The sequence below is a fragment of the Rattus norvegicus genome, chromosome 5 (assembly GCF_021556685.1).
Source record: "Rattus norvegicus strain SHRSP/BbbUtx chromosome 5, alternate assembly SHRSP_T2T, whole genome shotgun sequence".
In the NCBI taxonomy this organism is placed as follows: domain Eukaryota; kingdom Metazoa; phylum Chordata; class Mammalia; order Rodentia; family Muridae; genus Rattus; species Rattus norvegicus.
Window position 1 is genome coordinate 30075036 of NC_141538.1, and position 72089 is coordinate 30147124.

The window sequence follows — 72089 nt, forward strand, 5'->3', positions numbered from 1 at the left end:
TCCAGGGAGGAGGCTTTATAAACTCACCAGGTGATTTCAATTTGTCACCAAGGCGAGCAGTGGGACAAAGGGCTCTGCTGCTCAAAGTGGAGTTCTGTGACTTCATCATTGGGATCACCTGGAAACTTCAAGGCTGGCAAATCTTTAGGACTGACAATCACAGCACCTAGCATCTTGCATGAACCAATTCCTGTCAAAGCCTCGTATTTACATGAGAGCTCACACACTACAGCCCCTATGGCCCAGACCGTGATTCTGGTGACAGATTATGCTTCTCATTTGGAGGAAGAAAATTAGCTTGTGTCCCCATCCACTTCTATCTGCTGCTATGCTCTGCCTCTGAGAGGCACACAGGAAAATGAGTTTGTGTGTGAGGACTCCCTAGATGTGCAGCCTTCTGTGACATTAGGAAAGCTGAGTTAACAGAAAGTTAACAAGACAGCCAACAGGCAACTGGGGATAGTGACTCCCTGTTGTTTAAATCCTTTCTAGTGTAATGTGATAGGATTTTATGAAATTCGTTCCTTTCATTTTTAATTTTCTGGAACTCAAATTTCAGTTTCTCCAATTTCTTCATCTGATGCTCCTGCTCAGTGAGGGTGGAGGGTTGGTACGATGCCTTCGCAGCAGACCCTATAGGTAGATAAAAACAAGTGAAAAAGCATAGTTGATGTCACAGGCCCAGGAGAGACCATGCTGAGTCCCCAATAGAAGCCTGAGGAAGAGGGAATGCTAGAGACACAGTGAATCCCTGACAGAGCAGGAAAGCTGTCTTCATGCTGGTCTCCTCAGCTATGTCCCTGTTCCCAAAACTACCATAGCTAGACATATGCCTCACTCACTCTGCCATTCCCCCAGACCCAAAATGCATAAGCTGGCCTAGGCAGGAGGATTGGAGGGCATTGTCGGATCTTATCAGATGTGATACAACTAATTCCTGAAGTCCATAGTGCTTAGGACCACCGAGCCCTAATCCCGTGTTCAAGTTCAAAGTGTCTGAATGATTGAGACCTTGATACATGACCAGGGAGTATCCCTCTCTGTTCTTGGCATCGCATAGCCATGTAACTTAAAGGAGTCCATGGAGGATGAAGGGCCTCAACACCCAATCCTGAAGGGAGACTTTACTTCCTTCTGGCATCCTTTGCTACTCACAATGAAATTAAGGAGCTCCCAGCAGAATGACTTCATGTTTGTCAGTTCTTGGATCTCTGCCAAACTAACCATCAGAAATCCTCGGCTCTGGATCTGCTCTTTAGGAAGCCAGAGGCTCCAGATTACAAACCCTACTCCTGGAAGGACCAGTTCAAGCCTACCTCCTCCGTGAAGCTCCCTATCCCCAGCCTGTGGTTTATTCTGCCTTCACCAGGATCATTTATTTCTTCCCCTTTATGCCAAGTCCAAAGGTCAGCTTCCTTGTACCTCTCTCTGCTCTCTCTATGCGCTCCATTCTCCCTACGAAATGGACTTTGCAGTTGAGACAATATATCTATGAGCAAAACCTCAAGGCACTGAATGCCCTAAATACAGTTACTGTTGCCACAATCCCAGTTACTGTTGCCACAATCCCAGTTACTGTTGCCACAATACTGGTGGCCTCACAGAGAATGCTAAGGAATCTCAGAGATACATTGGAAGCTCCAGAGGGGGGACTGTTAGCTTCCCCTCCAGAAGCCCCAAATCACTAGCAGCCAAGCTGTCCTTTCCAGGAGTCTCCTGGAGACACAAGAGAAGACCTTCAATCGCCCCCTTCCAAAGGCAGAGATCTGTCTGCTCCATTAGTAACTTTTCACTCCTTCATGAATAGTGAAGATACACGTTCCAAACACAGACTAGAAATGGCCCTTCCCCTCCTAAAGATCTTTAATCAATGAGTTGATGAATAAAGGTTACTAGGACTATAGGTCAAATGGTGAGGAAGAAAGATTGCTCCCCTGTAGTGGTAATCATATCAGGGTAGATGTACAGGGCTCTTTGAATAAGTTGGGGTGATGAATGATTATGGGTGTTCTGTCAGAACAATGGGACCCTAAGAAATAGGATCTATCTCACTTTACAGAAGCTCTCAGATTCTAAGCTCCTTTCCTGGAAGACACAGTTCAAGTCTACATCCTCCAGGAAATTCCTGTTTCCATGCCCAGGACTCACTCACTGCATATTCTCCAGAACCATTTGTATCTTCTTGTACACCAAGATCGAATGCCACTTTCCCACTGCTCATCCTTGATAACATGTCTGCAGGTGAACTCTATAGGCGCTGAAGGAATAAGCCACAGGCAGTTGGTGTCACCACAAACATGGTGACATCACTGAAGATTCTACGGCTCTCTTGGATACAATACATTACCCAGAGAAGGGACAACATACTAATGACATTATTGGGACCTGCTCTAGCCTACCCACTAACTAGCTCTCCTCTAATTGAACAGAAGCTGTGATGCCCTATTCAGGAACCTCTCCTGTGACATGGGGAATCTTTCACCACTTCCTCCTTCCCAAGCTGGAGATTTCTCTATGCCCTTGTTAGAGCCTCACTTTTCAAACACTGCTCAGGGGTTAGTCGTTCCACTCAATTGGCAAAAAGGCTTTCCCTGCAGTGGACTCCCTTTGTAAACTTTATGTACTGTGTACCAATTTTGTAAATCCTCGAGGCAGGAAAATAGCCAGGCCCCTACCCGAGAAGCTCCAGCATCCATGCCCCTCCCCTGAACCTCCCTAAGTGTCATAACTGTCACAAAGGTCATCTTCAGACCCTCAACAGGAACCTCCTCATATTATGATAATATTAGGTGAAACATTTGAACAAAAGCCACCAATCCCTGAACTTCAAACAGAAACTAATCCCTGACCACTAAAACTCACCAATCCCTGGACAGGAAATGTGCTAATTCATGAGCTCCCTCAAACTCAGGACTTGAAATCCCACCAATCCTGACTCTGAAAAATCTCCACTCTAGGAAGCTCCCCTTACCTACTCCCAGGACCCTGTATAGGTCCTGTTCCTTGCCCAATTCTTGGTGTCCGCTCCCACTTGGGAGCAAAGCCAGGCACTCCTGGATTCAACCATTCACATGCTGGACCCTCCAACCAAGCCCTTTTTTGAGCTATGCTGCCCAGGGTGACTGACTCATAGGATGACAAGAAACAGTGAAGAGGAGCAGGAAAGAAGTGAGGTGAGGGAGCAGGGCTGAGGCTCCTGAGCTCCTGGCCTCAGCTGGGGAGACCCTCCTGTCTTAGGGTTTCCATTGCTCTGAGGAGACACCACAACCAAAGCATCTCCTATAAAGGAAGACATTTAATTGGAGCTGGCTTACAGGTTCACAGGTTCAGTCCATTATCATGGCAGAAGCACAGCAGCATCCAGGCGCAGCATCCAGGCAAGCACGGTGCTAGAGGAGCTGAGAGCTCTATGTCTTGTTTGGAAGGCAAACAAGAGAAGGCTTGGCCTCTCCTGGCAACTAGGCGGAGGGTCTCGAAACCCACCCCCACAGCAACACACTTCCTCCAACAAAGCCACACCTCCTAATAGTGCCACTCCCTGGGCCAAGCATGTTTAAATCGCCACATTCCACTCCCTGGTCCCCCACGGCTTTTTCAAACACTTAAGTCTATAGAGCTATACCCAGCCATAGCATAATGCGAAATGCACTTAGTCCAATTTAAGTCTCCACAGTCTATAACAGTACCAATAATGTAAAATGTCCAAAATTCAAAGTCTCTCCTGAGATTCATCCAATCACTTAAATATAATCCCCTATACAATAAAAATAAAAAAGCAGATCACATAGCTCCAGCCTCATAGGATAAATATTACCATTCCATAACATCATAGCGAGGAAATGCTGAACCAAGGCAAGATCAAAACCCAGCTGTGCAAACTCCAAACTCTGTCTCCACATCTGATGCGAAAGTGCTCTTCAGCTGTTTGACTGAAGCACAGTTCTTTCTGGTTGGTTCCACTCTCTACAGTCGCTTTCCTCAGCAGGTGTCCCCTGCCTCTGTCATCTCTAACATCTTGAGTGTTCCAGGGCAACTTCAAGCTTACAGCTTCTTGTTCCAATGTCTGTGATTTACAAATGATCTTCTCTGCACTTCCAAAAGACTTGGGTTCCACTTCCAGCTCTGCCTTCTGGAGCTCTCTACACTCTGATTGGCCCTACTCGACTGCTGCTGGATTGGGGCGTCATCCTATAGCACTGGCATCTTCTGTATGCTGAGTTGTTCTTTTGCAACTAGACTTCACCCTTCGTGCTGTCATGCATCCACTTTTTGGCATGATCCCTTAGTCCTGGGCTATGAACTGCAACTGAGGCTGTGACTCCACCAATGGCCTTTCCTGACCACTCAGAGTACCAAGCACCAGTTGCTTTCCGTGACCCTTCATGCCTTCAAAACCAGTACCACCTGGGAAATTGTCATACATTACCAAGTGCAGCTACAGCACAAGGTACAACCTTGGCTGTCTCTGGAGCACAGCTTCCTTGTATTCTCGGAAAATGCCTCTCAGAACATTTCACCTTCTTTGTACTCTCAAAAGTGTTTCCCATAAGATTTCACTTCAGTGATGCTGATCTCTTCTTAGTCACTGTTAATTTTTTAGCTCCAGCCAATCAGCATCAATTTCTACTCTCAACTCTTAAACCCAGAGCCATGTGGTCAAAGCTGCCAAGTTCTGCTTGCCAGAGGTGAAATATGGCCCCCTTGTTCTTTTATCGCCAGCTCATGTTTTCCTAATCCTTCACTTCCTAAGCCTGGCTGTCCTGGAACTTGCTCTGTAGATTGACCTTGACTTCTGAGATCTGTCTGGATATGTCTCTTGAATGCTGGGATTAAAAGCATGAATGGACCTAAGCTTGTCCTTGGACTTCCTCTGTACCAGGCTGGCCTTGAACTCAGAGATCTGCTTGCTCTGTCTCTTGGGATTAAAGCATGTGCCACGCTGCCTGGACCTAAGCTTTTCATTATATATCTTAACAAAGTTGAAAACCAAGAATAGCCATCACAATCTACATCTTGTCAAGTTGAAACAGAATCATATCTCCTTTTGTCCAAATGAAAACAGCAAACAGGTCATAACGCCTAATATGATAAAGTATCCCTTGTACACCTGAAAATGCATAAATTTATATGGGTGGGGTCTTGCCTTAAAGTTGTCACTCCCATAATTCCATTTAATATCCTTAAACACGGGATTTGGCTTCATTCCGCTTCCTGGTGCTTCTTTACTCTTTGACCTATACATTTTGTATTTTCCCTTTCTAAACTTGCTACATTTGATTAAACTGCTCTTCGTTAGAGTAAACCTGAGGATAGAGTATGCTGGAAGTTTTTGAGATGTCCTCTGTCAAAGCAATTAGAATGAATTTCTTCACCTTAGCCTTAGGCAGACTTTGCCCAAGGGTGAAAGGAAACAAACTCTCCACCAAATATCACAAGAACACTCTCTAGACAGCATATTGAAATTCTTCTCCTCAGAAACCACTTGGAGACCCCCAGACTTCAAATCACCATCGGCACCAATGTATTCCATATTCTTTCTAGGATGGCCCATTAAGTCCTGCTTAAAGCATTCCATGTCCCCAAATCCACATTCTTCTAATCAAAACATAGTCTGGCCTGTTACAGCAATACCTTCCAGTCTCTGGCACCAACTACTGTCTTAGGGTTTCCATGGCTGTGAAGGGCCACCGTGACCAAAGCAACTCGTACAAAGGACAGCTAATTTAATTGGGGCTGCCTTACAGGATCAGAGGTTCAGTCTATCATCATCTTGGTCGGAAGCATGGCAGTGTCCAGGCAAGTATGGTGCTAAAGCAGCTGAGAGTTCTATGTCTTTTTTGGAAGGCACACAGGAGAAAACTCAGCATTCTCAGGCAGCTAGAACAAGGATCTCAAAGCCCACACCCGCAGTGACAGACTTCCTCCAAGACCACACCTACTCCAACAAACCCACTTCTCCTAATAGTTCCATTCACTGGGCCAAAGATATTCAAACCACCACACCTCTCCTGGGAGCTACAAAGCCTCTGCTAAGGAGGCTTCATCTTACAGCTGTGTGGCTTCTGGACTCCCGTGTCTCTGGATACCCTTCCATTTGGACACTGCTTCAAAACTCTGTGGATCCTGGTCTTCCAAGTCTCAGGACACCTTCCCATCCCAGCAGAAAGTCCAGCATCTTGCTGTCATGACTTGCGTAGACTCTCTCTGGCGCCCGTGCTTCCCCTCCTCTGTAAGGATTGAACTGTGCGAGGACTGTGTATCTCATCTCCACTTGGCCTTCAGCAGCCTCACCTTCCAGCTCACCTATAGCTTAACACTACGTCCAGGAGCATCAATTGGGTAAGCTTCCCCTCCCAGTTGTTGTAATGCTTCCCAGTGACTGTTGAGTGTCTCTGGTATTCTTAGAGGTGGAAGTCCCCTCGAAGTCCCCAGCCAAGTCCTTAAAGGTTATGGCTGGCTCTATTCACTTGATTCCACTAACCTTGTTCCCCTTTCCACAACATCAACACCACCACTAGAGCTGCAACCTTATAACTCCTCAGGACCTCCTGGGCCATTGCACCCCTACCTGACCTCTTTGTCTGACCAGTCTTAGAGCTAGAACCTGGCAGTTTCTTTAGCCCCTCCTAGGCCATTGCAACTCTTCCTACCTTCTTCACCTGACCTTGTCCTACCAGACTTGGAGCTGCAACTGGGCAGTTCCTTAGGCTCTACTGGGTCATTTCATCCCTACCTACCCTTAAAGTACTTGGCTGTGGGTACCTCCACCACTACGAAAAGAAGTATGTCACAAGGAGTTGTTTTCCATCTGGAGTCCCAGGACCCAGACTGGAATGTTGTCAAAAGGTCTTAGAAAGATGCTCTGGGAATTAAGGTCAGTTTTTGTTTATCCTGGATGACCTCTCATACATTTTCATAATTTACTGCTTTAGGAGAGGCTTTACAAACTCATGGCAGGTAGACAAGTCATAAATTGATCCACAGCTAGGTTTAATATACCCTGGGTTGTTTTAATTCCATTCGGGGTCCTGGCTGAGGACTGCCTTGGTCCCAGTAGGGTGGGCAGTGTCAGTTTGGTGGATTTCATCTGTATGTGCCCTAGCCTGATCCCAGACTTGCCTGTGCTCCTCAGGAAGAAGATTGTCTATAAGGATCATATGGATATCATGCAGAGTGAGATTATAACTTTGGGCAATATGTTGGAATTGCTTTTAAAAGGTGGAGTAACTACCAGTATAGAACCCCATTCCCTTCTCTATCTGAGTCTGCTTAAAGAACTCTGTATGTACTCTGACCAAGCCATCCACTCCAAGTTCCTGCAAAGGGAGAGCAATAGTTTTTGCTTAGGATAGGTACATGGAGGGAAAGGAGGTCCTTTTGCAGAGCACGAGTTAGCAGCAGGAAGAGTAGTAGTTGATGGTGTGCTTAAAGTGGGTCCCAGGGAGAGCCGATTTCAGCAACCTGTTGGTGAAGAGGGATAAAGGAAAACTGAGGGAGTGGAGGAGAGTAAGCTGTAGGTTTACACCAATATTGGGGAGGTTCATTAGCTGGAGTGAAAATAGTGGAGGAATCCTCTTTGTCCAGGCTTTGTAGCTAAAAGGAACTAAGTGGGGAATTTTCATATTGCAATCGAGGATCAGTGGCACCCCAGGTGGGAGGCAGGAGTCACTGGTCATTTTTCCTATAATATTCATAACATGCCCATTAGCCACTATCTATCAATATGCAATTCTCTCAACCCTTGGGTATAGACACAGAAAAGGAATTAGTCCAATATTTCTCAAAGGTCCTTACATCACCTAACATCATTTGACAATACTGATCCCACCTATCTTCCATAGCATCTCTTGTTTCAGACCTCAACCATATCAGTTAATGAACGATGCTCTGCCTTACTGCTTTGGAGAATGATGGGCCAAGCTCACATCCACCATGCATGGCCTTGTCTGTTGGCTTATTAGTTTCACCTCTCTGCTCATTAGATCCTTTAAGTCAAACATTACAACCAGCATATGTCTTTTCCACATCCCTTGCTTTGGTATTGCAGACTGCTTTAACTCCTCAGGGGCACACTTTGTGGCCACACTAGATCCTGCAGACTGCAATAATACCATAACCCTTAGCACTACCACCCAGACACTCTGTCAAAGTGCTAACCATGCCTCTAATCTGTGCAGCACTCAAGTCTATCACTGCGTACCCACTGAGTGGTCTAGGACATGTGCTCTCGTATTCTGTCCCTTTTTGTAAAGCCAGGCGTGGTACCTGGTGAAGAACCTTTGCCAGGTCCCAACACAGGGTTTATAGCAAAAAAAAGGCATAAAAATGACCATTTCATATCCTGCCTTTGCTTGCAATCCTGGTTGTAACTGCTGGTGTTACAACCAAGGCAGGACTGACTATGTCTCTAGTTATTTGCCGTCGGTTTTTCTCTCTTTCATTAAGTATCTCCAACGAGTGGAGCAGATCATCCTCATTCTCCAGGGCCAAATAAACTCACTGACAGCTCTGGGGCTACAAAATCAGCAAGGATTAGATTTTTTTAAATGGGGGGGGGAGAAGGAGAGGGAGAGGGAGTGGGGGGGGGAGATCCTACAACTCCAAATAGGTCTCTGAAAACATGGAGAACAGCTTGATGCCTCTGGCAGGTGGTTTGCCAATAAATCCGGTATGGAATTGGAGACTCCCTGTTCCCCCTTCTCCTTTTATTAATCCTACTCATCCCATCCTGCCTCATACACTTCCTGTTTAGACTCTTCCCATAAAAATCCAAAAGATTTCTAACTAGAGTTTAATCGGTTATTATTACAGGATTACCAGCCCTCAGTTCTGAAGCCAGAGACTGCAACTGCTGGTTATACCCTGAGAGTGAAGATTGAACTTGCTCCACAGACTTCAATCCCACAGAGCAGTAGGAGAGATGAAGAGGATGGGGCCTCTACACCCACGTTCAGCAGGACATAGTCTAATGATGTGGCTCCCTTCCCCAGCCCTGACTGCTCATCAATAGTAAACAAAAGGGGGAGGGGGACGTTAGCTATTCAGGCCACACAGGTGGCAGGAATGGCTTTCCCTACTATGGATTCCATCTGTAACCTTTCATACTTTGTACACTTGAAAATAGCAAATTAATTACAACAACAACAACAAAACAACAAAACCTCAACCGAGAAAAGAAAACCAAGCACCCAAGGCAAAAAAACAAAACAAAACAGAACAAAACAAAATAAACCTCAGACCAAAAACCAAACACAATAATTAGGGTAAGCAGCAGATTTAACAGCACAGACGTCCAGCTTGTGGCTCACCTTGGAAATATAACAGAAAGGTGCTCAGTGATTAATACTCTTGAGGTAAATGTAGCGTGCACCTGGGTGGAGTGGGGGTTGATGGACAAGTCCTCCCAAGGCTAAGCACGACACTTGTTACAGGCTTTAGCTCAAGGTCTTTCAAGTTCTCTTGACTGATCTCCACGAAACTATTCTTGATGACTGCAGTGGCCATTCCTGGTTGTCAACTTGACGATATCTGGAGTGAACTACAATCCAGAATTGGATGGCTCACCTGTGATCCTGATCTTGGGGCTGAGAGATACAAGTTTCTGACCTGTATTTTGACGTGCAGATCTTAAGGCAAATGGCTATGATTCCCAGGAGCATAAGGCAAGAGATCTCTGAATTCAAGGTCATCTGGAACAGGCAAGTCCCAGATCCAGTCATGTTGGCACATGCCTTTAATCTGGGACACACCTTCAGCTGGAGACCTACATAAAGACATTGGAAGAACAAAGACTCTTTTTTTCCCCCCTATCTCCCTTGTGGGACTGAGCCACTGTTAGATCCTTGGATTTCCATTCACAGCTGCTGCTGATCATTTTGGGGAGTTGGACTACAGATTGTAAGTCATCAACAAATTCCCTTTATAGAGACTACCCATAAGTTCTCTGAGAGCCCTGACTAATACAATGACCCATCAGGGCAAGCACGGATTTACACTGTCAGATTCCTCCTGGATGCCCAGCAGTTCTTGATTTGCCTCAGCACTTTTCTGAAATCCCTTCAGGTGCATATTCAGCAAGAGGGAACCTCTTACCTCTGTGTGGAAACTCACTTCCCTTTTCTACCAGGGCCACTGCATTTACTCAGCTTAAATATTTCCCTCCTAAGGATTTCTCTCCAGTATGGACTCTTTTGTGTATTTGGAGACTACAGTTTTGGGAATAGGCTTTATCATATTTATTTGAAGGGTTTCTCTCCAGTACAAATCCTTTTACACATTGGGAGATTATCGTGTCCTGAATAGGCTTTACCACATTGATTACATGTGTAGGGTTTTTTTTTTCTGATATGAATTCTTTTATGCCTTTGTAGAACAATATGTTGTGAAAAGGCTTTACCACTTTCATTACATTTGTAAGGTTTCTCTCCGGTATGAATTCTTTCTTGCCTTTTGAGAGTACTGTGTTTTGCAAAAGCTTTAACACGTTGATTACATTCATAGGGTTTCTGTCCAGTTTGTTTTTTGTATTTAGAGACTTGTGTAAGGTGCAAAGGCTTCAACACGCTGAATAACTTTGTAGGACTTCTTATCTGAGTGGATCCTTTCATGCCTTTGAGCATGACTGTGAGTGTGACTGTGAGTGTGACTGTGAGCATGACTGTGAGCATGAGACTGTGAGCATGCCTGTGAGCATGCCTGTGAGCGTGACTGTGAGCATGACTGTGAGCATGAGACTCTGAGCATGCCTGTGAGCATGCCTGTGAGCATGACTGTGAGCATGACTGTGTGAGCATGACTGTGAGCATGACTGTGAGCATGACTGTGTGAGCATGAGTGTGAGCATGAGTGTGAGCATGAGTGTGAGCATGACTGAGCATGACTGTGAGCATGAGTGTGAGCATGAGTGTGAGCATGACTATGAGCATGAGTGTGAGCATGACTGTGAGCATGACTGTGAGCATGACTGTGAGCATGACTGTGAGCATGAGTGTGAGCATGACTGTGAGCAAAGGCTTTACCACAGTGAGTATATTCGGAGGGTTTCTCTGCACTCTGACTTCTTTCATGTCTTTGTCTTCTAGCTCTTTGACAGTGTTCTTCAATATTTTGGTCTTCCTAATTAAAGCCTATAGCATAGAGGTTCCTACAGGTCTCTAGCATGACATCTTTGTAGAGCTTCTTATGGGAAGGATCTAGGAACTCCTGATCTTCCTGAGTAAAGTTCACATGCGTGTCCTCATAAGTCACTGCATTCACACTGGGATTTAGTAGCTCAGCCACTCAGCACTCCTCAGAGCCATCCAACAGCAGAGGTCAAAGCACATCACACCAACCACTCAACAATGCAGGTGAACCTGCAGCACCAGTTTCTTAGGTTCTTGGCTTGAAGAATTCTCAAAGCTCTTCCTGTCCCTAGACAGGTGTTTGTAACAACGACCTGGTGAAACCCACAGCCTTGAGAACTGAGCAACTGCAGGCACACGCAGTCAAAATTGAGCTAGAAGACATGTCTGAAAGGCATTTTCACAGTGGATCCAATTGTTAGTGTTTTTGGTGGTCATTCCTCTTAAGCTTTAGAATGTAAGCATCCATCATTCACGTATCAAGAGAGGGATATGAATCTTGAATTCTCTCATTAACACTGAATTTACCTTGCTTGTATACACTTCATATCCTCCGTAAATCCTGAATGCCACACACAACAGAGATGAAGTCAATAGTTTGTTAGATATGCGTGGATGTCTAGATCGGTCCTTGGTAAGTCATGCCACATGTTTGAGCACACATCGTCCAAGTTAGCACTTGCCATTCACATGCTTTTTTAACACCAAATACCTCAAAATAAACCATTTGCTGATACCTCTCAGGTACATATTAACCACATAGAAGTCACCATTAATCTTCCCACTGGAATTCAGAACATCATGGTGAACAATTTGTAGGGTCCTCAGACTGATTTTTTTTCCAAAAATGCCCGCTGAATGTCATGTTTCCTGCTGCTTCCTAGTTGATGTACTGTCACATGAGGTATAAGAGATTCCCCTTGGGATGGCGGGCTGCTCAGAGCAGCTTAGTTTGGCCCAGAGGTCTCAGCTGGGGCTTGGGGGACAGATGGGTGGAAAAAGGGAAGCTCACCTGTATAGCGTAGGGGTCTGATGGAAGTAGAGAGGCAGCAGGAGAATGGAGGTCTCCTGGGATGGCAGGCTGCTCAGGGAGTGAATTGGGAGGAAGGGGGAATGTGGAGAGAAATGGGGGTTCAGGATCTGGTGTACTGAAGGCTAAGAGAGGTGAGTAGTGTAGGCATAGTGCAGTAAAGGTGTAGTGGAGGCTGGAGGACCATGACCATGAACGAAGATCTGCAACTAATGAGGGTGAGAAGGTGGGGGGCATCTCTAGGTGAGGGACAGAAACCTGGGATAAGAGAGGCACCCAAGAATCAATGAGGGTGACCTTAGATGTGGCTTAGTGTCCCTCACGCGACCTCGCCAGCAAGAAAACACGCAGGGACATACGGATCCTTGCTACAGCCAAAACTTTTATTCAATCTTAAGGAGAAGCCCCACGTGCCCGCATGGCGCGGCTTATATACACCCTAGCATGGCGAATCCACACCCGATTGGTCACTTACCCATGATCTCATATGGCACGCCCCGGAGTGGGCAAAGACCTGGCATGAAGGCATTCTTGCACATGTGCACACAGTTAACTTCCTGAAGGGAAGTCGGCTGGCGCGGCGGAGGCCAGCGCCATCTTGTAATGGCGAAAGCTATCCTGGCCTTCCACGTGGGGCGCAGTGGAAGCCAGCACCATCTTGTGGTGGCGAATGTTATAGCGGCCCTCTACATCTCCCCCTTATAATTTATATATAACAAATCATTTATTTTATAACAAATCATGATCACCCTATCGCGTGCAATGAGGAAACCTCAGTGATGTGGAAGGGCTGATCAAAGGATCATTGAGTCTCTCTCATCCCAGTGCAATGGATCCACAGATCCATGGGGTGCAAGAGCAGAGAACTCAGATACCGACTAATTTTTTGAAGATAGATAACCAAATTCCAGGGGAGGCCCCTTGTTCAATGGCCACAAGTGCTTGAGTGATAACAGCCTTGTCACGTTTTTGTTGAGATCTGAGTTAGCAAACCAACCATAGCATGAACACTAATCCACAGCATAGGGCTGCACCAAACAGAGCCACTCCCGATAAGTAGTGGGCACCTCATCTGGTTCACCTCAGCTGTTACCTCCAAGGGCCGTAGTCAAGCCGCTCCTATAATAAAATTTAGAATTCTCAATTGTTAGCAACTACTCCAGAAAGTTCACCCACTGTGCTTGCCTAACAATAGATTGGGGGAGGATAACTCCAGACACTGCAGACACAATGTCTGTAGCAGTAATGGCTGCTACAATAGCAGCGAAAGTGTCAAGGTCTTTTCCAGGACAGTTCAGGATCTCTGGAACAACCAGCAGGCAATGGAACCATGTCTGAGATCTGTATAACCAGGACAGAGTTCCCCAGTCCACAGCAGCTTCACGCAGGTGGCATTCCTGTGAAGCTACAGTCTGTAAAATGACCAGTTAAGGCAGCAAGAGTCACCAGGGAAATGAGGGGGGCAGCAACGGCTGGAGTCCAGTCTTCTCCAGCAAGCAGCAGTACACAGAGGGTCAGAGAGCAGGCCACAGTGGGACAGGACACACGCAGCGGTAACACTGACTGCAGCAACGGCAAAATCTCTGTGATGTCAAAGGATGAGGGGGTAATCTTCCATCTTCCTCTGGGGGCAGAGGGATGACTCCAGGGACCCGAACCACGAGAGCTGAATCTTCATGTAACCAGGATCAGCAAGTCTCAGCAACCACCTCTGACAGCTGGCATACTCTTGTAGCATCCTGTAGAAAAAACACAAACATTCCCTCTTCCCCATATAAAATATCTGGACAGGATCATGTCAATATGTGGATCTCTCTATTTCACCTAGGCAAAAGTATGCCTAGTTGTAGGGTGCCATAAACTTTGGCATCCAAATTTTAAAATTGAAATAAAAGGAGCATTATTTAGCATACAGGGATAACTCCCCCTTTTTATTTATTAAGATATAGTAAAGATATTAAGGTAAGTCCTCGAGGATTAAATTGAGGACACTGAGCACTTGTATTTATAAATTGACTTGTATACCAAATTATTGTCTCCAGCATTATTGTTTTGGATATATAAAGAATGAGATTTTTTGACTAATTGTTCCTATGTAAGGCCTATAATCTGTCTGGTATCAATGTCCTCCCTTGTTACGGAGCCCAGACAATCCAGTTTGAGTTCTTAAATGGTCTATTAAGGAACAATACTTAGTGCTCTTAACCACTAAGCCATTTCTCTAGCACCTCAACAAACTTTATTTACCTAAACATAAGCATTAATTAGAAATGTCAAATCCTGTAAATATTGTCCAGATTCAGTCGTACTAGAAATCCCTGAACTGGCAGGGTGAGGCTGGGAATTGAAAGCAAGCAAATGGAGTCTTCCTCTTTTCATATCAACTCCATTACCATTTTCAAAGAGCTGGGTCTATGGTTTTGTTTAGTTGTCTGAGCCAGGGCACTGAAAGGACAGTGAGTTGTCAGACATTCACACTGAAATCACTCATTGATTTTAAGTAGAAAATCTGTCTCTAATAAAGCATTAAGTAATTGAAATCAATTGTAATCCACAAGCCACACATTGGCTATCAGTATGTGAATTGAAAGTTTAATTTAAAAACAGTGGCTAAACCATGGAAATTAATAATCTGTGTTGAAGCAATAGAAACTCAAGAGAATAAACAAGTGATCCAATCATACATGTAGCCTTTTCATTAGGTGAACCACCTATAAATGCACTAAGCGCATTTCCTATGGGTTGTATGCACAAATATATAGGAAGTACAAAAGCATGTAAAGAGTAAAATCAATTTTGCCTGAAAATTTTGTATATGTAATAGGCCAAATATCAGTATTTTGTAATAACCAATTAACTGTTTGGAATAAGATATGTTTCACCAGGTTTCTTTTTAAAATACTTCCATGACTCTAGTCTACAATTCTGTATTAACACAGCTGAAGCTTTATCTCCAATGTGCAAAACAAAGACCTAAGTCCTCTGGTAGGGTGAGGTACTTAGCCAATTAACATATCCTTAGAAGCTTAAAATTAGCTTCAAACGTTCTTTTCTGGAGTAGTGCAACAGCTACTCCCCAAATATTAAAGCTCATTTTGAGAGCAAAGGTTTGTAGTAAAAATTTCCATATACACTGAAAGATTCAAGGTTCTAACTTCTTACATCGAAGAAGCAACAAAATTATTTATAATAGCCAGAAAATGGAAAGAACCCAGATGCCCTTCAACAGAGGAATGGATACAGAAAATGTGGTACATCTACACAATGGAATATTACTCAGCTATCAAAAACAACGAGTTTATGAAATTCGTAGGCAAATGGTTGGAACTGGAAAATATCATCCTGAGTGAGCTAACCCAATCACAGAAAGACATACATGGTATGCACTCATTGATAAGTGGCTATTAGCCCAAATGCTTGAATTACCCTAGATCCCTAGAACAAAGGAAACTCAAGACGGATGATCAAAATGTGAATGCTTCACTCCTTCTTTAAATGAGGAAAAAGAATACCCTTGGCAGGGAAGGGAGAGGCAAAGATTAAAACAGAGACTGAAGGAACACCCATTCAGAGCCTGCCCCACAGGTGGCCCATACATATACAGCCACCCAATTAGACAAGATGGATGAAGCAAAGAAGTGCAGACCGACAGGAGCCAGATGTAGATCGCTCCTGAGAGACACAGCCAGAATACAGCAAATACAGAGGCGAATGCCAGCAGCAAACCACTGAACTGAGAATAGGTCCCCTATTGAAGGAATCAGAGAAAGAACTGGAAGAGCTTGAAGGGGCTCGAGACCCCAAAAGTACAACAATGCCAAGCAACCAGAGCTTCCAGGGACTAAGCCACTACCTAAAGACTATACATGGACTGACCCTGGACTCTGACCCCATAGGTAGCAATGAATATCCTAGTAAGAGCACCAGTGGAAGGGGAAGCCCTGGGTCCTGCTAAGACTGAACCCCCAGTGAACTAGTCTATGGGGGGAGGGCGGCAATGGGGGGAGGGTTGGGAGGGGAACACCCATAAGGAAGGGGAGGGGGGAGGGGGATGTTTGCTCGGAAACCGGGAAAGGGAATAACACTTGAAATGTATATAAGAAATACTCAAGTTAATAAAAAAAATAAGCAACAAAATTACATAATATAAGGCTATTAGCCATTCTTAATGATATCACTCTATGGGCTCTCTAAAATTATAAGCTAGCTCACGAAATGAAAACTCAAAATCAATCCTCTAAATCTATCTTGAAATGGCAGCTGGAGTAAACAGACTGGCTGTAATGTTCTCACAAGTTCTAAAACCTCATCAATCTTTCATAAATCTTGTAACAATCTCTACCTGTTTGATTTTTTCTTAATTAAAATAAGTTTGAGTTAGTCAATGTAACATTGGCAATCCTTAATCACAATCTTTAAGTTCTCCTTGTGACACCAGAGCACAACCATAAGGTCACCTGAGTTCTGAGTACCTGACTAGGCAGCTGTTCTTGGGGCAGTGGAATTAGCATCAAAATACAGATAGCTTCAGGGCAAACCACGACTAGGAAAGCAAAACTCGACCTCCAACAATCTAGTACAAAGTTTGACTGCCAATTCCTACATATGAACGCACGATGGTGTAGTCTCCAGTACCTCAACAAAGAGACATTGTCCTAAATTCTTTTAGAAGCCTGGTTTCTAGGATAAGAATTCCATAAAAATATTACCTCAATTTAGACCTGTTTCCCTAGGTTGGCTCATGCCACATGTTGTCTAGAATGACTCTATACAAATTACCAGCTTTATGTCAACTTTCTGTTACCAATATTATACCTTTTTAACCATATCCAATAACTAAAAAGCCAACAATCTATGACCAAGGCAAGTAGAGCATATTTACACATTTAAAACCAATCAGAAACAAAATTGAAGTGGCTACACATATCTTTAATATTTAGACCAAACACCATTTTTACCTTTTTAGCTATGATTTTAAGAGAAGCACCTTGTCACCTGTTGAGTCAAATAATAAGTCAGGGATATCTCTAAGAGAAACAGCTGTCAGCTCTTGTATCAAAGAAGCTGAGAAGCTGCTGGCGCCTTTAAGATCAGCTCGTGCAGACGCTTAGCTCCTGGGCAGCTTCTCCAGCTGACCCAGACTCCTGACTGCAGGTGCAGGGCTCTAAAGGCCTGATTGAAACTGTTTTTTATTCATTTGTCCCTTTTTGAAACGAGTTAAAACCAAATCAAGATGTAAACAACCAGCAGATAAAGTTTTTTACCATTTTTTCTTTTGAACATGAAACATAAAACATTTAAACAACAAGAAGCAAGAACCACAGACATAAACTGACAGACATGGGGACATCCTGGTGCACCAAGAACAGACAATAGACAAAGAGGGAAAAAACCAGATGGTGTTCACGGTGACTATCCACTCGAGTGGAGTCGATATGGACGATGGATTGTCTCAATTCCTGGACTAGTCCATCAACGTGTTGAAACCCAATTCCTGTAAGATACTGAGATATATTACAGGATATCTGAGCAGCACAACTGACGTTCACAAATGGTATGGAAGTGAAACACAGTCCTGAGTATTTTCACTCACAACCCAATTACATTAACTCCATCAAGCTGTGCATGGGCATTGAGATGTCCTTTTGTTTGATTCTCCTGAATAAATTTTCAGGCGGTCTGCCTCTATCAAGTCTAATCAGTATGACTCTGCAAAGCTTCCAGAGCCTAATCACACCTTTTACAAGTACAAAGACAAAATTTTTCTCCCAAAATACTGTGTTCCTTTTATCTCCTCCCTTTTTCTCTCCCGGGGCGTTTTTTCCCCAATCTTTCGCTTCCCCGGATCCAAGGTCCTTGGAAGGGCTTTTTTTCTTAAGTGCACCTTTCCTTATTAAAGCTTCTAATCTTTCACCAGCTCTGTTTCTGACATGCTGCCTTGCCCTTCCCCCAACGCTCTCCGCTTTGCTGTTACAACTGGGCGGCTCCCATGCGACCTCTGACGCCGTCTGACGGTAGATAGAAGCTCAAAGGCCAATAGAGAAAACCCGAGGGCTGCTACCATAGAGGCTTCCGCCGCATCTAGCAGAGGAGTGAGGTGGAACAGATCAAGGCTAAACATCGTCTCTCAGAGTCTCGCCCGCGTTCCGCAGCTTCTGGATTCTTTCCGTGAATGGAGGCTCTTCTTCGGCGCCGGCGATGATGAGGCGTTTATCCCGGGTTCTCGGCACCAAATGTCCCTCGTGCGACCTCGCCAGCAAGAAAACACGCGGGGACATGCAGATCCTTGCTACAGCCAAAACTTTTATTCAATCTTAAGGAGAAGCCCCGCGCGCCCGCATGGCGCGGCTTATATACACCCTAGCGCGGCGCATCCACACCTGATTGGTCGCTTACCCATGGTCTCATAAGGCACACCCTGGAGTGGGCAAAGACCTGGCATGAAGGCACTCTTGCACATGTGCACACAGTTAACTTCCTGAAAGGAAGTTGGCTGGCGTGGCGGAGGCCAGCGCCATCTTGTAATGGCGGAAGCTATCCTGGCCTTCCACGTGGGGCGTAGTGGAAGTGAGCGCCATCTTGTGGTGGCGAATGTTATAGCTGCCCTCTTCAGCTTACCACATTGGAACCTGAAGTGGTCACCATCTGTAGCTACACAGGAACCTGAGTGCATCAATAGAGATACCAACCCACCGACAAAAAGTTCAACCCGAAATGTATCCTGTCTACAAGTAATGCAGGCACGGAGGAGTAAGCAAAGACTGAGGGAATGGCCAAACAAGGAGCAGCCCAACTTGAGGCCCATCCCATGGGCAGGCAAGAATCCCTAACACTGTGAATGATCCTGTGTTATGCTTGTAGATGGGAGCATGTTGTTCTCTGTTAGGCAGCACCTAGCAGCTTACTCAAATAGACACCCACAGCCAAATGGCAGACAGAGCTTAGAGCCTTTTAAGGAAAAATAGGGGAAGATTTCAAGCCCTAAAGGGGATAGGAGCTCCACAGGAAGACCAACAGAGTCAACTCATCTGGACTCTTGGATCTCTCAGAGACTGAACCACAAACCAAAGAACATATACAGGCTGTACCTAGGCTTCCCTGCCCAGATGTACCAGATGGGCAACTTGATCTTCATGTGGGTCCTAAAATAATGGAGCATGAGCTATCCCAAAAGCTGTTGCTAGTGAGTGGGACATGTTCTACTAGCTGGGCTGCTTTGTCTGGCCTCAGTGGGAGAAACATGAAGCCTCAAAGAGACTTGAAGTGCCATTGAGGGGGGGATACAAGCACTCAGTGCTCAGAGGAGAAGGGGAGAGGGAAAGGATTATGGGAGGGGTTAACCAAGAGGAGGGGCAGTGAGTGGGGTATAAAGTGAATAAGTAACAAACAATAAAATTAAATTTAAAAAAAGATTCCAACATAGCTTTCATTTATACTCAGCTGGATGTGATCAGATTCTATGAAACCGAGAGCCAACCTATACGCAGGATGAAGGTCACCACACAGCATCTGGAGAATTTCCCAATGGCTTCTTCCATACAAATGTTTTTTAGCACTGATTTCACATTTTCCAACAACACACCACATAACCATTGAGCATCATAATAACTAGTTTGCCAGACAAATGATTTATAGTTCCTATTGCCCACAGGCTTATAACATGGGAGTTCCTATTTCTTTCTTTGAGACCCTGAGGGATAGTTCCAGATAACTTATCACCTACTTCTGGCATAATATACACAGCATTTTATACAAAGCCTTTGACCTGCGATAAAGAATAAAGGCTGATCCTGTAATGTGGTGGCTACTACATGATTCATTCAGCCAACACATGCCTGTGCATGCTTATTCTAGACACAACCAATGCAGAGGGATCATCCTCCTGTCACAAAATGTAAAAGACGACCCAGATGTCCTCTATAAATCCATTTTAGGAACCAGTCATTTTAGTCCAGGTGTGAAACTGAAGAATACCCAGCTGTTTTCTTTATGGAAAAATAAATGACCAACATGAGGAATGAGGGACTTTTGTCATCTGCGTAGAGCATTAACTTTAGCATCACATATGTGTGACAAGGAGTATCTTCAACACTGAACTGCAGTAAGAATAGGATGCATTTGGGTGTGCTCTGTTTGGATAAGAGTGTGGCATCAACACAGGATTCCATGACAGCTTCACCACCTTATATTGAAAACTGAGGACTCAGTCAGCTGCCAAAGCCTCTGGTAGAGTGACGCTTTCCCAACAACCTACCTTCCATATTGTTGTGTCCTTTACTGGGGTTACTTGTTGAGGGTCAGAATTCTGAGTAATTCATGTACCTCGAGTTATGTATCTGAAACTAATTTTCTTTCCCCATGGAGTAGTTAGCCAACAGACAATGGATGAGATTCCGGCTGCATTACCAGACCTCAGTTGGTATTTGCCTCACTGATGAATTCACATCTACAAAAAGGTATCTTTTTCAGAGGAGTCTTTGACCCTAGTTCCAAGAATATTGTGTTCAAGTTGTCAGGGCATTCTTTGCCCCTTTACAGTTCTTTCAACGGTGCTGTCAGAGAAGAAAAGGCAATCAGACCAGAAGCACTGTGGATGGGTCAGAGTCTAGGCAAAATCAAGGCCTATTCACAAATAGGAAAATAAGTAAAAGAAGAAAAGATTGGCATGGTTACAGGGATGAGAAGCAATGGTGGTTCACTTGCTTTGCACACTCAGTGTTCCTGGTGTACAGTGCTGTCTGAGGGAGCTCTCGTCCTGGTCTGTGCCCTGCTTGAACTTCTGCTAGAGTATTTCTGCCCTAGGAGAGGAAGATAAAAAGAGAAATCTGCCATTTCAGCTATCCAGCAAACACCAGCTTGATTAAGCAGGACAATCCAGTATGACCTTTCTAGCTTTAGACAGAGAACATATGGAAAGGTTTCCACTGTGTCACGGGAGAGGCTCCTGGAAAGGGCACCCCAGAATCTGGTCACTGTAAGGAAAGCTGGTTAGCAGGTAGCCATGGCAGTTCCCAGTGACGTCATCAATAGACACTTCCCTGCACAATCTCTTGTACCCAGGAGAGCCCTAGCATCTTCTGTGATGTCACAAGTACTGTGATGGCACCAACTACCTGTGGGATGTTTCTTCAGTGCCTCCAGGCTTCACTAATCAACCTGTTATCCAGGCTAAGCAGGCCATTTGGGAGAAAGAACAAAGAGCATGAAGGGATTAGAGATGGGGAGAAGGAAGCTGGCCTTCTGTATTGTTGTAAAAAAGGAAGAAATAAATGGTGCTTGGGAAAGCTCAGTGAGTCGTGGGCAAGGGGAGAGGAGGTTCCTTGAGCTGAGCCTTCCAGGTGTGGAAATCAGGAGCAGGGAGCCTCTAAGAAGCAACTGAACTTCATTGCTTATTATAGTTCTCGGAAGCCAGAGACTTTCTCTACTCCAGAAGCCAGTTGTTGGGAAGGGCACCACTGTTTTCCTGAGACCTAATGGCTTTTACTCCTTTTGCCTAGAAGACAAAGGTCCTTGGGAAGAAGGGAGAGACTAGTGTGCTGTCCTAATCTCAGGGCTGACTGCTCCCCAATTGCACTGGTGCAGTTTGTGTCTGACACTAATATCTGGGAGAGAGAAGTACTTCTAGATGAGACCTCATCATCTCAGGCATTCCACTAGAGTTATTCTGACTACCATTCCTTGACAGTGCCCCCCTTAGGTTTCTGAGTCAACACATGTGTCAGAAAGTTTTCTAGTGCAGTGAAGAACTGTTAGTCAGTGAACCAGAACAGGGACTGTCTCCTTCCTGACTACAATGGTTGTCCTGAGCAGTCAGTGAGGGAAACTAAATGACCATGTTCTACCCCTACAAGACATCTATATCTATAGTCCTGGGGTCTGTAGAGATCTATCCATGACTCTGGGCATCTCCATAGCAACTGAGTGCTGATGGAGTTTGTAGTTTTCATCCTGGCTTCTGTAATTACAGGCGATGGTGTTCTGAGGCCAAGTTCCATCCTGACAGCTGTGAATACACCTGAGGAAGCTGTCTCCTCGGTTTTCTGAAGCATCGCTAAGGGAACCAGAGGAAAGCACCCCCTGCTCAACAGAGCTCCGGGGATGTTGACATTCACAGCTTCAGCTCTTTATCAGGCGAGGTCAAAAGATCACCTGTCTGGTCCGTCCTTGAATATCCTCCAGTGTGCGGGGTTGGACTGTAATGAAGTCTGCAGGAGAGGAGCTGGCCCTCAGATGCTACATGTCAGTGTGTGTGGGAAACACCTGAACTCTGCCACTACAGATCAGAGAGATGAGCTGCAATCTCATGCAATAGACTGTGCACATTCCTGGGCTTTGGCTATGACCATGCAGGTCTGTTGTCTCATACTTCATTGTTCATGTGGACAAGTAGTGGGAAAGCACCACTCACAATTGTTTCCCTTCCTCCATTCTTGGGTCTTAGATTTTAGTGCAACACTTCACATCTGATCTTCTAGGCCCACTGTCCTAACTTTACTTCAACATGCATGTCTCTATTATCCCTACACCATGTGTGTGTGTGTGTGTGTGTGTATGTGTGTGTGTGTGTGTGTGTGTGTGTGTGTGTGTGTGTGTACAGTTTGCATACAAGTTTAGGGAAACATTGCTACTGAAATCCTATAGGAGTCTATGTAAAATATCTGTAAGCTGTGGATGGGGCAGAATCCAAATGTTCTCCCACGATGTGGCCTTCTAGAAAGAGTAGCATAAATTACAGTAAAAGAACACACTTGAAAGTAAGACTTGGAGGAAATGCCCTGGTGTATCCACATTACCACTGTGAACTGTGACATTGCTCTCTTGGCCTCTGGGGCCAGACAGGAGGGCTCTGAATCCAAGCTGCATCCTGTGGAGCTGTGCATAAGCTTGAGGCAGCTGTCAACTGGATCAAATGAAGCTTGTGAATGGAGTGAGAAGACAGTAGCAGGACATTATGACACTGCCCTCCCAATGGAGACATGGAAGTGTTGACAATCACAGTGGGTGAGTGAGTCTCAAGCCTGAACTTTGCGAGCCAGTTAGGCAAAGTTTAACCTGTCAGTCACGTCCTGCATGTCCACCACAGGCCAAGGGCGGGCTCAGATGAAGCTCTGTTGCAGACAGGAGCTGTCCCTTGTGAGCTGCATCTCAGGGAATGCGGAAGACCATTCAGCCTCTTGTGATATGGGAGATCAGAGTAGTAAGAGGCAGACAGAGGGGACAGTTCTGTGTTTGTTTTTCTGGGCTACCATAACTACATCTTCCAGGCTAAGGATTTGCTCATGGAAGTCTGGTGTCTCACTTTTGTAAAGGCCAAGCTGTCTGAAGTCTCAATAACACAACTGGCTCCAGGCTTCTTCCTTAGTCACTGGGATTTACAGGCCGTCCTTCACACCTTGTCTTCTAGATCCACACATGCTTTTCTGGCTTCATGTGTACAAGACATATTTTCTCATTCTCTCTCTCTCTCTCTCTCTCTCTCTCTCTCTCTCTCTCTCTCTCTCTCTCTCTCTTCCTGTTTCCCACAATAGTCTTTACTAAGTAAGATACATTTCATACCAGTTTGTGCAATGCTTCTCTCATAAAGTCCAGTGTGATCTCAACTTGCTGTTCTCTAGAGAACCCCAATTAGGAATAGAGCTGACATCCAATTCTGCTAGACCAGGACTTCAACACCTGAGAAGATGCAAATCATTCAACAGCTCTCGTCAAGCCTAGGGTACAAGGAGCATGTATGGAAGGAAAAGTTTCAGAGATCCGAGAAATTGCATGCCAGGCTGACCATGGGCTGGCTTCTCTTTGCAGAGACGGTCAGCGTGAGAGGAAAGGTGAAATGGGGCTTTAATAAACCTGTATGGTTTAAGAATACTAAGTCTCTCCCCTTACTTTCCCCTTCCCTGCCTGTGTGTTCCTAATGGATGTTGTACGTAAATGTAGCAGTGTCAGCCTTTCAAGAGCATGGAAGTTGTCACATGTGGCACCCAACAGAAGAACTTGACCTTTGTCCCCTTCTTTGTATGTGTGTGTGTGTGTGTGTGTGTGTGTGTGTGTGTGTGTGTGTGCGTGTGTGTGTGTGTGTGCGCGCGCGCATGTGTGTTTGTGTGTGTCTATGTGTCTCCCTGTATGTCTGTATTTCTGTCTTTGTCTCTGTCTGTTTCCTCCACACGATAGCCCAGGATGACCTCTTAATTGCTCATTCCAAGTATGACCCATCATGCTTTCTGTGAGTGTTTGCTTTTGATGTCTTAAGTCCCACCCGTGTTGACCAGTGCTCAGGTGTCTGAAGCCAGACCTGTGAACAGAGGACCACATCACTCAGTAACATCCTCCTGGATAAAATAAGTTTGTGAGCCTCTGAAGGAAGATTTTATCAGAATTTATGTAATTTTTTTGTTTTTCACTCCCCTACCCAAGCTGTACTACTCTGTGGATCTTCCCCAAGTCTATCAAGAAGAATCCCTTAGGGCCACAGAGATTGATCTAGGAACTCCCACACAATTCTAAGACCATGGCCAGGAGGGACAAGAAATCACTTGTCTTGGAAACATCCAATAATATGATGGTGTGGAGCTATGGGGAGTGTTACTAGATAAGGAGAAATCACCTAAAAAGCACATACATGTATACAAGATGCTATTCAAAAATTATCCAGAGGTACTGTGGCAACCTACATTCAGCTCAAAGAGATTGATTCTCCACCTCATAGATTCTGATCAGATCCCTTGAGTATAAAGAAAACTATATGGGAACTCACTTTCTTATCACATGACAGTACAACTAGGTAGTCACAGCAAACAGGACATTCAGGAAGCATGGCCTGATCTTGCCAACAGTGAAGTGAGTACATGTAGCTGATGAGGTCTGGCATGACCCTCAAATGTTTAAAATACCAAGATTGACATTAGATTTTAGTTTACTGAATAATCAATAATTTCTGAGGTTTGGAACAAAATCAGAATCTAAAGACTCCAAAAATTATTTACCATGAAGCTCTGAATTCCAATGGAGAGATTAATGGTAGATAGTATGAGTTTAACCTGTGACCCAGAGGTATAAGGAAATGGTGTAATTTGGGGTCATTGGATAAGTTAAAGAAGCAAGCAAAACAAAAGAGTTTGTGTTGTCTTTGAGCAGGTTTGCCCCTCAAACTTTTAGCAGGAGTTACCCTGGAATGATACATAGACACCCACACACATCCTACAAATAATTGTCTTGGTCTCTTGCCTGGGGCATACAGGCTTTATCCAAGATATGGAGTGTTTACCCCAAGACTAAGTTAAACCCAATTTCAATGAGAGAATTCAGAATTCCTCTTCCTTTCTTGAGAAAGCATTCTGTGCCTGAGTAATGCTTGAAAAGACTTGAAAACAGTAACAACTGAATCCCACTTTTAAAGCAGCTTTTCAGAGATGTCTAGCGGCTCAATTTTGATTTTATGGACCTGCAGTTGCTCAGTTCTCATGATCACAGGATTGGACCCGGTCATTACTAGATATAACTGTGTAGGGACAGTAAGAGCTTTGACAATTCTTCAAGCTGAAAAATCTAAGAAATCATACTGGCAACAGCTTAATGCAAAGGCAGAAACTTGTGAGTGGATAATGTTCAGCACCTAAGACTGAGCAGCGGGTTGGGAGCCAAGGAGAAACAGTGTATCTAAAGGAGCAGTGCTGGGTGCAGGACTTGTTACTAAAATGATGAAAGCTAAGGGCTTCAGGAAATATGCATCAGGAAGACTCTGAATGGTGGAAATTATGCATAAATTTATTGGTGCACATTGAGAGGATGAACGTTTTCCAATGTTTATCTCCTTAGGAGTGAAAATATTTGAGCTGAGTAAATGCTGTAGCCCAGGTAGGAAAGGGAAGTGGGTTTCCATACAGACATTGGAATTCCCCTCATGCTGAACATGAACATGGGAGGGCTTCAGAGAAGTGTTCAGGCACATTCAGAGCTGCTGGGCATCCAGGAGGAGTCTCAGAGTGTAAATTGGTGCTTGTCCTGAGGAATCTTCAAAAATATTAGTGTAGATCAGTGAGGAGAATTTCAAAGACTAGAAACAAAATCCTGTACATGCCTCATCTTAGCCTTGGAAGGCCTTGACCTACAAAGGCCCCAAAGAGGCATAGCTTGCATCATCTTTAATAGGGTATAGCAATTGGTGACTGACAGCCTTTCCACTATGTTTCCAAGGCCAGCCACAGGCTGTAGGACTGTGGTGCCAAATCTTCAGCAGAGAAGGCTGCTTAGCTAAATTATTGTGTTTGGTTTTTGGTTTGAGTTCTGTTTGCTTCAGGGGTTGGTTTTGTTTGATTTCGCTTGAAGTTTTGTTATTTATTCTTCATTTTTGTTCTTGTAATGGATTTGCAGTTCTGCCAAGGTCATACATTTTACAGTTTGACGTTATCCTTTAAGACCCTTTTGGAAAAAATTAATTAATAAATTCTTTAAGGATAAAATGTGTTTTCAACTCTTAAGAAACTTGATTTTTTTGAGTGTCTGGTTTGGTGGCGGAAGCAGTGGCTGGCTGTTTGAATCTGTCAGTGGAAGGCGCGCTGGCTCTGTTGTCTGAGTGTGATTCGGTGGCTTGGTTCCAGGCATTCTGGTGACTTCCCCGGAGCAGTCTACAGGAGCCACAGCGGCCGCCCGTGCTCTCTGTTCAGTCCCCATGCCCGAGAAAGACCGAGCCCATGTCATGCCCCTCCGCCCCCATTGAGTCCCTTATCTGTCGTCGCGCCTGAATTGAGTTCCCAGAATCAGACGGTGCCCCATAGATGGCCAGCTTTCCCCCAAGGGACAACGAGAAATAGATCGTGAGGTCGCGCACTATAGAAGAACTTTCAACTCCAGCAGCCCCTTTCGACAGGAAATGTGGTGGTGAAAACTGGACTGTTGCTTTTGCTCCAGATGGTTCATACTTTGCATGGTCACTAGGATTTCATATAGTGAAGCTTGTCCTGTGGTCCCGGTGCCTTAAGAACTTTCTTTTGCACGGTTCCAAGAATGTTACCAATTCAAGCTGTCTAAAATTGGCAAGACAAAATAGTAATGGTGCTCAAAAAAATAAGCCCCGTGAACACGTTATAGACTGTGGAGACATAGTCTGGAGTCTCGCTTTTGGGTCTTCAGTTCCAGAAAAACAGAGTCGTTGTGTTAATAGAGAATGGCATCGGTTTTGATTTGGACAGGATCAGCTACTCCTTGCCACAGGATTAAATAATGGTCGCATCAAAATCTGGGATGTGTATACAGGAAAACTCTTCCTTGATTTGGCAGACCACATTGAAGTGGTTAGAGACTTAACTTTCGCTCCAGGTGGGAGCTTACTCCTTTTATCAGCTTCAAGAGACAATATTCTTAGAGTGTGGGACCTGAAAGGTGATGGAAATATGAGTATTGTGGGGCCATCAGAATTGGGTGTACAGTTGTGCGTTTTCTCCCGACTGTTCTACGCTGTGTTCAGTTGGAGCCAGTAAGGCAGTTTTCCTTTGGAATATGGATAAATACGCCATGATAAGGAGACTGGAAGGGCATCACCATGATGTCGTAGCTTGTGACTTTTCTCCTGATGGAACATCACTAGCTCCTGCATCTTACGATACGCGTGTGTATGTCTGGGACCCACCCATTGGAGACATTCTGATGGATTTGGGCACCTGTTTCCCCCGGCTACTGGAGGAGGAAACGACTGATGGGTAAGAGCTGTGCCTCTCAGTCATGATGGACTGCACCTTGCCAGCCTTGCTGATGATAAAACGGTGAGCTTCTGGAGCATTGGTGACGATTGTCCAGTACAAGTTGCACCTTTGAGCAATGGTCTCTGCTGTGCCTTTTCTACTGATGGCAGGATGTGCGTACGTGCTGTTTGTGGAATTTTTGTTCTTTTTTTTATTTGGGGCACTGAGTTTGCATGACGCTAAATAAAACAGAATTTCCTCACAGGAAATGGGGTGGGTCAGGATGGATGGTGTGAAGCTGACTGATGAGAGGTTTAGTATGTGAAATTTTCCAAGAGAATGGTTTGTGGGAGTTTGACTGTGACGTGTAAAAAAGAGCCAAGGAAAAAGATAGCTAGAAAAGGGTTGGCTCTTGTAGGCCTTAATTTTGGAAAGCAGCTACTTACCTACCCCTCAGAGAATAAAAAAGTATTATGCATTCTTGTCAATTTGAAAACTACATCTACTATATTATTGCTTAATATTTTGTCAATACTAAGGGACAATTATTTTAAGACCATTGGTTTTATTTTTAACCTATTTTGTTTCTACAAGGATGATATTGGTGACCTACCAAAGAGAAGCAATACACAATATGTCTGCTTTAGCCTTCTTTTATTTATCTTATCTGCAGATGTTGAAAATGTATGCATTGTGTAAAATGCTTGTTTTGTATCTTTGTTGAGTTTTTTTCATTAAACAACATAAAAGTTAAAAAAAAAACTTGATTTTTTTTTTTATGTGTCGTTTCACAGTCCTGTAATCCCAGAAACCATAGGCAGAGATAGATCACTGAAACTTGCAGGGGCTTTGGATTCATAATTTGTTCCCATCCAGAGCTACACATGTGGATTGGACCTTCCATGTGGCTGGTGTGGCCACTGTGGACACTAATTTCCTGATGGAAAAAGTACTCATGCTGTATCCTTGTGGTCATTTATTTAGCTACTCCTGAAATATAGTTCTCCAGGGATGATCGCATAGAACACACTAATGAGAATCTCAACAGAATTGCTCTGATGATTCTCAGGAAATGGAAACATTCACCAATGGAGTAAAAATAGAAATCAGGAAAACCAGAGCTGTCTGTGTCTGGTTTCTTGAAATATAGTCTCAGAGAAAAGCACATAGGACCATGTTTTTAAAAACCGTTTTTACATTTATTTTTATTGCCCTTGAATATGTATTTTGTGCCTATTTTGGATGGTTGTTTGGTTTGGTTTATTATCATTATCATTATTATTGCTATTATTTCTTTTATACATAAGTGTTTTGTCTGCTCTAAGTACTGTGCACCAAATACATGCAATTCCCACATAGGCCAGTAGGGGGCAGTGAACTCCACCTGGAACTGAGTTACCCTTTTGGTTCTATGTTAAACAAATGCCCAAAATGGATGAGCTGTCTCTCCAGCTCCTGCACTTGAAAGTTATCCTTCTTTTTGTACTGTATTAGTTCTCAATCAAAGAGAGAAGTTTCTTGAGACCTGTAGGAACACATATATAGGGTTAGGCATGCTTATTGTCTAAACTGCCAGGCATCCATGTAGGGCATTAGTGGATACAGCATCATATCTCAGCATCTCTTATTGTAAGGTCAGAGCAGAACTCTCACATCTCATCCTGGGTGACAATGTAGATTGGACCCATCAGACGAAATGAAGAATTGAAAAACTCTCCTGGGGGTGAAATTGATAAGGATATCATGTTGATGTATCATAAATGCAGTGCTAAGAACAAGCTTCAGACAGCCTGGGGGGATGCAGCCTGCAGCAGAGACCACAGCTCTTTGGTGGAGAATGATTCAGTTCAAAACTGGGAAGGGAGAAGGATAGTTGATATTGTTCCAGTAGATCTCACAGCATATAAAAAGTTTCTTCCACATCAGTGAATGATTCTTGTAAAGCAGCTCCGGGAATGGACTTCTGAGACCAAACATGAGCCCCGAGAATTAATGTGTGGAAGAAGTAATCCTGTGGGTCTCCAGACTGATGCTTTCAAACCAACAGACAAAAGTATCCACTCTAGAATGATACACAGATATATACGCAGAATACCAGGATGGATACAGAGTTTCTTCAGTTCCATGAACGAGGAGATCAGCAGGTGAGTCCGCTCACTAAGTAAAGGTAATCGTTGCCGACTCTACACACCTGAGCTCCTTCTCTAGAACCCACATGATTGAAGAAAAGTACAAACCTCCCACAACTTGTCCTCAGATTTTTATGTAGTTGGGGTTTCCCAGTCTTGGTCCACAGAAGCCAAAACATCTGGTTTTCCAATTCTTGTTTATCCTATAGTCCTTCTCTCTGATGCACTCATGCAAATATTTTACCGTGCATTTCATTGATAGATTACTATTGCTATTTTAATTCTGTTGCCAAGAACTATAGAAAATAAGAAGGTTTATATCAAAACATCATATGAAAATCATGCTAAGGGAATGTGTCCATTGGGAATTTGTAACTGAGCTGAAACTCTTATTAGACACAAACTGCTCTGAAAGGTCTTCTCTACATACCTGGTGTAGAAGTGAGTGTTCCCTAACAGAACTTAAAGGATGAAACTCTCTGTACAGAGAAAAGGGATTTGTCACAATGATTACAGGCTATGGACCAGCTAATTCAACAATGGCTGACTTTATGTAAAGTCCAAGAATCTGGTAGTTGATCAGTCCACAAGACTAGATGTCTCAGCCTGCAGCAGAGACCACAGATCTTTGGTGGAGAGTGATTCAGTTCAAAACTGGGAAGGGAGAAGGATGGTTGATATTGTTCCAGTAGATCTCACAGCATATAAAAAGAGTTTCTTCCACATCAGTGAATGATGATACTAGATGACCATCAGTATATGGTCAAATACTCAGTAAGCAGGCTCTAATGTCTGTGAGGGAAAGGATTTGGTAGCAATTTGTGTGCAAGCAGGAAAAAGTAAAAGCTTCTTTCTTCCATGTTTTTATATGGGCTTCGAGTAGAATGCATGGCTAAGAATGGATCGGGATTGCTGTTTTACACCAGACCAGTACCATCAACTGAATGTTCCTTCCTGGAAAGCTGCAGCCTGTCAGCATGGCTCAGGAGTTTGTGAACTGCAAGATCCCATCTGGGAAGGTGGTCGTGTTCATCAAACCCACTGCTCCTATTACAGAAAGACCCAAGAAATCCTTAGTCAACTCCCTTTCAAACATGGTCTTCTTGAATTTGTGAACATCACAGCCACTAACAAAACCAACGCAATTCTAGATTATTTACAACAGCTCACCAGAGTGAGAACAGTTCCTCAGGGCTTCATAGATAAAGAAAGACTGCATAGGCAGATGCAGCGATCTAATCTCCATGCCAGAGAATGGGGAGCTGATGACCTGGCTGAAGCAGATTGGAGCTCTGCAGTTATGTGAGGGGTGGCAGGCAGAGCTGACAGCAGTTGTCCAGCCATGCTGTGGCTAGCGCCCCTGAGAGTTGATGTGCATCACAGAGGATGTCAGTATTTCTGCTGACTGGGATTTTTAACAAATTGGCTTTTATTTCTTCTTTTCCTCAGTGCTTAAAACTGTTGCTGTTTGCATCTAACCATGGGGCTGGGAAGCTTAACAGACCACACTGGTTTGATTATCCATTCTTCATATGCTGACACATATCTGCCTCTTGATCTAAATCCCCAGTGAATCTGTTGCTGGTTTCCTGCCACTGCTGGTCAGCTGAAGTCATTTTGCAGAAGTCCACTTCCTGAATGGTTATTAAATCAATGGATATTGTGAGGTTGTTTATGAGCCACACTCAGGTCTTTCCCTCCCTCCTGCATGCACCGTCCCACTTCTGCATTCACAGCTCTCAGGCAGTGTTCTCAGTCTTGCCCTCCCACAACCCACAGAAGTCCACACTTGGATGAGGACGCCGTTTGAAAAATCAGATGAAGAGCTTTAGCATACTTGGTCCTCACTGTAGCCATATTCACATAGACGGCAGAGCTGATGGTGCTTCAGATCCATTCATGAAGGTGATTAAGTGCCCAGAAAATCCCAAGAAATTGTGTGCTGATCCTAGTCAGAGTACCAGCAAAGTCAAATATGAAATGCAAAATTGCCGAGCTCTCCTTCCAAGAATGTCTGTGAAAGAACTTGTTTGCAAAACATTGTCCTAAATAATTTCTTCCATTCACACTCTGACATTTTGCTTTGATGCCTTGCTATGACATTTAATTTTCATGGAACAGTAGGTTTCTTCTCTGGTCTCCAGTGAGAAGGACTCATTCCTAATAAAGCTGTATCTGTGTATAACTAAAAAAAAAAAAGAAGGAAAAATAGATCAGGATTAAAGTTCTGGGTTAAAGGTGCAATTTCCTACCTCAAAGGTCCAGAGTAGAAGTAGATTTGACTTTATATTAAGCAGAAGTCCCTCTCAGATTTCCCTTCTACCATTTGGGTTTGGTTAATCTCAGATGAAGAAAAGTTGGCCACCAAGTATAGCCTTTAGAGTCATATCCCTCCCCCTTCACTAATCTTCTTGAGCAAATGAAACACTAACAGATCACAAGGAAGGAATGGTTATAATCAAAAGCTACATCTGGATCGGCTCTAACTCTCTTAGTCAAGGTGACTTTGGATACGCTCATGGATTGCTCTCATAGGACTCTGTAGAGTGTTGCTCCTACTGCCTCACTTTAAGCTCCAGGCAGACCAAGCTACCATCCCAGCCCATGTTCCCTTGGATTGCACATGAAAGACACACACATCAAGATACTTTTGATGTGCTTAAGTTCAATGGCCAGGTTCCTCTAGGCCTCTCCCAAATACGATGCCCTCCTTCTTACTCGCAGCTCAACATCTCTAAATCTGCTCTCAGCTTATTGTGTTTCTAACCTCCTGCCTGCTACCCCAGGCCCAGTCTGGGAGGCTGCCAATGGCCACTCCACCCTAGATCTCACATGGCTGGTGGCTCTTACTCCCTCTGAAGTATCAAATCCTTTCTCCTCCCTTGTGTCTACTAGCCTGCCTGCAGAAAAACTAGAAATCCTGCCTAAGCTACCCAGCTAGTTGGCCACCGTCATCTTTATTGAACTATCAAGAATCAGTTGGGGAACAGGACCTTCAGTGTTCACAGGCAGATTCCTTACCAAAGCAACCGTGTCCTACAGGACGCAGTACCTGACTCTGGTTTTGGGTGGGAGATGGAGCAGTAAGAAAACTGTGACGAAAACTCAGGTCATTTTTTACAGTTGGAGAAATGAAATTCAAATAATTATGATACATATGTTAATAATTACGCCTGGATAAGAGGCTCCAAGAGAGTGGAAATGGGTAACATTTAAGGCAAAAGGGAAAAAAAGCCCAATGCAGCAAACAGTGGACCTGTCAGAAAGACAGGTCTTTCTGGCCATGTGAATTTGGACTTGAACTTCTTCAGACCACTTCTTGATCACTCCATGCATCCTGAGAAGAATAGGACAAAAAGAAATAAAACAAAACAAAATTAAATTTAAAAAAATCACCAAAACGAAATGAAAAGCAAAAGCAAAAACAAAACAACCCCCTTGCTAAAACAGGAGGCCCGAGGGAAGATTGCTTGAGGTCTTCATTGTAAACTACAACTACAAGCTACCAATTGCTCTCAATGCAAAAATTGTTTATTATTTTATCTGAAGCTTCTCTGTGGGTCAAAGAAACAGGGTTGGGAGGCAGCAACACCAGGAAACAGGAACAAATCACACTGTGGATCTCACCACTGATATTACCATGGGGACTGACTGTGGGCAATGCAGAGAATACTGGTGTTAGACAATGGGTCTTGTGGTGTTCTAGATGCTTGCAATATTTATGACTCTGAAATGAGTTAGAGCCATCCCCAAATCATGACTAAATGGACTCTTCCATTTCTTTGGAGCACAAGATCTGGCATCCAGTTGACTGACTATGATTTGTATTGGGGACCTGGCCTCTGTAGTAAGGCTAAGGCTTCTGATGGAAAATCTTCCACCAAAACACTGGATGGTCAATGGTGGTGCCAGTCAACAACCATGCCCTGAGTCTACCCTGCAGCCTCCAGAAGAGGTTTCAAGAAGTCAAACTTACCAACATTTCATTTGTGGCTTTGGCTTGTTGTCCCTTTTTATTTTAAATACAGTGTAATTTTCTGGAATAATTCCTTCTAATTTCTTCCTCACATAAAACTTCACTTTTGACCTTCAATTCTATTCATGAAGGGCTACTTTTATCTAAGGTTTCTATTTCCCCTTTATGGCTTGCTGTGATGGCTAATTGTGGCTGTCTAAATGATGCACTGTTGAGCAATTGACTCCATCAGAATGGCTTGTACGCATGTGTCATTGGCATTTTCTTGATGGCCAGTTGATGTATGGGGACTTAGCCCACTATGGGTGGTACCAGCCCTAGTAAGGTGAGCAGAGGTCATAGAGAAAGGTAGCTGAGCAGATGAGTAGGCAGAGTTCCTCTCTGCTTTCAAGCCCTTGCATTGTGTTCTTTCCTTGGATCCCATTGATGAACTGTAACTGGTGAGGTGAATAAAACCTTCACTTTCCCACATTGGCATTTTTATGTTTTACTATAACAATAGGAAACTGACTGGAACATTTGACATTTCCTTGAGACCTGCTCTGATGGTCCCTCCTCCTGCAGGTATGTAACCTCAGTTTTTAAATCAATAAACACAGTTCCTGGACACTCTAATCCATTGAAATATTCATTCTGCCGACCACATCACACTGCTTAGGTAACTATTAAATTTTTTAATCTCATGACATTTTTGCCTCCCTGGTTTTTTCTCTTTAAAATTATCTCTCAACATGTTAGCTCTTTGTACTTTAAAAGTTGTCCTTTGCCCCATAGTAGAATATTTATAGTCAGATTCATGAGTTTCATAAAAGTGGGTGATTTATTGTAGCAAAATTTTCTAATCATGATTTATTGTATTAATTTTATTAATTTATCAAAACTGACCTTATTATATTATCTACTTAAGGATAAAACTATAAAAGCATTGATTTATTCAAGTCTTTAAGGTCATTCATCAGCTGGAAAGTTCTTATATATATTCAGGATGGATTATGGGTACTTCATATATTGTCTTACTAATAGTATGCTTTATAATTATGCTAAAGTTTCATAAAAATTAAGCTTTAAGAAACTTAATTTTTTAGAGATAAATTTTTAGATTTTTTTAGTAGAACCATATCATCTCTAAATAATTAAAATTTGACCTTCCCATTTTCATTTGTATCCATTAGAACCTCAGTTGTCTTCTTGCTTTACCTAAGACTTCAAATACTGTATTGAATAGGGAATTAAAGCATGGAGAACATTGTCTTATTCTGGAGTGTAAAAGGATTACTTTGAATTTTTCTCTACTTCGCATAATGCTGGCTGTGCAGTTGATGGGCATTGCCTTTTTTGTGTTTGAGATATACTCTATACCCCTAGAATCCCTTTTTCGGGAATGGATAATGAATTTTGTTAAAGCCCCCCCACCCCCTTTTCATCCAATAATGTGATCAGATGGTTTGTCCTTTAGTCGTTTTATGTAATAGAATAAATTTGTCAATTTATATATGATAAATCATGTCTGTGTGTCTGGAATGAAGAAGAGTGGTGAATAATATTTTTATTTGGCACACCGGCGGATCCCGGACCGCAGCAGCTCTCTGCTCCCAAACCCCGTGGGAGAGAGACCCCACCGCCTGATCAGGTGGGCACTCCTGAGGCTGCAGAGCGGAGGAGACCACCAACACTGCCCACCCCTGCCCACATCCCTGGCCCAAGAGGCAACTGTATAAGGCCTCTGGGTTCCCGTAGGGGAGGGCCCGGGAGCGGCAGGACCCCTGCGCCTGAGACACTGCCGGAACCTGAAGGAAACAGACCGGATAAACAGTTCTCTGCACCCAAATCCCGAGGGAGGGAGAGCTGAACCTTCAGAGAGGCGGACACGCCTGGGAAACCAGAAGAGACTGCACTCTGTGCACATCCAGGCGCCAGAGGAAAACACCAAACGCCATCTGGAACCCTGGTGCACGAAGGCTCCCGGAAAGAGCGGCGCAGATCTTCCCGGTTGCTGCCACAGCGGAGAGGACTTAGGCAGTACCCCACGAGCAAACTTGAGCCTTGGAACTGCAGGTAGGACCAACTTTTCCCTTGCAAGAAACCTGCCTGGTGAACTCAAGACACAGGCCCACAGGAACAGCTGAAGACCTGTAGAGAGGAAAAACTACACGCCCGAAAGCAGAACACTCTGTCCCCATAACTGGCTGAAAGAAAACAGGAAAACAGGTCTACACCACTCCTGACACACAGGTTATAGGACAGTCTAGCCACAGTCAGAAATAGCAGAACAAAGTAACACTAGAGATAATCTGATGGCGAGAGGCAAGCACAGGAACCCAAGCAACAGAAACCAAGACTACATGGCATCATCGGAGCCCAATTCTCCCACCAAAGCAAACACGGAATATCCAAACACACCAGAAAAGCAAGACCTAGTTTCAAAATCATATTGGATCATGATGCTGGAGGACTTCAAGAAAGACATAAAGAACTCCCTTAGAGAACAAGTAGAAGCCTACAGAGAGGAATCGCAAAAATCCCTGAAAGAATTCCAGGAAAACACAATCAAACAGTTGAAGGAATTAAAAATGGAAATAGAAGCAATCAAGAAAGAACACATGGAAACAACCCTGGACATAGAAAATCAAAAGAAAAGACAAGGAGCTGTAGATACAAGCTTCACCAACAGAATTCAAGAGATGGAAGAGAGAATCTCGGGAGCAGAAGATTCCATAGAAATCATTGACTCAACTGTCAAAGATAATGTAAAGCGGAAAAAGCTACTGGTCCAAAACATACAGGAAATCCAGGACTCAATGAGAAGATCAAACCTAAGGATAATAGGTATAGAAGAGAGTGAAGACTCCCAGCTCAAAGGACCAGTAAATATCTTCAACAAAATCATAGAAGAAAACTTCCCTAACCTAAAAAAAGAGATACCCATAGGCATACAAGAAGCCTACAGAACTCCAAATAGATTGGACCAGAAAAGAAACACCTCCCGTCACATAATTGTCAAAACACCAAACGCACAAAATAAAGAAAGAATATTAAAAGCAGTAAGGGAAAAAGGTCAAATAACATATAAACGGAGACCTATCAGAATCACACCAGACTTTTCGCCAGAAACTATGAAGGCCAGAAGATCCTGGACAGATGTCATACAGACCCTAAGAGAACACAAATGCCAGCCCAGGTTACTGTATCCTGCAAAACTCTCAATTAACATAGATGGAGAAACCAAGATATTCCATGACAAAACCAAATTTACACAATATCTTTCTACAAATCCAGCACTACAAAGGATAATAAAGGGTAAAGCCCAACATAAGGAGGCAAGCTATACCCTAGAAGCAAGAAACTAATCATCTTGGCAACAAAACAAAGAGAATGAAAGCACACAATCATAACCTCACTTCCAAATATGAATATAACGGGAAGCAATAATCACTATTCCTTAATATCTCTCAATATCAATGGCCTCAACTCCCCAATAAAAAGACATAGATTAACAAACTGGATACGCAACGAGGACCCTGCATTCTGCTGCCTACAGGAAACACACCTCAGAGACAAAGACAGACATTACCTCAGAGTGAAAGGCTGGAAAACAATTTTCCAAGCAAATGGTCAGAAGAAGAAAGCTGGAGTAGCCATTCTAATATCAAATAAAATCAATTTTCAACTAAAAGTCATCAAAAAAGATAAGGAAGGACACTTCATATTCATCAAAGGAAAAATCCACCAAGATGAACTCTCAATCCTAAATATCTATGCCCCAAATACAAGGGCACCTACATATGTAAAAGAAACCTTACTAAAGCTCAAAACACACATTGCACCTCACACAATAATAGTGGGAGATTTCAACACCCCACTCTCATCAATGGACAGATCATGGAAACAGAAATTAAACAGAGATGTAGACAGACTAAGAGAAGTCATGAGCCAAATGGACTTAACGGATATTTATAGAACATTCTATCCTAAAGCAAAAGGATATACCTTCTTCTCAGCTCCTCATGGTACTTTCTCCAAAATTGACCATATAATTGGTCAAAAAACGGGCCTCAACAGGTACAGAAAGATAGAAATAATCCCATGCGTGCTATCGGACCACCACGGCCTAAAACTGGTCTTCAATAACAATAAGGGAAGAATGCCCACATATACGTGGAAATTGAACAATGCTCTACTCAATGATAACCTGGTCAAGGAAGAAATAAAGAAAGAAATTAAAAACTTTTTAGAATTTAATGAAAATGAAGGTACAACATACCCAAACTTATGGGACACAATGAAAGCTGTGCTAAGAGGAAAACTCATAGCGCTGAGTGCCTGCAGAAAGAAACAGGAAAGAGCATATGTCAGCAGCTTGACAGCACACCTAAAAGCTCTCGAACAAAAAGAAGCAAATACACCCAGGAGGAGTAGAAGGCAGGAAATAATCAAACTCAGAGCTGAAATCAACCAAGTAGAAACAAAAAGGACCATAGAAAGAATCAACAGAACCAAAAGTTGGTTCTTTGAGAAAATCAACAAGATAGATAAACCCTTAGCCAGACTAACGAGAGGACACAGAGAGTGCGTCCAAATTAACAAAATCAGAAATGAAAAGGGAGACATAACTACAGATTCAGAGGAAATTCAAAAAATCATCAGATCTTACTATAAAAACCTATATTCAACAAAACTTGAAAATCTTCAGGAAATGGACAATTTCCTAGACAGATACCAGGTATCAAAGTTAAATCAGGAACAGATAAACCAGTTAAACAACCCCATAACTCCTAAGGAAATAGAAGCAGTCATTAAAGGTCTCCCAACCAAAAAGAGCCCAGGTCCAGACGGGTTTAGTGCAGAATTCTATCAAACCTTCATAGAAGACCTTATACCAATATTATCCAAACTATTCCACAAAATTGAAACAGATGAAGCCCTACCGAATTCCTTCTATGAAGCCACAATTACTCTTATACCTAAACCACACAAAGACCCAACAAAGAAAGAGAACTTCAGACCAATTTCCCTTATGAATATCGACGCAAAAATACTCAACAAAATTCTGGCAAACTGAATTCAAGAGCACATCAAAACAATCATCCACCATGATCAAGTAGGCTTCATCCCAGGCATGCAGGGATGGTTTAATATAAGGAAAACCATCAACGTGATCCATCATATAAACAAACTGAAAGAACAGAACCACATGATCATTTCATTAGATGCTGAGAAAGCATTTGACAAAATTCAACACCCCTTCATGATAAAAGTCCTGGAAAGAATAGGTATTCAAGGCCCATACCTAAACATAGTAAAAGCCATATACAGCAAACCAGTTGCTAACATTAAACTAAATGGAGAGAAACTTGAAGCAATCCCACTAAAAGCAGGGACTAGACAAGGCTGCCCACTCTCTCCCTACTTATTCAATATAGTTCTTGAAGTTCTAGCCAGAGCAATCAGACAACAAAAGGAGATCAAGGGGATACAGATCGGAAAAGAAGAGGTCAAAATATCACTATTTGCAGACGACATGATAGTATATTTAAGTGATCCCAAAAGTTCCACCAGAGAACTACTAAAGCTGATAAACAACTTCAGCAAAGTGGCTGGGTATAAAATTAACTCAAATAAATCAGTTGCCTTCCTCTATACAAAAGAGAAACAAGCCGAGAAAGAAATTAGGGAAACGACACCCTTCATAATAGACCCAAATAATATAAAGTACCTCGGTGTGACTTTAACCAAGCAAGTAAAAGATCTGTACAATAAGAACTTCAAGACACTGAGGAAAGAAATTGAAGAAGACCTCAGAAGATGGAAAGATCTCCCATGCTCATGGATTGGCAGGATTAATATAGTAAAAATGGCCATTTTACCAAAAGCGATCTACAGATTCAATGCAATCCCCATCAAAATACCAATCCAATTCTTCAAAGAGTTAGACAGAACAATTTGCAAATTCATCTGGAATAACAAAAAACCCAGGATAGCTAAAGCTATCCTCAACAATAAGAGGACTTCAGGGGGAATCACTATCCCTGAACTCAAGCAGTATTACAGAGCAATAGTGATAAAAACTGCATGGTATTGGTACAGAGACAGACAGATAGACCAATGGAATAGAATTGAAGACCCAGAAATGAACCCACACACCTATGGTCACTTGATTTTTGACAAAGGAGCCAAAACCATCAAATGGAAAAAAGATAGCATTTTCAGCAAATGGTGCTGGTTCAACTGGAGGTCAACATGTAGAAGAATGCAGATCGATCCATGCTTATCACCCTGTACAAAGCTTAAGTCCAAGTGGATCAAGGACCTCCACATCAAACCAGACACACTCAAACTAATGGAAGAAAAACTAGGGAAGCATCTGGAACACATGGGCACTGGAAAAAATTTCCTAAACAAAACACCAATGGCTTATGCTCTAAGATCAAGAATCGACAAATGGGATCTCATAAAACTGCAAAGCTTCTGTAAGGCAAAGGACACTGTGGTTAGGACAAAACGGCAACCAACAGATTGGGAAAAGATCTTTACCAATCCTATAACAGATAGAGGCCTTATATCCAAAATATACAAAGAACTCAAGAAGTTAGACCACAGGGAAACAAATAACCCTATTAAAAAATGGGGTTCAGAGCTAAACAAAGAATTCACAGCTGAGGAATGCCGAATGGCTGAGAAACACCTAAAGAAATGTTCAACATCTTTAGTCATAAGGGAAATGCAAATCAAAACAACCCTGAGATTTCACCTCACACCAGTGAGAATGGCTAAGATCAAAAACTCAGGTGACAGCAGATGCTGGCGAGGATGTGGAGAGAGAGGAACACTCCTCCATTGTTGGTGGGATTGCAGACTGGTAAAACCATTCTGGAAATCAGTCTGGAGGTTCCTCAGAAAATTGGACATTGAACTGCCTGAGGATCCAGCCATACCTCTCTTGGGCATATACCCAAAAGATGCCTCAACATATAAAAGAGACACGTGCTCCACTATGTTCATCGCAGCCTTATTTATAATAGCCAGAAACTGGAAAGAACCCAGATGCCCTTCAACAGAGGAATGGATACAGAAAATGTGGTACATCTACACAATGGAATATTACTCAGCTATCAAAAACAACGAGTTTATGAAATTCGTAGGCAAATGGTTGGAACTGGAAAATATCATCCTGAGTGAGCTAACCCACTCACAGAAAGACATACATGGTATGCACTCATTGATAAGTGGCTATTAGCCCAAATGCTTGAATTACCCTAGATCCCTAGAACAAAGGAAACTCAAGACGGATGATCAAAATGTGAATGCTTCACTCCTTCTTTAAATGAGGAAAAAGAATACCCTTGGCAGGGAAGGGAGAGGCAAAGATTAAAACAGAGACTGAAGGAACACCCATTCAGAGCCTGCCCCACAGGTGGCCCATACATATACAGCCACCCAATTAGACAAGATGGATGAAGCAAAGAAGTGCAGACCGACAGGAGCCGGATGTAGATCGCTCCTGAGAGACACAGCCAGAATACAGCAAATACAGAGGCGAATGCCAGCAGCAAACCACTGAACTGAGAATAGGTCCCCCGTTGAAGGAATCAGAGAAAGAACTGGAAGAGCTTGAAGGTGCTCGAGACCCCAAAAGTACAACAATGTCAAGCAACCAGAGCTTCCAGGGACTAAGCCACTACCTAAAGACTATACATGGACTGACCCTGGACTCTGTCCCCATAGGTAGCAATGAATATCCTAGTAAGAGCACCAGTGGAAGGGGAAGCCCTGGGTCCTGCTAAGACTGAACCCCCAGTGAACTAGACTATGCGGGGAGGGTGGCAATGGGGGGAGGTTTGGGAGGGGAACACCCATAAGGAAGGGGAGGGGGGAGGGTGATGTTTGTCCGGAAACCGGGAAAGGGAATAACACTTGAAATGTATATAAGAAATACTCAAGTTAATAAAAAAAAATATTTTTATTTGATTTTGAATTTGGTTCACAATAATTTTATTGAGAACTTGTATGTATATGTCATCAGGAAGACTGGCCTGTAATTCATTCTCTGCTCTGATTCTCTCTCTCTCTCTCTCTCTCTCTCTCTCTCTCTCTCTCTCTCTCTCTCTCTCTCTCTCTCTCTTCCGCCCTTCCTCCCTCCTTCCCCCCCCAACATAGGGTAACCCTGGCTTCAAAGAATGCATTTGGGCGTCTGGCTCCCGCTCTTATAGCCATTGCAGTACATTGAGCTCCATAGAGACAGCGCCGGGGCACGCGAGAGCCGCATGGACACTGGGCAACTCTGTGCCTCGCGGAGGAAACTAAACACGGGCAAAGGAGATCCTAATAAGCCCAGAGGCAAAATGTCCTCATATGCATTCTTTGTGCAAACCTACCGGGAGGAGCACAAGAAGCAGCACCCGGATGTTTCTGTCAACGTCTCAGAGTTTCTCTAAGAAGTGCTCAGAGAGGTGAAAGACCATGTCTGCTAAAGAAAAGGGGAAATTTGAAGATATGGCAAAGTCTGACAAGGCTCGTTATGAAAGAGAAAGGAAAACCTACATCCCCCCCCCAAAGGGGAGACCAAAAGAAGTTCAAGGACCCCAATGCCCCCAAGGGGTCTCCTTCGGCCTTCTTCTTGTTCTGTTCTGAATACTGCCCAAAAACCAAAGGCGAGCATCCTGGTTTATCCATTGGTGATGTTGCGAAGAAACTAGGAGAGATGTGGAACAGCACTGCCGCGGATGACAAGCAGCCCTGTGGGAAGATGGCCGCCAAGCTGAAGGAGAAGTATGAGAAGGATATTGCTGCCTACAGAGCTAAAGGAAAACCTGATGCAGCGAAAAAGGGGGTGGTCAAGGCTGAGAAGAGCAAGAAAAAGAAGGAAGAGGAAGACGATGAGGAGGATGAAGAGGATGAGGAAGAGGAGGAAGAAGAGGAAGACGAAGATGATGATGAATAAGTTGGTTCTAGCATAGTTTTTTTTCTTGTCTATAAAGCGTTTAACACCCCCCCTGTACACAACTCACTCCTTTTAAAGAAAAAAATTTAAATGTGAGGCTGTGTAAGATTTGTTTTTAAATCGTACAGTGTCTTTTTTTTTTTTTTTGTATAGTTAACACAGTACCGAATGTGTTAGCTAGCTCTGTCCTGGTGGTATTTTCAATAGCCACCAACCTTGCCTGGTACAGTCTGGGGGCTGTAAATTGGCATGGAAATTAAAGCAGGTTCTTGTTGGTGCACAGCACAAATTAGTTATATATGGGGACAGTGGTTTGCTTTTTAGTTTCTTTTTTGTTTTGTTTTGTTTTGTTTTGTTTTCTTTTGGTTTTCTTTTGTTTTCTTTTTTCCATCTATAGTTGTCTCTGAAGCAGCGTATATGAAGATAATTGTTGTTCTGTTAACTGAACACCACTCTGTAATTGCAAAATCATTGTGTCTGTTTTGTTGACATTCTGAATGCTTCTAAGGAAATATAATTTTTTATTAAAAAAAACAATACATTTGAATGAATCTCTTTTCCTGATTCGAGGAATAAACACAAGAGTCTTAAATGTTCTTTAAATATCTGGTCAAATTCTACACTGAATCCATCTGGTTCTGGGCTTCTTTTAGTTGAGAAAATTACTGTTTTTATGTCATTGGTTAGTCTGGGACTCTAAATTATTCACATTGTCTTGATTTAATTTTGGTAGATCATAAAGATATAGAAATTTATTAATTAAAGAAAGATTTTTTTCAGTTGGCAGAATGTAAATTATAAAAGGATTGAATGTCTTTAATGTCTTTGCCTCTTTAACTTTGATATTTTTATTATTCTTTTTCTTTTGGCTAACTTTGCCTGGAGGTGTGCCAATCTTGTTAGAGTTTTCAAAGAAACAACTTTTCATTTCACTGATTCCTTTATACTTTTTTCCCCACTGATTTCAGCCATGAGTAATGGGATATCTCTATTATATCCCTTCTACAAGGCCTTAAAGGAAAATGGAGCAGAAAAACTCTAGGAGCCCGAGGTCAGGGAGAGTAGAGGAAAACGGTGTCTTCTGCCCTCATAGCAATGGTGATCACCTGCACAGTCAAGTTAGTAGCACTCGAGTATGGAATAAGTAGGTTCCACGAGCCCCTACTACTGAACAGATGCACGACGGACAGGTAATGGCTTCTGATGGAGGGAGGAAAAGTTTTCTTCAAGGGTCTGTCCCTAGGAGTATTAAATAATGAAGAAGAGATACAAAGTTGAGAGTCACAGAAGGAGGAGCAGATTTGGGGGGGGGGCGTATGAGAGGAATATGATCAAAAGACATTGTATGAAATTCTCAAAGAATTACTATGAATACCTTAAAGTATATTCACCTAAATTATCGATATAAACAAGGTATTATTATATATGGATCTTTTATTAAGTGACTTTAATAAATCCTGTTAACTGCTGCAACGTATATGTCTTTTTTTGTGTGTCCGCCCATAGAGAATGGTCTAATTTGCCATTAATAGTTTAACTAGCAAGCTAAAACTGAAAAAAATTGGGGTTGGGGATTTAGCTCAGTGGTAGAGCGCTTGCCTAGGAAGCGCAAGGCCCTGGGTTCGGTCCCCAGCTCTGAAAAAAAGAACCAAAAAAAAAAAAACTGAGAAAAATTATTTCTAAATATATATACACTACATGGTTAATATCAGAAATACATTAAAAACCAAAAAAAGGATATTGAGGGAGCAAATAACTTAATTTAAATAGGGAACATATCTAAACAGAGAAGTTTCACTATAGGAAATCCAAATGGCTGAGAAACACTGAAAGAAATGTTCATCGTCCTTGTACATCATGGAAATGTAAATCTTAACTACTTTGTGATTCCATCTCTCAGAATGGCTGAGATCAATAACACTAGTGACAGCTCATGTTGCCTAGGATGTGGAAGACGGGAACATATCTGCTGATGGGGATGGAAACTTGCATAGCCACTGTGGAGATCAATGTGGTTCTTCCTCAGGAAGCTGGGAGTGCATCTACCTCAAGATCCCTCTCTCGTGCGTATGTGCAAAGGGTGTTTCATCCTGCTACAGAGGCACTAGCTCAACCATGGTCATTGATGCTCTTCATAATAGTCAGAGGTTGGAAATATCCAGTGTGTCTCTCAGCAGATGAATGGATTAAAAATGCGATACATTTATACAATGGACCATTAGCAGTTTAAGAAGGAAAAAGAAGGGGTTGGGGATTTAGCTCAGTGGTAGAGCGCTTGCCTAGGAAGCGCAAGGCCCTGGGTTCGGTCCCCAGCTCCGAAAAAAAGAACCAAAAAAAAAAAAAAAAAGAAGGAAAAAGAAATCATGAAATTCACAAATAAATGTATAGAGCTAGAAACAGTCATCCTGAATAATGCAATCCGGAGCCAGAATTATAAAGATGCTATATATCCATGTATATGTGGATATTATCTGTTAATTCTACAATCTCTATAACTACAAGTTATGGATAAAGTAAGGGACTAGAGAAGAGGGATAGATCTCCATTAAATGGGAAAATAGAATATATAGTTATAGATGGCTGGGGGATAGAGTTTGGAACAGGAAGTTCAAATGAGGAGAGAAAGAGAAGTAAGGGCAAGGGAAGGAATACAGCTAAATACAGGGACTGACAGCTAAAATGAGAGGCATTTGATGGGTTATAAGGAATAGAATAGAAGCACTCTAACATTTATACATATGTGAGTGAGATCTAAAGGATATATACACACATACACAGACAAACACACACATACATACACACATACACACACAAACACACACATACACACAGAAACATACACACACATGCACACACATACACAGAAACATACACACACACACACACACACACACAAAACACAAATACAAAATGAGAAACAGAGCCACAGTGGACATCTCAGATAACCAAATGAAGATTTCAGAATTGGCAATGGGTTGCGTGTCTTCAAGTTGTTGGCCAAGAGAGTCCCATAGCAACCTCCAACCAACCCACCATATCGCAGACAGTTGATTGTTCTCTGTAACCTGACAGCAAAGCCCCATTGATGAAGTGAACATGGAGAGGATAAGTTAGTACCTCCCTAGTGTTTTCACCCCTTAGGGACTTGTGCTCATGCTACTAGAAGGTATTTTGCTCATACCATCCCCCTCATAAGCTAAACTCCAACCCATCCACAAACTCTTCAGTCTACAATGGAGACCTGTATCCAAGATATGCTGGAGCAACAGAGGAGCAAACTTTGTGGTATTAACCAGCCATTATCTGTGGGTTATGACATCAAACTGTTCAAGAATAAGCAAGGGGCTATGGACATATACTTGGATGATAATAAAGACAGATATTTGCTTATTATAAGACCCAGTATAGTGGTTGGGGAAAGAGAACATTGCCATTGGATGGGGTGCCTAAGTGTTTGTAGGGAACCTGAACATTGTCTGTTTAATCTGCCTGTTGATTCTGAGACAGCCTTTTGTCATTATTCATTGAATCCTGCGTTTATTTTATGAACATTAGGTATTTGCTTTTAAAAGATTGAAAGAGCTTGGGGAGTATATGGATCAATGGATAGACACTGGCTATTCCTGTCAGATGAATCCAACCATGAGAACTTATGAATGTTGTATTTTTTTTCCACCAGAAATAGAAACACGTCTACACTGGAGTACATAGTATATCCTAGAAACAAGAGAGACTTTGTCTCAGCATAGAAGAAGAGGGGAGCCAAAGCCTGAAAGTTGTCCTCTGACATCCACAGGTATGCTTGTGAGGGTTCTGTTGCTGAGAAAAAACCATTACTAAAAGCAAGTTGGGGTGGAAACAATTTATCTGGCTTACACTGCCATATCACTCTGTTCTTCATGGAAGGAAGACAGAACAGGGGCTGAAATAGGGCAGGAACCTAAAGGTAGGAGCCAATGCAAAGACCATGGATGGGGGCTGCCTCCTGGCTCACTCTCCGTAGCTTGCTCCATAGCTGGATTTCCTAAAGAATCCAGAACCAGCAGACCACAAGTGGCCCCACCCAATAATGGAATGAGCCCTCCCACAACAATCTCTAATTAAGGAAATGCTCTACGATTTACAGCGTGATCTTACGGAGAGGTATTTCTCAGTTGAGGCTTTCTCCTCACTGGTAACACTGGTTTGTGTCCAGGTAACATTAAATTAGTCAGAACAGTAAGCTGTGGGAAGTGTACCCATATTAACTCACACATACACACACACACACACACACACACACACACACACACAAATAAAATATATACTACTAATAAAATAAATAATAAAGTACAAAGAGTATTGCAAGTTTTTCATTAATTAATTTGTATCTCACCTCTCTGATCCCGGCTCCAAAACCCCGTGGGAGAGAGAGCTCATCACTCAGACAAGAGGGCACTCCTGAGATTGCAGGGCAGGAGAGACCGCCAGTACTGCCCACCCTTGCCCACATCCCTGGCCCAAGAGGAAACTGTATAGGGCCTCTGGAAACAGGAAGATAGGGGTACTCAAGCTGCAGGAACGCTGCGGTCCAGACTCCACTCAGATCTGAAGGGACCCAGTCAAACAGCTACCTGCACCCAAATCCCATAGGAGGGAGAGCAAGACCTTCAGAGGGGCAGACATGACTGGGAAGCCAGAAGAGACAACTCTCTGTCCACATTTCTGACTCTAGAGGAAAACACCTAGCACCATCTGGCCCCCTGTGCACAGGGTCCCGAGAGAAGGTGGGGCAGGCCCTTCTGGTTGCTGCAGAGCTGAAACCCAACACTGATGAGTGACTTCAGGCCCAAGACTAGAGGTAAGACCAACTTTTCTGCTCCAACTTTTCTGACCTCACTGGTAGACTCAGGACACACACCCACAGGAACACCTAAAGACCAGTAGACAAGAACGACTACACTCCTGAAAGCAGAACACTCTGTTACCATAACTGACGGAAAGAAAACAGGAAAATAGGTCTACAGCACTGCTGACAAACAGGCCTATAGGACTGTCTAACCACTGTCAGAAATAGGAGAACAAGAGAACACCAGAGACAACGTGATGGCAAGGGGCAAGGGCCGGAACGCAAGCAACAGAAACCAAGACTACACAGCATCATCGGAGCCCAAATTCTCCCACCAAAGCAAACACTGAATATCCAAACACGCCAGAAAAGCAAGATCTAGATTTAAAATCCCATATGATCATGATGATGGAGGACTTTAAGAAAGACATAAAAAAAAAAAACCTCCCTTAGAGAAATACAGGAAAACACAAATAAACGAAGAAGCCTTTAGAAGGGAAACACAAAAATCCCTGAAAGAATTACAGGAAAACACAATCAAACAGGTTAGTGAATTAAAAATGGAAATAGAAACAATAAAGAAAGCACAAAGGGAGACAACCCTGGATATAGAAAACCAAAGGAAATGACAAGGAGCCGTAGATACAAGCATCACCAACAGAATACAAGAGATAGAAGAGAGAATCTCAGGAGCAGAAGATTCCATAGAAATCATTGATACAACTGTCAAAGATAATGTAAAATAGAAAAAGTTACTGGTCCAAAACATACAGGAAATCCAGGACTCAATGAGAAGATCAAACCTAAGGATAATAGGTATAGAAGAGAGTGAAGACTCCCAGCTCAAAGGACCAGTAAATATCTTCAACAAAATCATAGAAGAAAACTTCCCTAACCTAAAAAAAGAGATACCCATAGACATACAAGAAGCCTACAGAACTCCAAATAGATTTGACCAGAAAAGAAACTCCTCCCGTCATACAACAGTCAAAATACCAAATGCACAAAACAAAGAATATTAAAAGCAGTAAGGGAAAAAGGTCAAGTAACATATAAAGGCAGGCCTATCAAAATCACACCAGACTTCTCACCAGAGACTATGAAAGCCAGAAGATCCTGGACAGATGTCATACAGACCCTAAGAGAACACAACCGCCAGCCCAGGTTACTGTATCCTGCAAAACTCTCAATTAACATAGATGGAGAAACCAAGATATTTCATGACAAAAATAAATTTACACAATATCTTTCTACAAATCCAGCCCTACAAAGGGTAATAAATGGTAAAGCCCGATACAAGGAGGCAAGCAACACGCTGAAAAGAGCAAGAAACTTATCGTCTTGGCAACAAAACAAAGAGAAGAAAAGCACACAAACATAATCTCACATCCAAATATGAATATAACAGGAAGCAATAATCACTATTCCTTAATATCTCGCAACATCAATGGACTCAATTAACTACCCAATAAAAGACATAGATTAACAAACTGGATATGCAATGAGGACCCTGCATTCTGCTGCCTACAGGAAACATACCTCAGAGACAAAGACAGACACTACCTCAGAGTGAAAGGCTGGAAAACAACTTTCCAAGCAAATGGTCTGAAGAAGCAAGCTGGTGTAGCCATTCTAATATTGAATAAAATTGATTTTCAACCAAAAGTCATCAAAAAAAGATAAGGACGGACACTTCATATTCATCAAAGGAAAAATCCACCAAGATGAACTCTCAATCCTAAATATCTATGCTCCAAATACAAGGGCACCTATATACATAAAAGAAACCTTACTAAAGCTCAAAGCACACATTGCACCTCACACAATAATAGTAGGAGATTTCAATGCCCCACTCTCATCAATGGACAGATCGTGGAAACAGAAATTAAACAGAGGCATAGACAGACTAAGGGAAGTCATGAACCAAATGGACTTAACAGATATTTATAGAACATTCTATCCTAAAGCAAAAGGATATACCTTCTTCTCAGCTCCTCATGGTACTTTCTCCAAAATTGACCATATAATTGGTCAAAATATGGGCCTCAACAGGTACAGAAAGATAGAAATAATCCCATGCGTGCTATCAGACCACCACGGCCTAATACTGGTCTTCAATAACAATAAGGGAAGAATGCCCACATATACTTGGAAATTGAACAATGCTCTACTCAATGATAACCTGGTCAAAGAAGAAATAAAGAAAGAAATTAAAAACTTTTTAGAATTTAATGAAAATGAAGGTACAACATACCCAAACTTATGGGACACAATGAAAGCTGTGCTAAGAGGAAAACTCATAGCACTGAGTGCCTGCAGAAAGAAACAGGAAAGAGCATATGTCAGCAGCTTGACAGCACACCTAAAAGCTCTAGAACAAAAAGAAGCAAATACACCCAGGAGGAGTAGAAGGCAGGAAATAATCAAACTCAGAGCTGAAATCAACCAAGTAGAAACAAAAAGGACCATAGAAAGAATCAACAGAACCAAAAGCTGGTCCTTTGAGAAAATCAACAAGATAGATAAACCCTTAGCCAGACTAACGAGAGGACCCAGAGAGTGTGTCCAAATTAACAAAATCAGAAATGAAAAGGGAGACCTCACAACAGAATCAGAGGAAATTCAAAAAATCATCACATCCTACTACAAAGGCCTATATTCAACAAAACTTGAAAATCTGCAGGAAATGGACAATTTCCTAGACAGATACCAGGTACCGAAGTTAAATCAGGAACAGATAAACCAGTTAAACAACCCCATAACTCCTAAGGAAATAGAAGCAGTCATTAAAGGTCTCCCAACCAAAAAGAGCCCAGGTCCAGACGGGTTTAGTGCAGAATTCTATCAAACCTTCACAGAAGACCTCATACCAATACTATCCAAACTATTCCACAAAATTGAAACAGACGGAGCACTACCGAATACCTTCTATGAAGCCACAATTACTCTTATACCTAAACCACACAAAGACCCAACAAAGAAAGAGAACTTCAGACCAATTTCCCTTATGAATATCGATGCAAAGATACTCAATAAAATTCTTGCAAACCGAATCCAAGAACACATCAAAACAATCATCCGTCATGATCAAGCAGGCTTCATTCCAGGGATACAGGGATGGTTTAATATACGGAAAACCATCAACATAATCCACTATATAAACAAACTGAAATATTAAAACCACATGATCATTTCATTAGATGCTGAGAAAGCATTTGACAAAATTCAACACCCCTTCATGATAAAAGTCCTGGAAAGAATAGGAATTCAAGGCCCATACCTAAACATAGTAAAAGCCATATACAGCAAACCAGTTGCTAACATTAAACTAAATGGAGAGAAACTTGAAGCAACCCCACTAAAATCAGGGACTAGACAAGGCTGCCCACTCTCTCCCTACTTATTCAATATAGTTCTTGAAGTTCTAGCCAGAGCAATCAGACAACAAAAGGAGGTCAAGGGGATACAGATCGGAAAAGAAGTCAAAATATCACTATTTGCAGATGACATGATAGTATATTTAAGTGATCCCAAAAGTTCCACCAGAGAACTACTAAAGCTGATAAACACCTTCAGCAAAGTGGCTGAGTATAAAATTAACTCAAATAAATCAGTAGCCTTCCTCTACACAAAAGAGAAATAAGCCGAGAAAGAAATTAGGGAAATTACACCCTTCATAATAGTCCCAAATAATATAAAATACCTCGGTGTGACTTTAACCAAGCAAGTGAAAGATATGTATGATAAGAACTTCAAGCCTCTGAAGAAAAAAATTGAAGAAGACCTCAGAAGATGGAAAGGTTTCCCATGCTCATGGATTAGGCTAGCATGGCTCACACCTGAGCTCTAGGGATCACCTTAGCTTTGCCACTCCAGGAACCAGCACATACCATCATAAGGAGCTTTTCCTCACATAGGTTCTGTGGGAAACTAGGTTCCTGGGCTTGCACAGCAAGCACTTTAGTAAACGAGACTTTTATCTAGTCAAAACTTGTTATATTTTTAATTTTCAAAATTAAACTTAGATTTTTTTAAATAGGGTCAAATTTACTTCTATCTGTTTAGAGTTCTGAATTTGAGCATAGATGTGATATCTCATAGCCATGACCAGAATCAAGAGAAAGGACTCCTCTGTCCTCCTAGTACTGGTACTTTACTCTTTATATATTCTATCCTGTATCAGCTCCCCTCGTGTCACTCTCTGGCAATCACTGATCTTTCTGTCCTTAAAACTTTGCCCCTCTGGAATGGCAGGGAGTGAAATAATAATATGGATAGAATTCTGAATATTATCTCACTAGCAATAATAAATTTAAATCTGTCTGTGTAATCACATGTTTTTATAATTCATTCTTGTTCATCACAGCATTACTAATTTCTTCTTGGATTAGCTATTCCTTCTTTGATATCTTTCCAGCCTGGTGATATTATTATTAAAACTGTCTACTCTGAGAAGCAAAAGGAGATAACAGAGATAAGAGACCAGACCACCCCTAGAAAGGGGGCAAGAGTGATGGAGTAGGATGCGCCTTAACCATGTTCCTCCTCTCTCCACATCGGAACTTGTGTTGTCTTGTTCTAGGTGTATAACTTTGGATGTTTTTCTTCTTTTGAGAGGAAGAACAATTTGTAACAATGAACCAGAAATACAAGATTCCACTGAAACTGAGCAATTGACAAAATATGGCTGAACTTAAGCCTTCAAGAGGGCTCAGTGAAGCCAGTGAAGTGGATTAGACCCAGGCTGCTTCTGGACAAACACAGGTAACTGCGTTTCAGCATGGGCAGAACAGGAGCCCTTCTCAGCAGTCAGTTTAGAACCAGTTTCCCACCCTTGTCTGTTCTGCCACTTGTGCCACACCAAAGGCTGCTTCTTCTATAGAGAGGTGCAGAAGCCTCTTGGGTACAACAGAAAGCTAAAAGGAGAACTTAAAAACCTTGTCTTAGGGTGGAAATTCCTATTTAGCTTGTCTGCTATTGTCTGCTATCATCTATGTGCTTTCCATGTAGGCAACACCAACTTTGACCAAATCAAAGTTGCCACCATGTGTAACCCATTCTGTGGCCCAGGCGATACCAACATTTCTAGTTTATTCCCTTCACTATCAACATAGCGCACACACACACACCTTTAGCTCCAGCTATTCACAAGAAGCTTGTAAAGAAAGATGCAGGGTTCTATCCCAAAGACCACCCAATAGTGAGAATACAGGCTCCTTCTGGGATAATAAAAATCAACAGAGGAAATACTTTAAAATGTCAAGAGTATATGACAGGCAGAGGCCGGAAAATTTTTCTAGTCTCAAGGCCAAAGCCTTCCTGTTCAAACCGATGTCTGGGTGATTGGGTAAACAACAAAACAAACAACGAAATTAAAGGAAAATAGGGTTTCATATAACACAGTATCAAAATGGAGACGGAATTGGACTAATTCGCCTATTGGTGGCAGGTAAGTCCACAGCCTATTGTGACAGGTCTTTCCAGCATCAATCAGGCTTTTTCTCATGTTTTTTTCAAAGTCGTTGTATAGATGCGGTGACTTTAACAAGAGTCTAACCGGTGAGCAGGTAGGCAGGCAGGCTTCAGACATTGGTTTCACGATCTGTCTGTGCCATGTAGGCATCCAATTCAGCCTCCGGGTGTCCTTTAGATTTTGACATGTATGCATCCAAATATAGTTGTTCAGCTGCTCCTTGGTCAACGCGGGGCGAGTGATGGCGCCCCTCCCTCGCCGCGACGTAGGCCTTTGCCTCCAAAACCCTCTCTTCCCCGACCTATCATACCCTAACTTCTACCACCAATTCTGACGACCCATAACTCCACGCCCTAGGCCCTCTCTTCCAGGACCTCCACGACCTTGAACACCACCTCTTCTTAAGCCTATTCGGGAAGCTACGAGTTGTCCACCTCGGAGTAGGTTTTGACCTCAGAGCATCATCCCAACCCTAAGCAGGGTTCTGGTGGCACATCCCCCATGTAGTACTCCTCTGGGTAAGCCTCTCTGGATCATGGGCAGGGCACTTCCTCCAACTGCTCCCCTGACCAGAGCACCTATGGGTCGATCTAACTGTGCCTCGATGGTCCTCTCACCCTGGCGCTGCTTTAAGCTCTGCTTAAGTTTTAATGCTGCCTGGACAGAGCGTTCCTTCTCCACCTGCTGGACCAGTCTTCTGTTTCTGGCACTGGCTAGCTGCTGCTGCTGCATCCCAGACCAAATATTCACTGGCATGGCTGTTTGTTCTTCAGCATACTAGTAAAGTGCTCATTTAGAGACACCTTGGTGGTGCTTTTTAGCACAACGTTCGGTGCTGACAGTGCAGCCATCTTCAAACCCCGAGAATCAAAGGAAACGGACACCAGTGCTCCTCCTAAGGTTGCCACAACAACTGCTCCCTTCAGAGTCTAATGGGTTTGGAAGCAGGCATGTTGTCCAGGCTGCTCAGTCTATTTCAGAGGGAGAATCATATACATGGAGAGACCAGAGCAAGGCAGAATGAGGCCAGCCTTCTATCACGTTGGAGAACAAGACGAATGGAAAGGTCCTGGAGGAGGTCAAGTGAGTACTGGGCAGGGCTAGGGGAGCTTCCGGGAGGAGGTTGGCTTGAGCTAGTCCTTCCAGGACTAGGACGTATGATTTAGAGCCTCAGTCTTCCTAAATGGCTGACTCAGAATCAACAATTTCTGATCATTAGTTTGTCAGAGAACCAAGAATTGATATATGTCAAGGGGCTTTCCTTGGACCTCTTTAATGTCATGGGGAGTGTCAAAGAATACCAGGATGAGTCTCTGTAAGAATAACAAAGTGTCTCTCTCAGGATAGGCTGTTGAAGCACTTCATTCTCAGCAGTGTCCTGTAGATTACGTGGGTAATTGATGCCAAGAGGGATACTCTCCTGGTCATATATCAGGGTCTCAGTTACTGTGAACTCACATGATACGGGATTCACGATGTGAAGCAGTTTGGATTCAAGGACTTACCTGCCTCACATCAGACATTAGCTAAGAAGGTCCTCCAATTCTTCTTGTTTAGGCCAGCTTTAGAATTTCAGTGCCAGAGGAATGGCTTTAGGAGGTGTGGTCTATATCTATGATGGCATATGTCATCATATGGCTATGATGGTGGGGAACAGGGACCTGGCTGAGTTCAGCTTAATGATAGCTTTCTTGCTCTGTCAGGGATTCACTGTATCTGTACAACTGTTCATCCTCAGACTTCTGTTTTAGACTAAGCATAGTTTTTCCTGACACTGTGTCCACATATATGCCTGTTTCCTTGTGTTTATCTACCTACAGATCAGAGGACATCATCCCAACCTTCCACAAACCCTGTTGAGGAGGAGAGAATGAAGCGTTTGGAGAACCTCAAAATTGCTCTCCAGAAGATGCAAAAGGAGAGAGATGAACTCCAGAGTATCCTGGCAGATTACCCTGGAAAGAATTTAAATGACAGGTAGTCACAATGCAAGTTCTTTGTTGGCTGTCTTGAGATGTCTGCTAAGCCCATATTTCCTCACATCACAGTAGGCTATAAATCCAGGATGTCCTCATGGTCAAAACCGTTTTCTTGATTGCACCTTAAAGATAGAATGTGAAGTTCAGATTGGAATGAGATGGTGGCACAGGCTATTTTAATTCCTACAAAAGTAAATCATAGCCTGTGGCCTGAATCACACTGTGGGAATGAGGGTAGTAGTGTGTGAGCTCTCATTGTGTGGTTTCAGAAGCCTGGACAGGTGTTGGCTTGTGGGAATTTCTAGGTGCTTTGATCATGACCAATCATTGTTGTAATGGATGTGGAGGTGCTTTGGGTTCAATAGGTCCTGTGAAGAGCTGTAGGGGCCTAATCCCACTTGCTGCCTCACAGTGTGTGACTAGATTGACAACAGGATATCATTGGTTTTCTCTGATTTTATTCATTGTATTTTGAGAAAATGCCACATCCTTGTATTTATTTGGCATTCTAATTGTATTTGAGAGAGAGAGAGTTTTGTGTGAGTTTGTGTGTGTGTATGCATGTGTGAGTGTGTTTGTGTGTATCACTTAAGATCTGGGTATTCTATGTTCTGATTTGGCCTGAGAATTATCCTGTGTCAATTTCCATGGCATGATAATGATGAGGCTGAAAGCCTCCCTTTGAGCAGTACAACATTTCACCTCTGCTCAGCTTGTATGCACATGGGTATCTCCCGGTGTGTGATATAAATTCTTTTCCCTGTAAATACTGTTCATGTTCCTTTGGGTTTTTGTGTAGCAGTAGATTCTACGATTGAGAATTCTTACCTAAGAACAGGAGAATAGTCTTCACAGGTTTAAGTTGGAGCCTGGATCGTGGCACGGGGTCCTCGAATGTTCTTGGCAAGCTAGTCTATTCCTTCAAACCCCCTCAGAGAGCTCAAGCAGGTCAGCTCCCTCCTTTTGTTTGCTGTCTCTTCAGTCCCTGGGTCCATAATAATAAGTACTAAATGGACCCATTACCAAGGAGCAAGGGTGTGGCATGTCCTAGGCTGGGGTAGTTCAGGATTCAGTCTGAATTCATGTAATCCTTGAATTCTTAGTTCATAAAGTTATTTGACCCTTGGACCATGCCCTATCACAGGAACAACTTTGAGTCCGAGATGCTCCTGATGCAGCACCAGCAAGTTATTACTAACCTGCAGAAAATGGACCAGCAGATCAATAAAGCTTTGTACAAATCTAATCAACTCACAAAGAAAATCAATAGTACTGATGAGTAACTTACAAGGTTGTGACCCCAGCACTAGGCACAGAATGTGTCAGCCCATTCTTGTCTTTGAACTAAAATGAGAATCAGGTGCTATGCTGTTTGAAGCAGACCAGGAAGCCTGTCTCTAAGGAAGGCTCTAGGATTTTTACCTCTTACAGCTAGTTTGACCAAATGTAAAGAGGCTGTGAGCTTCTCTAATCATTGTCCTTCCCAACTAGGGATCCTGTAGATAGAAAATGTGTGCACCATGGTGGAGCTATCAATCAATCTTGATGCTCTGGGGTTCTTGATGCACACACACACACACACACACACACACACACACACACACACACACACACACACACACACACGACACATAGAAAGATTACATAACTGTTGGCTCTATTCTTTTCTCTCTCAGACAGCGTTTGCCTGCAAGTGACATTCTAATAAAATGGACATGTAAGCACACATAGGGATTAAGTCGTCTGCTGGGAAAAACTTGAATCAATTGTGTCAGATTTTTGAGAAGTGCCCTGAGTCTTCTGGAATGTTGCTCTTTTCTCCATTTGACCTGTCTCTAGGTTATGCTCCATGGCTACTGTGGACTTGGACTATAATCTGGGGCTCTCTTCAGATCAGGACCCTAGAAGGAGTAATGGACTTGGAGACGTGGGAGGAAGTTGGAGCCTGGCTGGGATTCACCATTTTTTCTTTGTGTCTCAGCCGCAGCTTCTGCCCCCTCCTAACTGAGATTTTTGAGCTGAAGAACAATGCCCAAAGAGGACGGAATGAGAACAGGGAGCTTCTGTGGGATCAGATTGCACTGGAAGAGTCCATTAAGGAAACAACAAGGTTCTGTGGGGAAGCCTGTATGAAAATCCGTGTAACAAGCAGAACAGGTACGATGAATGAAGCATCAAGGGCAGGTTGTCCTGATATCTAACCAAGTCAAACCAACTTAACCATTCTCCACCTTATCCAGACACTCTCCTAGGTCTTTGACAATTTACAAAACTTTCTGTGATGTTAGCTTCATGCAAGATACTGGAGGATTGACCACCAAATCCTCCTGCTCAACTAGAAAATGCATTTCCTTAAGGGGGATCTGTTGATCACACATTCCACAGTTACAGGCCATTATGCTAGAGGGATGCCATGTGGTAGCCTCCTTTGTAGTGCACAGAACTGATTAGAGTTCAGTCCAATTGCCAAAAGAATGGTTATCATTGTCAGTTTTGATGGGGCTTGTGTCATTTCTCTCCTTTCCCCCGTACACTGCAAGATGGTCCCTCTGCCTGCCCCAATCGTAGTTTATAGTGATAGAGCTCGAGGAGCAGTTTGTCAGTCCTGTTTTTTTTTTTTTTACATTTTATTTATTTTTTTTATTAACTTGAGTATTTCTTATATACATTTCGAGTGTTATTCCCTTTCCCGGTATCCGGGCAAACATCCCCCTCCCCCCTCCCCTTCCTTATGGGTGTTCCCCTCCCAACCCTCCCCCCATTGCCGCCCTCCCCCCAACAGTCTAGTTCACTGGGGGTTCAGTCTTAGCAGGACCCAGGGCTTCCCCTTCCACTGGTGCTCTTACTAGGATGTTCATTGCTACCTATGAGGTCAGAGTCCAGGGTCAGTCCATGTATAGTCTTTAGGTAGTGGCTTAGTCCCTGGAAGCTCTGGTTGCTTGGCATTGTTGTACATATGGGGTCTCGAGCCCCTTCAAGCTCTTCCAGTTCTTTCTCTGATTCCTTCAACGGGGGTCCTATTCTCAGTTCAGTGGTTTGCTGCTGGCATTCGCCTCTGTATTTGTTGTATTCTGGCTGTGTCTCTCAGGAGCGATCTACATCCGGCTCCTGTCGGTCTGCACTTCTTTGCTTCATCCATCTTGTCTAATTGGGTGGCTGTATATGTATGAGCCACATGTGGGGCAGGCTCTGAATGGGTGTTCCTTCAGTCTCTGTTTTAATCTTTGCCTCTCTCTTCCCTGCCAAGGGTATTCTTGTTCCCCTTTTGAAGAAGGAGTGAAGCATTCACATTTTGATCATCCGTCTTGAATTTCATTTGTTCTAGGGATCTAGGGTAATTCAAGCATTTGGGCTAATAGCCACTTATCAATGAGTGCATACCATGTATGTCTTTCTGTGATTGGGTTAGCTCACTCAGGATGATGTTTTCCAGTTCCAACCATTTGCCTACGAATTTCATAAAGTTGTTGTTTTTGATAGCTGAGTAATATTCCATTGTGTAGATGTACCACATTTTCTGTATCCATTCCTCTGTTGAAGGGCATCTGGGTTCTTTCCAGCTTCTGGCTATTATAAATAAGGCTGCAATGAACATAGTGGAGCACGTGTCTTTTTTATATGTTGGGGCATCTTTTGGGTATATGCCCAAGAGAGGTATAGCTGGATCCTCAGGCAGTTCAATGTCCAATTTTCTGAGGAACCTCCAGACTGATTTCCAGAATGGTTGTACCAGTTTGCAATCCCACCAACAATGGAGGAGTGTTCCTCTTTCTCCACATCCTCGCCAGCATCTGTTGTCCCCTGAGTTTTTGATCTTAGCCATTCTCACTGGTGTGAGGTGAAATCTCAGGGTTGTTTTGATTTGCATTTCCCTTATGACTAAAGATGTTGAACATTTCTTTAGGTGTTTCTCAGCCATTCGGCATTCCTCAGGTGTGAATTCTTTGTTTAGCTCTGAACCCCAGTTTTTAATAGGGTTATTTGTTTCCCTGCGGTCTAACTTCTTGAGTTCTTTGTATATTTTGGATATAAGGCCTCTATCTGTTGTAGGATTGGTAAAGATCTTTTCCCAATCTGTTGGTTGCCGTTTTGTCCTACCCACAGTGTCCTTTGCCTTACAGAAGCTTTGCAGTTTTATGAGATCCCATTTGTCGATTCTTGATCTTAGAGCATAAGCCATTGGTGTTTTGTTTAGGAAATTTTTTCCAGTGCCCATGTGTTCCAGATGCTTCCCTAGTTTTTCTTCTATTAGTTTGAGTGTGTCTGGTTTGATGTGGAGGTCCTTGATCCACTTGGACTTAAGCTTTGTACAGGGTGATAAGCATGGATCGATCTGCATTCTTCTACATGTTGACCTCCAGTTGAACCAGCACCATTTGCTGAAAATGCTATCTTTTTTCCATTTGATGGTTTTGGCTCCTTTGTCAAAAATCAAGTGACCATAGGTGTGTGGGTTCATTTCTGGGTCTTCAATTCTATTCCATTGTTCTATCTGTCTGTCTCTGTACCAATACCATGCAGTTTTTAATCACTATTGCTCTGTAATACTACTGTATCCTTGAGTTCAAGGATAGTGATTCCCCCTGAAGTCCTTTTATTGTTGAGGATAGCTTTAGCTATCCTGGGTTTTTTGTTATTCCAGATGAATTTGCAAATTGTTCTGTCTAACTCTTTGAAGAATTGGATTGGTATTTTGATGGGGATTGCATTGAATCTGTAGATTGCTTTTGGTAAAATGGCCATTTTTACTATATTAATCCTGCCAATCCATGAGCATGGGAGATCTTTCCATCTTCTGAGGTCTTCTTCAATTTCCTTCTTCAGTGTCTTGAAGTTCTTATTGTACAGATCTTTTACTTGCTTTGTTAAAGTCACACCGAGGTACTTTATATTATTTGGGTCTATTATGAAGGGTGTGGTTTCCCTAATTTCTTTCTCGGCTTGTTTCTCTTTTGTATAGAGGAAGGCAACTGATTTATTTGAGTTAATTTTATACCCAGCCACTTTGCTGAAGTTGTTTATCAGCTCTACTAGTTCTCTGGTGGAACTTTTGGGATCACTTATATATACTATCATATCATCTGCAAATAGTGATATTTTGACTTCTTCTTTTCCGATCTGTATCCCCTTGACCTCCTTTTGTTGTCTGATTGCTCTGGCTAGAACTTCAAGAACTATATTGAATAAGTAGGGAGAGAGTGGGCAGCCTTGTCTAGTCCCTGATTTTAGTGGGATTGCTTCAAGTTTCTCTCCATTTAGTTTAATGTTAGCAACTGGTTTGCTGTATATGGCTTTTACTATGTTCAGGTATGGGCCTTGAATTCCTATTCTTTCCAGGACTTTTATCATGAAGGGGTGTTGAATTTTGTCAAATGCTTTCTCAGCGTCTAATGAAATGATCATGTGGTTTTGTTCTTTCAGTTTGTTTATATAATGGATCACGTTGATGGTTTTCCGTATATTAAACCATCCCTGCATGCCTGGGATGAAGCCTACTTGGTCATGGTGGATGATTGTTTTGATGTGCTCTTGGATTCGGTTTGCCAGAATTTTGTTAGGTATTTTTGCGTCGATATTCATAAGGGAAATTGGTCTGAAGTTCTCTTTCTTTGTTGGGTCTTTGTGTGGTTTAGGTATAAGAGTAATTGTGGCTTCGTAGAAGGTATTCGGTAGTGATCCATCCGTTTCAATTTTGTGGAATAGTTTGGATAATATTGGTATGAGGTCTTCTATGAAGGTTTGATAGAATTCTGCACTAAACCCATCTGGACCTGGGCTCTTTTTGGTTGGGAGACCTTTAATGACTGCTTCTATTTCCTTAGGAGTTATGGGGTTGTTTAACTGGTTTATCTGTTCCTGATTTAACTTCGGTACCTGATATTTGTCTAGGAAATTGTCCATTTCCTGTAGATTTTCAAGTTTTGTTGAATATAGGCTTTTATAGTAAGATCTGATGATTTTTTGAATTTCCTCTGAATCTGTTGTTATGTCTCCCTTTTCATTTCTGATTTTGTTAATTTGGACACACTCTCTGTGTCCTCTCGTTAGTCTGGCTAAGGGTTTATCTATCTTGTTGATTTTCTCAAAGAACCAACTTTTGGTTCTGTTGATTCTTTCTATGGTCCTTTTTGTTTCTACTTGGTTGATTTCAGCTCTGAGTTTGATTATTTCCTGCCTTCTACTCCTCCTGGGTGTATTTGCTTCTTTTTGTTCTAGAGTTTTAGGTGTGCTGTCAAGCTGCTGACATATGCTCTTTCCTGTTTCTTTCTGCAGGCACTCAGCGCTATGAGTTTTCCTCTTAGCACAGCTTTCATTGTGTCCCATAAGTTTGGGTATGTTGTACCTTCATTTTCATTAAATTCTAAAAAGTTTTTAATTTCTTTCTTTATTTCTTCCTTGACCAGGTTATCATTGAGTAGAGCATTGTTCAATTTCCAAGTATATGTGGGCATTCTTCCTTGATTGTTATTGAAGACCAGTTTTAGGCCGTGGTGGTCCAATAGCACGCATGGGATTATTTCTATCTTTCTGTACCTGTTGAGGCCCGTTTTTTGACCAATTCTATGCTCAATTTTGGAGAAAGTACCATGAGGAGCTGAGAAGAAGGTATATCCTTTTGCTTTAGGATAGAATGTTCTATAAATATCCGTTAAGTCCATTTGGCTCATGACTTCTCTTAGTCTGTCTACATCTCTGTTTAATTTCTGTTTCCATGATCTGTCCATTGATGAGAGTGGGGTGTTGAAATCTCCCACTATTATTGTGTGAGGTGCAATGTGTGTTTTGAGCTTTAGTAAGGTTTCTTTTACATATGTAGGTGCCCTTGTATTTGGGGCATAGATATTTAGGATTGAGAGTTCATCTTGGTGGATTTTTCCTTTGATGAATATGAAGTGTCCTTCCTTATCTTTTTTGATGACTTTTAGTTGGAAATTGATTTTATTTGATATTAGAATGGCTACTCCAGCTTTCTTCTTCTGACCATTTGCTTGGAAAATTGTTTTCCAGCCTTTCACTCTGAGGTAATGTCTGTCTTTGTCTCTGAGGTGTGTTTCATGTAGGCAGCAGAATGCAGGGTCCTCGTTGCGTATCCAGTTTGTTAATCTATGTCTTTTTATTGGGGAGTTGAGGCCATTGATATTGAGAGATATTAAGGAATAGTGATTATTGCTTCCCGTTATATTCATATTTGGATGTGAGGTTATGTTCGTGTGCTTTCATTCTCTTTGTTTTGTTGCCAAGACAATTAGTTTCTTGCTTCTTCTAGGGTATAGCTTGCCTCCTTATGTTGGGCTTTACCATTTATTATCCTTTGTAGTGCTGGATTTGTAGAAAGATATTGTGTAAATTTGGTTTTGTCATGGAATATCTTGGTTTCTCCATCTATGTTAATTGAGAGTTTTGCAGGATACAGTAACCTGGGCTGGCATTTGTGTTCTCTTAGGGTCTGTATGACATCAGTGCAGGATCTTCTGGCCTTCATAGTTTCTGGCGAGAAGTCTGGTGTGATTCTGATAGGTCTGCCTTTATATGTTACTTGACCTTTTTCCCTTACTGCTTTTAATATTCTTTCTTTATTTTGTGCGTTTGGTGTTTTGACTATTATGTGACGGGAGGTGTTTCTTTTCTGGTCCAATCTATTTGAAGTTCTGTAGGCTTCTTATATGCCTATGGGTATCTCTTTTTTTAGGTTAGGGAAGTTTTCTTCTATGATTTTGTTGAAGATATTTACTGGTCCTTTGAGCTGGGAGTCTTCACTCTCTTCTATACCTATTATCCTTAGGTTTGATCTTCTCATTGAGTCCTGGATTTCCTGTATGTTTTGGACCAGTAGCTTTTTCTGCTTTACATTATCTTTGACAGTTGAGTCAATGATTTCTATGGAATCTTCTGCTGAGATTCCATAGATTCTCTCTTCCATCTCTTGTATTCTGTTGGTGAAGCTTGTATCTACAGCTCCTTGATCTTCTTTCGGTTTTCTATATCCAGGGTTGTTTCCATGTGTTCTTTCTTGATTGCTTCTATTTCCATTTTTAATTCCTTCAACTGTTTGATTGTGTTTTCCTGGAATTCTTTCAGGGATTTTTGCGATTCTTTCAGGGATTTTTGCGATTCCTCTCTGTAGGCTTCTACTTGTTTATTAATGTTTTCCTGTGTTTCCCTAAGGGAGTTCTTAACGTCTTTCTTGAAGTCCTCCAGCATCATGATCAAATATGATTTTGAAACTAGATCTTGCTTTTCTGGTGTGTTTGGATATTCCATGTTTGTTTTGGTGGGAGAATTGGGCTCCGATGATGCCATGTAGTCTTGGTTTCTGTTGCTTGGGTTCCTGTGCTTGCCTCTCGCCATCAGATTATCTCTAGTGTTACTTTGTTCTGCTATTTCTGACAGTGGCTAGACTGTCCTATAAGCCTGTGTGTCAGGAGTGCTGTAGACCTGTTTTCCTCTCTTTCAGTCAGTTATGGGGACAGAGTGTTCTGCTTTCGGGCGTGTAGTTTTTCCTCTCTACAGGTCTTCAGCTGTTCCTGTGGGCCTGTGTCTTGAGTTCACCAGGCAGCTTTCTTGCAGCAGAAAAGTTGGTCTTACCTGTGGTCCCGAGGCTCAAGTTCGCTTGTGGGCTGCTGCCCACGGGCTCTCTGCAGCGGCAGCAACCAGGAAGATCTGCGCCGCCCCTTCCGGGAGCTTCAGTGCATCAGGGTTCCAGATGGCCTTTGGTGTTTTCCTCTGGCGTCCGAGATGTGTGTGCAGAGAGCAGTCTCTTCTGGTTTCCCAGGCTTGTCTGCCTCTCTGAAGGTTTAGCTCTCCCTCCCACGGGATTTGGGTGCAGAGAACTGTTTATCCGGTCTGTTTCCTTCAGGGTCCGGCGGTGTCTCAGGCAGGGGTCCTGCCGCTCCTGGGCCCTCCCCCACGGGAGCCCAGAGGCCTTATACAGTTTCCTCTTGGGCCAGGGATGTGGGCAGGGGTGGGCAGTGTTGGTGGCCTCTTCTGCTCTGCAGCCTCAGGAATGCCCACCTGACCAGGAGGTGAGGTCTCTTTCCCACGGGGTCTGGGAGCAGAGAGCTGCTGCGGGCCGGGATCCGCGGGTGTGGGACTTCCGGTAAACACAAGACGTGCCCGGTCCTAGAGGAATTCTGCCTCTGTGTGTCCCGATTTCACCAGGCAGCTTTCTTGCAGCAGACAAGTTGGTCTTACCTGTGGTCCCAAGGCTCAAGTTTGCTCGAGGGGTGCTGCCCACGGGCTCTCTGCAGCGGCAGCAACCAGGAAGACCTGTGCCGCCCCTTCCGGGAGCTTCAGTGCACCAGAGTTCCAGATGGCCTTTGGTGTTTTCCTCTGGCGTCCGAGATGTATGTACAGAGTGCAGTCTCTTCTGGTTTCCCAGGCTTGTCTGCCTCTCTGAAGGTTTAGCTCTCCCTCCCACGGGATTTGGGTGCAGAGAACTGTTTATCCGGTCTGTTTCCTTCAGGTTCCGGCAGTGTCTCAGGCAGGGGTCCTGCCGCTCCTGGGCCCTCCCCCACGGGAGCCCAGAGGCCTTATACAGTTTCCTCTTGGGCCAGGGATGTGGTCAGGGGTGGGCAGTGTTGGTGGTCTCTTCCGCTCTGCAGCCTCAGGAGTGCCCACCTGACCAGGAGGTGAGGTCTCTTTCCCACGGGGTCTGGGAGCAGAAAGCTGCTCTGGGCCGGGATCCGCGGGTGTCTTAAGTCTGTCAGTCCTGTTTTATGTCACTGGTTTAGTGTTCTCTCCTGAGGCTTATGTCCTGGAGCTGACTGGATGAACAGGGATGTAAGAAAGGCTTCTCTCAGGGTGAGGGTTTGTTTGAGATATGTGAGGATTAGAAGAAAATTTTTCCCCAACTCTCTCAGCCTAGTATGCCCAAGAAGTGCATTCCCTACACAGGTTTACTCTATAAGGGATGGATAGCAGAGTCTAAGCTCTCACTTGAAACATTTCCTTTGCCTAATCTGTATTCAACAACTGTTCTTCCAGATTCTTTTCTGCTTCTCACTTATGATTTCTGGTCTGTCTCTGTCTCTGTCTCTGTCTCTGTCTCTATCTCTGTCTCTATCTCTGTCTCTCTCTGTGGCGGGGTGTTTGTATGAATGTGTGTGTTTATGTCTGTGGGCACAGATATGTGTGAACATGTTTATGGCTATGGTGCATATTTATACATTGGGAGTTGCTTGTTTTAAATGTTTGTGGTATGGGTGCTTATATATAGAAGTGTGTGTATATGTGTGTGTTTGTGTGAAGTCATGAACTAAATGCTTTCTGACCACATAGACAGACATATACATATATATATATATGGAGGGAAAGGCTGTACAGAGAGTGATGCAGACACAGACACAGACAGGTACAGAGGAGTCTACAATGCAGTTTAGATACACAATGATCTTCAAAAGGCAAGTACCTGAAGATGAAGCTGCTTTATCGCCGCTGATCAAAGTCTTACCGTTTGCTTCCCTCTAGTGGCCACATCAAGTCAGTACACCGCAGTGATACCAGGGTGACTGCTGCTTTAGTGGCCACAGACAGATCCTTACCATCCTTCCATCGTTCTCCCTTGAGGAAAGCCTTTACCTGTCAGAGAGCTTCAGTTTATAACTTTTTCTTGGATCAAGTATTCTGTTCTAAACTTTAGGGCAATGTTAGCGTCTTGATCTGAAACCCAAAAGGACAAAAGTAGAAGACAAAGTCTGGGTGCATGAAATGTAGTTGTTAACAGTTGAGGCACACAAGAATGTGCCGATGTCAACCAGTGAACTGGAAAATAGAACCCAGCAGAGAAAAGAATTGCTAATATCTGTATTTTCAAATACTTGAGAAATTGGTAAAACACTGTGTTTACTTGTATTTCGTTGATATCTGTTAAGTCTTGTGATTTTTTTTTTTAAGTCGTAAACTTCATGAGTTCAGGAGTTTGCTTGTGTGAGACAGAGTCTCCCTAAATAGCCCAGACTGGCATCAAACTCGCAATCCTCCTGCCTCAGGCTCCCATTGGTAATTACAGGTGTGTGCCACCATGCCTAGGTAGCATAGTAGTTTTAAAATAATATAAATAGAAATAATATTAATGTTCCCATAGGTAACAAAAGCAACTTAAGGGTTTATTTAGGCTCACAATCTACCATGGGTGGGAAGGCATGGAAGCAGGGACGTGGATACTTGGTGTCCAATGCCAGGGAGCCCAGAAGAAAGCTAGAACCCCCGTGCCCAAAGACCTAGGGCTTTGATTCCGAGACCCTGTCAAGTTGAAAGTATCAACCTTCACACTAGCGGTCTGGAATGTTAGATACTGTCCACCTAACCCTGGCATCTTATTTCTCATCCTGTAGAAAAGCAGTTTGTCGGAAGGCACTGACCAAACTCAAGCGCTGGGTCACAGCAGTGAGGTGGAGGGAGGCAGGAATCCCAGCAAGGAGTTTCTTGGTTGGATGTAGTAGGAAAAGGGGCGTGGCTTGGGCAGTAGCCAATCAGAGGCAATGCTGGTCCTCTGCGCTTTCTCAAACCTGCGCCTCTGCCAACTTCTCTCCTGGAGGACTGGCTCCTAACTCAACAAGTTGCTTATCAAATGTAATGGTGTTATGTAGGTCCTCGTTCACCAGTCTGCTGATTCTCCCTCAGGACTCTGTTTGCTCTCTTTCCCGCAGCTTTTAATTTTGATTGAATTTTGATTTTCATAATGGTCCGTTTGAGCTGTTGTATCAAAGTACCATAAATTCAATAGGTTATAAGCAATAAAAATTTATTTCTCACCATTCAGGAGCCTGGAAGTCTAAGAACAGGATGTGGGCCATGTCTTGTGAAGGCTTCTGAGAGTCCATACTGTTTCCTCACGAGTCAGAAGAATGACATCCCGAATTAGCATTCAATAAACAACACGACAGGTAGATCACACGTGGGAAAGTGAGTGCTAAGAAAGTGACTTCTCCTGAAGCTAGGGAGGTGGCTCTATGGTGTAAAGAGCTTGCTGCTCTTTTCCCAGCACCAGCATGATGGCTCCCAACTGTCTACAACGCTAGTTCTGGGGTTCTGAGATTGCTAGGTCCACAGTCAGAACACACACATACATGTAGGTATACACTTAAAGTACAAGTAGCATTATACAGAACAGGTTACACTTAGGAATATGCATGTATCTACACATACATATATGCATATAGCAGCAATTAATGAGAAAAGAGGCCATGAATTGGAAAGAGAGCAAGAAAGGACAGGTGGGAAGGTTTGAAGCAAGGAAAGGGGAAAGGGAAAATATTATAACTATACTCTTAAAAATAAAAGAAATAAAAAATATTTTTTTCAAATAAAGAGAAGGCTGCCTTGCCCTGTGAATTACCACCTCTGCCCTATATCTTCTCTTTTTTCTATATTATTTCTTTTCTTCCTTTTTTATTTTATTTTTTTGAGACAGGGTTACTCTGTGTAATAACCCTGGCTGTTTTGGAATCTCTCTCTCTCTCTCTCTCTCTCTCTCTCTCTCTCTCTCTCTCTCTCTCTGTGCGTGTGTGTGTGTGTGTGTGTGTGTGTGTGTGTGTGTGTGTGTGTGTGTCTCAACATTCTACCTCCATGGTATGGCTGCAGACCAGAAGAGGGCACCAGATCCCATTATACATAGTTATGATCCACCATGTGATTGCTGGGAATTGAACTCAGGACCTCTGGAAGAGCAGTCAGTGCTGCCCACTGCTGAGCCATCTCTCCAGCCCCTAACTACTATTTTTTATTATGACCTGTCAAGCTAAACACCCTAAATAATTGAGACAGGGTCCTAAGGATTTATTTAGTATGCTTTAGCATAATTACTGCACCGTTGTCCCTAAACCATTTTTTCTATCCTAGACTGGCTATTTCATGGCAGTTCTCCCCAAATTCCTTGCTGTTTGAGTCTTGCCCCTGCTGCTCTACCAGTCTGTCCTCAGGATATACTTCTCCTGGCCAAATGGTCAAGGTCTGTCCCATCGAATGAAGACCTTCTGCTCTCCCGTCTTCTTGTTCCTTCTCCTCTCTCATTCTCTTTCCCTTCTGGTCCCAACCTGCAACCCCTAGCCCAGTAACCCAAACCACACCTATCTCTATTCTACTCAGTAATTAGCTGTAGCAACTTTTATTTAACCAGTAAAAGAAGATTGACAAGCAAAGTTTTACACAACATCATTTGGTGCACATGAAAATCTGCTCCTCAAGACAGCCAGATCTTGGGGCCAGTATTTAGCATTTAAATACATAACAGCATTCATATATACTTACCAACCATCTAACACCTCTGTATGTTACCCGAATTTAATTTTTAAAATGTAAAACAAACCCTCACTTATAAAACGGGTCTGGTGCTTCTCTTTAAACAACGTTGTTTTTATGTTATCCACCTGGGTTTGTCAGAGACACCACATTAAAAATGGTAGACCGTGCTACAAAGTGTTACCTTTAATTGGGACCTTGTCTATTAAACCTCATAACAAGATTTGTTTTTATACCCTGTGAAACCTCAGGAAATTCTGGACAGGGAAGTCTGTAGGGGGGTGGCCCTGTTTCCCAATTGGTTCTTGATCAGTCAATAAGAAAGCCATGGGCCAATTGCTGGGTGGAAGGAAAAGGTGGGACTTCTGGGTTCCCGGAGGCAGGCGGAGGGATGCAGGGAAGGAGACATAGTTCACCATGCATTGGAGAGAGGAGAACTGGGCAACAAGTGAGATCTCACACCTGAGTGGCCACACAGGCTGCTCCCTACAAGTGGTTGGTCAGAGGAGTTTAGCAACTGAAGTTTGGGGCAGGTGAGAGACCGGGATAAGAGATTGGTAAGGGCATGATTTTCCAGGTGGGAGATCATATTGCCCACCAAATTGTGCCAGAAGACAAACTGAAATTGAAAAACTGTGTGTGTGTGTGTGTGTGTGTGTGTGTGTGTGTGTGTGTGTGTGTGTGTGTGTGTGTGTTTTATCTGGGGATTCAAGGGTAGCTTGGAGGAGCCTGGTAGCATGGTCACTTTCTGAAGCTAAAGGTGGGTAGAACATTAAAGTACATGCAACAGAAGACAGTGAGCTAACCACAGATCTTCACCTGTACCTGTGCTCCTTTAAAACCAATCCCCTGGTCTCATCTCCACCTCTGCAGCTGACCAGCTGCTGCGACCTCTCCTTCTTCCCTGTCCCTGTCAATCACACAGATCTTCCCTTCCACACTTGGTCTCCATTCATTGCTTTATTCCAACTCCCTGGAAACCCACAGGCCACCCTGGCCAGGAAAGCAAGTAGACTAATTGCAGATCTTCCTTCCTTCCTCCACTCCAAATCCAATCCCTCAGTCTCATCCCCAACTCTGTAGCAGACCACCACCTTTCTGTCCTCAGTCTCTGCCCTTAATTCTAGGGAGTTGGGGAACCAAGTAGATCCAATGGACCCCCTTTGACACATCCCCAAGCCCATGCCCATTCCTGAGTGTCAGTTCCCAATACCTAGAAACACATTTAAGTAGGAACTTCAAGGGGCCACACTATCAGGATCACAGAAGAATTTTCTACCAGGCAACAGACAGTCACCACAGTCTCTTATGAACCAGAGAGGCCAACATACACCAAGGAACAATATACTCACTCAACAAAGACAATGCTAGATACGAGCACTACTTAGAATTACAATTTTTCACAACCCCAGATGCCAGCACAACAACACAGTCAATCACAGCCATGACAATGTGTCCCCACTGGAACCCAGTTGTCCTGCCACCCCAATTATGCAACACACCTGAAGTACAAGACAAGAACCTTAAAATAGTCTTTATGAATATTCTAGAGATACTTAAAGAGAATGTGAATAAGCCTTTAGGTAAATCTACAAAAACAGGAAGAAACAGTGGAAGGAAATGAATAAACCAGAATGTGGAAATAGAATCAATGAAGAAAACCCAAATGAGGGGAAATCTGGAAATGAAAACTCAAACAGGCACCTCAGAGGCAAGACTCACCAATAGAATGCAAGCGATGGAAGAGAGAACCTTAAGCATTGACGACATGAGAGAAGAAATGGATACCTCAGCCAAGGAAATGTTAACTCTAAAACAATCCTGACCCAAAACATCCAGGAAACCTGGGACACTATGAAAAGACCAAAGTTAAGAATAATAGGAATAGAGAAAAGAAAAGAAACCCAGGTCAAAGGCACACAAAATATTTTCAATAAATCATAGAAGAAAAATTTCCTAACCTAAAGAAGGTTATGCTTACAAAGGTACAAGAAGCATACAGAATGCTAAATAGACTGAACCAGAAAAGAAAGTCCCCTCAGCACATAATAATCAAAATTCTAAACATGCAGAACAAAGAAAGAATATTAAAAGCTGTAAGGAAAAAGACCAAGTAACAGACCTATTAGAATTATACCTCAATGGAGACTTTAAAAGCCTGAAGGTACTGAACAGATGTTCTAGAGACTCTAAGAGACCACAGATGCCAGCCCAGCAAAACTTTTAGTCACAGCAGATGAAGAAAATAAGACATTCCTTAATAAAACCAAATTTAAGCAATATCTCTCTACATATCCAGCCCTACAGAAGGTGGTAGAAGGGAAACTCCAACCTAAAGAGGTTAGTCACACCCAAGAAGACACAAGGAGTAAATAAAAGACCAGCAAATAAAAAAAGGAAATATATATGTATACACACACACACACACACACACACACACACACACACACACACACACACCGCTATCATAAGAACAAAATAACAAGAATTAACAAATACCACAGGCCCAGCAATGGTGATCTATGCCTTGAAGAATCCCAGCACTCTGGCAGTCAAGGCAGGCAAATCTCTGTGAGTTTGAGGCCAGCCTAGTCTACAGAGTTCCAGATAGCCAGGACTACACAGCCAAACCCTATCTTGAAAAAACGAAACCAACCAACCAGATTAAAAAAAAAACCCACATCAAACCACCAATGACAAAATCCCAACAAATAAACACTATTCACTGATATCTCAAAATATCAGTGCTCTCAATTACCTCAACAAAAAGACTCAGACCAAAAAAAAAATGGATGTAAAGCAGAATCCAGCCTTTTACTGCATCTAAGAAACATACCTTAACATTAAGGATACATCACCACAGAGTGAAAGAATTAAAAAGATATTTCAAGCAAATGGATCCAAGAAGCAAACTGGTGTAGACATTTTAATGTCTGACCAAATAGGCTTCAAACCAAAACGAACCAGAAGATAGAGAAGGACATTGTATACTCATCAAAGGGAAAAAGTCTATCATGAGGTCATTGCGATTCTGAAACTTCTACACACTAAACCCAAGGGCACTGGCATTCATAAAAGAAATACTACTACAGCTTAAATCACGTATTGACCCTCACACATTGATAGTGGGAGACTTCAATTCCAGTACCTGACTCTTTCCAATAGACATGCCTTTCAGACGAAAACTAAAAGAGAAATGCTGAAGCTAACAGAAGTTATAAACCAAATGGACCTGTTTTTTTACAGAACACTGCACCCAAACACAAAAGAAGATACCTTCTCAGCAACCTGTGAAACTTTCTCCAACAGTAACCATATACTTGGACACAAAACAAGTCCTTGGGCAGTGGTAGTGCATGCCTTTAATCCCAGCACTTAGGAGACAGAGGCAAGTAGAACTCTGAGAGTTCAAGATCAGCCTTGGTCTACATAGTTCCAGGTCAGCCAGAGCTACATTGAGAAACTCTGTCTTGAAAACAAACAAACAATAAGCAAATCTCAATACAAAAAAATGAAAAAATACACTGCATCATATCTGAACACCACAGATTAAAGTTGGCTATCAAGAATAACAGAAAAATAACTAGCAGACCCATTTACTCACTGTAAATGTAATTAAGTCTCCTTTAGTAACTGTTGTCTGCTAACCTAGACCTAGTCCTGGAAGCTTCTAGCTTCCATACAATCTTATCTAGGCCTA

General features: G+C 42.9%; 3 pseudogenes across 1 annotated transcript; 2 read left to right on the forward strand and 1 right to left on the reverse strand.

The window, feature by feature from the left end:
* Nucleotides 1-26647: 26647 nt before the first annotated feature.
* LOC148005679 (WD repeat and SOCS box-containing protein 1 pseudogene) lies at nucleotides 26648-28332 on the forward strand (annotated as a pseudogene). The gene has a single exon (XR_015621404.1). The product of XR_015621404.1 is annotated as a WD repeat and SOCS box-containing protein 1 pseudogene (transcript).
* A 1594-nt stretch (nucleotides 28333-29926) lies between these two features.
* LOC148005680 (high mobility group protein B1 pseudogene) lies at nucleotides 29927-42870 on the forward strand (annotated as a pseudogene).
* A 10410-nt stretch (nucleotides 42871-53280) lies between these two features.
* LOC134478934 (chromatin target of PRMT1 protein-like) lies at nucleotides 53281-54022 on the reverse strand (annotated as a pseudogene).
* Nucleotides 54023-72089: the final 18067 nt, after the last annotated feature.